Source organism: Schistocerca americana, chromosome X, assembly GCF_021461395.2.
Source record: "Schistocerca americana isolate TAMUIC-IGC-003095 chromosome X, iqSchAmer2.1, whole genome shotgun sequence".
Classification (NCBI taxonomy): Eukaryota; Metazoa; Arthropoda; class Insecta; order Orthoptera; family Acrididae; genus Schistocerca; species Schistocerca americana.
This window is the reverse complement of record NC_060130.1, coordinates 553,221,216-553,293,304: the sequence shown is the minus strand read 5'-3', so window position 1 is coordinate 553,293,304 and position 72,089 is coordinate 553,221,216.

Sequence of the window (72,089 nt, the reverse complement as noted above, 5' to 3'; positions counted from 1 at the left end):
TACCCCAGATCGTTACGAATTAGCAAAATATTTTGCGCATTCGGCCGCGAAACGGTCTGTGTCATCTTTCAGACCAGTGATACTGGTTCCTAACATAGAACCTCACTTTTTTACACCACGAAAGGAACGTATACCGCAGGAAGTGCGATCATTTCATCTTATTATGTCTACTCGAGGTAAACGGGTTTTGAGAGTTGGGTAGACAGACAGACGGACAAGAATGTGACACTAGTAGGGTTCCATTTTTACCGATTTACGTGGCGAAATTCTAAGAACGAAATAGCTACGACAGTTACTGAAGATGAGGGCCGCATAAATAATTCCCCCTACTCTTTATTCGAAATGTTCTAGTTGCAGTCGATACATCATCATATTAATCGTAGCCACGCTTTCGAACTAAAACACGTTTACACGAATGCAAATAAAGTCCATTTGCCTATATACGTGATAATGCAGATCCCAATATTAATGCCAATGCGTTTTAGAAGTGCGAGCATTCCCATTGCTAGCTAGCTTAAGAAACACTTCGGCTAATAAACGTTTTCTCGCTGTGGCGAGGGCCGGCTGTAGTGGCTGAGCGGTTCTAGGCGCTTCAGTCTGGAACCGCGCGACCGCTACGGTCACGGGTTCCAATTCTGCCTCGGGCATGGATGTGTGTGATGTCCCTAGGTTAGTTTGGTTTAAGTAGTTCTAAGTTCTAGGGGACTGATGACCTCAGATGTTCAGTCCCGTAGTGCTCAGAGCCATTTGAACCATTAGAACAAATCAGCATTAATGTAGTCTTACACATGATTGAAAACAGTCTGACAAAGTTCGGATAATTTTTCAATTTCACACCTGTGCATAGTATGTTGGTAGCACTTCGTCGCCTTGCCTCTTATGCTGTGTAGCAGACTTTAAAGCTATGCGGATCAGCATAACGAAAAGGCGAGGGGTCTCGCTCGTTTTGTCCACGACTGTACCGTCTTCCATTTTCAACTACTTCTCTTACTAATTTATTATTGTATTTCCCACATCTAATCTGTGATATTTCGAATATTTTTTGCATTATTCCACGTATTTTATCATGGTCTTATTTCCATTATCTCGGTAATGTCACTTTCGTTTTGAAAATTTTCTCATTACACTCCAGATTCTCTTTCCTTTCGCTGGGATCGTATGTGGAACAACGTTTGCTATTTCCGTAAGTACTGTTCATTTTAATTTCATTTTTCAGCATACTCCGTTACAGTGCTTGTAATACTATCTGTTTCGATACGAAGATACATTATGTGATCAAAAGTATCCGGACAATTGGCTCAAAATGACTTACAAGTTCCTGGCGACATCCACTGGTAATGCTGGAATTGTTGGCCCACCCTTAGCCTTGATGATGGTTTTCACTCTCGCCGGCATACGTTCAATTTGCTGTTGGAAGATTTCTAGGGGAATGGCAGCCCATTCTTCACGGATTGTTGCACTGAGGAAATGTATCGACATCTGTCGGTGAAGCTTACAACGGAGTCGGCGTTCCAAAACATCCCAAAGGTGTTCTATAGGATTCAGGTGAGGACTCTATGCAAGTCAGTCCATTACATGGATATTATTGATGTGGAACCACTCCTCCACAGGCCGTGCATTATGAACAGGTGCTCGATCGTGTTGAAAGATGCAATCGCCGTCCCCGAATGGATCTTCAACAGTGGGAAGCAAGAAGGAGCTTAAAACATCAGTGTAGGCCTGAGCTGTAATAGTGCCACGCAAAACAACAAGAGGTGCAAGCCCAATCCATGAAAAACACGACCACGCCATAACACCACCGCCTCCGAATTTTACTGTCGGCACTACGCACACTGACAGATGACGTTCACCAGGCATTCACCATACCCACACCCTGCCATCGTATCGCCACATTGTGTACCGTGATTCGTCGCTCCACACAACGTATTTCCACTATTCAATCGTCCAATGTTTACGCTCCTTACATCACGCGAGGCGTAGTTTGGCATTCACCGGCATGATGTGTGGCTTATGAGCTGCCGTTCGACCATGGGATCCAAGTTCGCTCACCTCCCGCCTAACTGTCATACTACTTGAAGTTTGTAATTCCTGTGTGATGGTCTGGATAGATGTCAGTCAACAGACGAGGTCGTCCTGTACGTTTTTGTGCTGTACGTGTCCCTTCATGTTTCCACTTCACTATCACATCGGAATCAGTAGAACTAGGGATGTTTAGGAGTGTGGAGATTTCGCGCACAGACGTATGACACAGGTGACACCCAATCACCAGACCAGGTTCGAGTCCGTGAGTTCCACGGAGCGCCCATTCTGCTCTCTCACGATGTCTAATGACTACTGAGGTTGCTGCTATGGAGTACCTGGCAATAGGTGGCAGCACAATGCATCTAATATGAAAAACATATGTTTTTGGGTGTGTCTGGATACTTTTGATCACATATTGTACATAAAGGAGAAGTCATATTATAGGGAGTAGCAATAATTTGGATGAAAAGTATTTACAATAGAAATCTTCCGTAGAACACGACGGAAATTCACTAATAATCATATTGGTTCAAATGGTTCAAATGGCTCTGAGCACTATGGGACTTAACATCTATGGTCATCAGTCCCCTAGAACTTAGAACTACTTAAACCTAACTAACCTAAGGACAGCACACAACACCCAGCCATCACGAGGCAGAGAAAATCCCTGACCCCGCCGGGAATCGAACCCGGGAACCCGGGCGTGGGAAGCGAGAACGCTACCGCACGACCACGAGATGCGGGCAATAATCATATTCACAACAGTAAACTTCTGTGTGGCCGATATAAGGTTTTCAGGTAGAACATCATTTTTTTGCCTGTAAGTACCATGTTGATACGAAGGGACGCATTATTAAACTGTAAAAATTTATGAAATTCCTTAATGTATGGCTTTACTAAAACTGGTTTCTCGTCGCGTCAGCTGCCTCCCTTTCCTGTAATACTCTTCCTTATGGCATCTCTCTCTGAATTCAGTCCGTGACACACCCGTAACAGATGATCTACTGTTCTATTACCCACTCCACACGTACAAGTAACACTTGAGGCTAGCCTGAATCGATGGTAGTAAGACATTAATTTTCCATCACCGGTTGACGTTGGTGTAAGATTAGATAACTGAGGTAACTTTATAGAAAGACGATGTTGAACAGTCGGAAAGAAATCTTTTGTGATTCCCCCTTTTGCAGTTTCAGTCCATTCTCTTTCCTATTTTTCTTTCGCAGTGCATCTTAACCTTCTTCAGATCAGAGACGAAGGGATTCTGTTCTAGCTTTCTGTTGCATTTTCTCGAGCTGCTTGTTTGGCAAGCCTGTCTCTCAGTACATTACCATGGGTTTCTACATGAGCTTTCGTCCATTCGAAGTTAATATGTCATTTCCCTCTCTGCCGCAATTCCCTAATTTTGTTATGATCTCTTCTATCAAAAATTTATGATTCCTGGAATTTTTAAATAAATCCAGTGTAATTCTACTGTCTGTGCGTATTACAGCTGCCATTTTAACGTTTCTTCTCGTAAGTTCTCTAGTTTCCCTAAGGCTCGCCAGACTGCTAATTTTTCTGCTTAGTTAATGGCGCACCCATTCATTAGCGTTTACTTTAAGTGATAGACAGGTGTCCCATTAATGGTTATTACCACTCCTGGACTTGCTCCGTTCTCTGAATGACTCCCATCGGTGTAAATCTCTGTAGAAAATTCCTTGAGTTTGTAATTTTCTTCTAAATTTACTGTACTTGTTGACTCGGGCCACTGTTCGTAATCTAAAGGACTGTCTATAGAATGGGACGCTTGTTTAATTTTTGTAATTTTATGTTCTACAGCTATTGCCTATAGTTTAATAATTATTGGTGTAAGGCTTGTTAGAGTGCACAACGCTTCAGTAAACGTCGTTCTGTAAGCGTTAGAAATCTTTATGTCGCCCAAGCGCTGGATTCTGCAAATCTTCACACAGTTATATTTTCTTCTTGACGCGTGAATCCAAACAAATGCTGCTTATGCCAATATTGGTAGTATAGCGCCTCTGTAAATTATTTTCATTGCTCCTGAATCAAGCCCAGATGAGCCTTGCTGATTTACACAAAGGATGAATAAGTTTCATGCATTTTTCAGTCAAGAACTTTATATGCTCATTAAACAAAAATTTAGAATCAATAATTATATTCAAGTATTTTAAACGTTCAACTTGTTGCATACCAATAGTGTTTAGAACGATGCTAACTGTTGCTATGTCTCTACCTCTTCTCCTTGTTATTAGCATTATTGTAGATTTTTGCTCATTAAAACGGATTTTGTTCTTTTGGGTCCAAGCTATGACTTTTTTCATTTCTGTTTTGCACAGCTCCTCAGCAATAATAAAGTATATTCTTTGGTCAACACGATTACGTCCTCTGCAAATGCTACCGTTTTTGTGTTTGCTGTGTAATCCAAATTAGCAGAGAACTACATTGTATATTTCAAAAACGTGGGTCAGCCGGCCGGAGTGGCCGAGCGCTTCTAGGCGCTACAGTCTAAAGCCGCGCGACCGCTACGGTCGCAGGTTCGAATCCTGCCTTAGGCATGGATGTGTGTGATGTCCTTAGGTTAGTTAGGTTTAAGTAGTTCTAAGTTCTAGGGGACTGCTGACCTCGGAAGTTAAAGTCCCATAGTGCTCAGAGCCATTTGAACCATTTGAAAAACGTGGGCCACCTTTTGTCACCTTCTTTTATAGTTTGATGCTGTTAAACCCCAAAACAGACGTTCTATGAATGAAATAATTTATTGCTTGCTTATATAAGTTCCTAGGACATTCAAATTGTAGTAGCGCTTTAAGGATGCTGGGCCACCAAGCTGCGTCTCAAGCTTCATGAACTTATAGACCGACGATTACTACGTACTATCCCTATGATATGTTTCTTCTACGGAGTTCTTAAGAGCCAGTAACATGTCTACTGTTCTATTCTATAGAGTGAATCCACACTGATGGTTGCTTAGGAGATCCTTAGAGAAGACATGGCGCATAATAATTCTGTTAATTAATAGCTTTCCCAGCACTTTTCTTAGCAGTAATACCATTTTCACCTGGAGCATTGTTTTCCGGTAAGTTAGTTACTATTTCCTCTATTTCTGTCTGTGTGAAAGCTACATCATCTAGTGTACGGTTGGGTCGTAGCGTTTATGATCTTATTAGTTTATGGTATTCAGCGTTTTGAGTTTGATCGTCCTCAGGCACAAAATATACGAGCATATAGGTGGCAGTGTCGATTATATCCGCTGTTGTCGTGCTATCACTTTTGCTTAAAGTTGCCATAGGAGTATTATTTGTGCCTTTCCCTGATGCGATTCAATAGACTACATTCCAAAGGTGACTTGTTGGGGTCGAGCTGCAGTATTGCTTCCAGGGCTGTCCTTTTTTCTTTCTGTGTAGGTGTGCTGTATTCCTTCTTCTCTTTACAATATTGTTGTCTTCGTAGCTTCCTCATCTGTTCACTCCCCTCTGTACTTTGACAAATTTGGCTTAACACGTTGGTCTTTTTTCGCATCGCAGTTAATTCAGATGTCCACTAGGGGACAGATTTTCTCCCAGTTCTGTACTTCAGCTGGTTTCGTATCTCGAATGTTTTATTGCGTGAGGTATATACTACTTCTTCGAATGCTATAATGACAGTTTTAGTATTTGTTTCCACTTGAACTTTAGCTGCCAAATTCTGGTCTATTTCTTTTATGTTGTGTAAGTCCGTGTTTGGTAAATACTTTTGTATAAGTTCTTCTGACTAGTACCCATCAAAGTCTTTCAAGTTTTCGTCTGTAACAATATGTTTTTTATTTCAATTATGCTTCCAGCATGTGCTGTTGCGCACATTCCCATGTTAAAAGTAATAATCTTATTTTCGGAGCAGTTCTCTTCTTCGCCACACGTCCATTGGCTGAACATCTGCAGTAGATAAGAGGTGACCATAGTTGAATCAATATTGCTCTTCCCTTAACTATTTTCAAAAGTTGGTCCGTGATTCCCCTCGTTCAGTAGACAGATTAGTGGAAGCCAGGAATTGTTCCATCTCCTTTTCTCATGAGTATGTTACTATATCATGCTACAAGCTTAATCTTCCGTTGCTGTCCATTGCAATTACTGAACCAATTCTTTATTATAGTTTATCATGTCGTCAATTTTTCTCAAGCCATCTTTGATGGGTTTTGTGGTATCTAAGTACAATCTAGATACAAAAGTCCACAAATTTTCCTTTACTAATATTTCAAATAGTGGTTAATCATCACGAAATTAATATCTTTGTTGGTTATCAGTATTGGTGCAGATCTCCTTGTGTCATCTGTGCTAAATATATTGTAGCCTTAAGTGGTTCAAGCTACATTTTGTTGATAACAATATAGTTTTTGTATGAAAGCAATTTAAATCTGATACTGCACAATTAGCTGCATTAGGTTTATTTTGTAGCTCTGGAACGCTTAGATTTATTTGTAAGGGCTTGATTTGTTTTTGAAGAGATCAAATTTTTTGGCTCGTGTTTGGTGTTGCCATTAGTGATAATCAGTGTCCTGTTTACGTTGTGTAATGTTTATTTCGGAAGTATCCACACTAGTGCATTGTTCTTGTTCGAACACAGAGGTGACGAACACGTATCTCATTTAGTGGCAGTTTCTTTTATAACCGCACTGAACAATCGCTGTCGGTGACAAGGTTCGTCGCTTGCCTTTGTTCTTGTAAATTGTTTATAAATCCTCAGTGTACTGTTTTGCAATCGCAAGTATTATTTTCTGATTTCTTGTCGCCTTCAAAAGGGCTTTGAATTCTTATTAAGGCATGAGGTAATCTTTATGGATATCTTCCACCAGCAGCGCACTTCTCATTGAGGAATCTGATATTGGCGTATCACATTCGGATTCCACATATATCACGTCGTCGTTTTCTTGTGTAGCACCAGATATAGGTAGTATGCAGAATGCTGCGCCTGACGCTTTGTGAGCTTTAATATTAGATTCCTCAGTCTCGCTGAATTTACGTAAGTCGTTATTTTACGTAGGAAGGACAGTGACAGTTTCATTTGATAGATTTTTAATCTACTGTACATTGGCAGAAATATTGTTATTACCGAAGACTGAACTGTTGACATTATCCTAATTAAAATCGAAATCAGATTCCAGAACAGGAGCGCCAGAGTGAGATGTATGTGGCTCTTTTCCAGACCGTGTGTGAGGAAGAGGAATTTGAGGAACTGCTTCTTGTACCGATGGCGATATTTCTAGCACTGTGGTAGAAGATTCAGATGTATATTGCTCTTTTCCAGACTGTGTGGGAGGCTGAGAAATCTTTCGAGTTGCTCCTTGTACCAATGGTACGAGATTTTGTGTAGCAGCATTGTGTACGAGAGCAGAAAATTCGCTTTGATCATTTGGGATAGTCAGTAACTGCGAGCAATTTTTCTTGATATGACCAACACCTTTCCAATGATGACATACAACGTCATCCATGGTCATATGCGCACCGAAATAATTTTCTTCATAGGGAATCTTTATTGTGGATGGTACTTCGCTTAAATCGTACAATATATAATGAGCAATGTACGAAATGATTTTATATGAGAGCATCTCAGAACCCTGGAGCCGGTTGGAATATCTCTGACATGCCCAAATATACGTCCCCGTTTAGGCAATTTGTTTACTATTACAGCATTACTAATAAATGGAAATACATTACAAAAGGCAACTCGTCTAATCGCACTTTTAAAACGCTGTCCTGGCGTCAATATCTTTTTAACACACAAATTACCCTCTTGCACTAATCGATCTACACTTTCAACAGTTCTTGTAAAAATACAAATGTTGACTCCAGATGCGCGAGAGCAATGCGTAATACTGATGCCAGAAATTATGTCACTTGCCGGTTTTACATAGTCATCTGTTATGGTATTGGGAACACTCTCGATGGTGACAGGTTTTTCTGGTGAGATCACATTATCGGAAGAAGCAGAAGATTGCTGTTTTGCTGGATTAGCTGATGTCTGTTGAGGTGATTCAGCCATGGAAGTTTCAATGGTGCCTCCATTTCTGAGGAAATTTCTAACGTTGCTGTTGACAACTGCCTATAGCGCCGCGCTGAAACTATTAAGGAACTCGCCATTCTGATGAAGCTGACGTATTTAATTCGATTACGTAGGAACAGTATCCTCTACGCTAAAAAGAATTAAACGACAGTGACTCTTGTGAATTAAACTATAAGACAGTCAAGTTCACGAACTATAACAGTTGATTTACACCTCTATTTGAAATACTTTTGCAACAACAGACACACACAATGTTTACGTCCATTGGTTGTCAAACATACTCCTCGAATGTGTACTGTTGTTAAATAATTACGTATTTTCTCCATGCCTGTTAATCTTCATTTCGTGAAATACTGAAAATGTTCCTAAATTAAATGTGGAATACCTCGTTATACAAATTAATTTCTAATAATATACATTAGGAACTTGCTGCCTCGGAAGTGTCGTTCTTTGTAGTTTCGTATCTATGTATCAGCTATATCTTCTTAGCTTATAATAGAATGCAATTCGAAAGAGAATTAAGAGTTTGTTGTCCTGTACAGATGCAGTTTTATGTGAGACTGTGAACAACGATCTTTTGCTTGGTACTCGAATACAAATTTCCATTGAACGCAGTTCTTTAAGCAATGTTCATTTGGAAACTGACTGACATGGATCTGCATTCACTGACAGTAGCAATTCCGGTCGGGTATGAAAGTGACAGTCATTCAGAAAGCATGGTACTCCTCTCAGTGACTGTCGGTGAGGATCGTTGTGCGACCTCTGTTTTTACGCCAATTTACATGTCTGCGAGTGGTACACCATTCCTTGTAGGCACCTAGGATGGCGCACGTTGATGAACCATGAAAGTAGGCAATTTAATTTAAGTTTCAATTATTGGCAAGTTCAAACACGGCAGCTTCTTTCTGCCAGTTTCCACGTTGACCCACTGTCTTAATCCATACCATCGACAGGCATATAAATACTTGGTCACTGCCATGACTACAGTCAGTAGTGGAGACTCACAAGATAGTCTGGTACAGTTCTATACCATCTGCAGTTCTCCAAAGGGGCTACTACGCTGAATCTTTGAGTACGACAGGAAATGAACAGTGGTTTCATCCTTTGTGTAGTCTGTTCGATGCTTCGGATTGCCGTACGCATGTATCTACTGAAAAATACTTCAAAAGCCGAGCTTTTTGTAATATGTTTTTTAATGAGAATTAACCTTTTCGCTACGGTGGACTTCTGTACAAGTCGGGAACGAATGTGTCGCTCAGGCGATGTACTGCTGCATGCGTCGGGTGCGGCCCGTGCCGCCCAACCGGAGGATTGCCGTAGCAGTTCCGCCTCGCGTCGTTCTTCTCCGCTTCATTACACTTGACTTGTGTGGAAGTTTATGCTATGCACCAACTAGCGGTTTTGCTTGAGTTGCACTGCTAATTTCCCGCAATGTTTCTAATCTGAAGTGACGTGCTGTTAACCCCAGTTAGTTTCTTCTAGAAGTGATGTGACAGGTAAAGGATATACTTTGGAGGAAGCTCTTTCTCTCATACTGGGTAGTGACTTTGAAGATGAAAGCGAATCATCGTCCGAATCTGACGATGAACATAAGACACCTATTGTAGCTGCTTCTACATCAGGTACACGTGCTACACCAACTGATCCTTTGACAGCCCCAGACTTGGATTTGTTTACAGAAGACGAATCTACAGATAGTGAGACTGATGAAGAGCCATCAAAGCCGCCGGGCAAGGAAAAAATGACGTAGGAAAATTACAATTTGAATACAAAGAAACACGCGTTTGACGCAGCTACTTCTGGACTGAAAGGTATCGTAAACAATCAAAGCATGCTCAGTTTCTTTCAGATGTTCTTTAGCACAGATATCATAAACACTTTGTGTGAGGAAACTAACAGATACTTTTCTCAAATGGTTGCTGCTGGTCGCGTTCCAGAAAGGATCCAACGAGTATGGAGTGACGTGAGTGTAAATGATTTTTACATTCTTATTGCCCCTATGTTTATCATGACAAGAGTAAAGAAATAGAGCCTGTCTGAATACTGGCTGTAGAATTCACTTATTCTTACCATATACGTTTTAAATAATAAAGAACCCACCCACCAGAGCTGAATCCAAACCACAGGTCTTACAGAATATACGAAAAAATTACGCTAATTATCTGAAAGATTCAAAATGAATATCAAAAATGTGTGGGATCTGTACAAATCTTTTCCCGAATAAATATTAAGTCCAATAATTGCGCTAACACTAAGAGTGTGAAAGCAGGGCAGAGTTGCGCCACGGAGAGCGCGAAAAATGCACCGTACAGCAGGCACGGCGGAGTGGGATTGGCACTCGTCCACAGCGCACTACGCAGCAATCACGGCGCCTGCGTTAAATGGTTAAACGTACATTCCATAGTTGTAAATTTAATCTGGCCACTGTACCCAAATTATCAAACGATCTATTAAAATTATTTTACATGGAGAGACACGTAGACGATCAAACCCTCCGACAGCCAATACTGAATTACTGTTTACTGATGTTGTTTAAACAGGAGCCTAAATCATTGTCTTCTTTGTGTCTATTCGTAGCTGGTTGCAAAAATTCTGGTTTTGGTTTCCAATAATCTTTCACGGCTGTGGCAAGATCTTTTAATTTTAAAATCTTCAGTATGGTCTAACCTTATTTTGCCGTTTTTGAACGAGTAATTTTGTGTACCATCTCGTTACAACTCCACGTGGGCCTAAATAATCTTCCTTAACCACCGCTGATTTAAAAGCGTTTTGCCGCCACCGTCTACAGTTGCTTCCGATGCGAGCTTGATCTGTTGCCATGTGTACCCATTAATAAATTCTCCAATGTCTCAACAGCGAGGTAGCTGAATTTATGGGGACACCATAGGTTGAAATTGTATTTTTCATGTGGGAATTCTTAGCTACGGCATCCACTGCTTCGTTTTCCGGATTTCCCATATGACCTCACGCCCAGCACGATGACGACAGTTTTCGCTGCCTCTGAAATTCGAAAAGGGAGACGTGACGCGTTTGGAGTTCTTTGTCTGCTGGGTACACGTGATGGATTACCTGAACAGCACTAACTTAGTTGGAGCGGATGAGCTATTTGATTATCTGGTCAAAAGTATCCGGACAGCTTTTAGTTGACATGAATATGGGGTGTGCTCAACGTTCGCCTTTATGACTGCTTGAACTCTACTAGGGACACTTTCAAAACGGTTCCTGAGTGTCTGTGGAGGAATGACAGCACATTCTGCATCAAGAGCCGAAACCAGAGAAGTTACTGATGTAGGACGTTGTGGTGTGGAATTTATTCGACGTTCTAAATCATCCTAAAGTTGCTCCACTGGTTTCAGGTTGAGACTCTGGGAAGTCCATTTCAGGAATGTCTCAAAGAATTGCCTCACAAGCGCTGCTTTATCACAGACTGCAGCGTCATCCTGACATAGTCATCAGCTCCGAATTGTGTCTCTGCAGTACGCAGTAGAGAATTTCGTAAAACGTGATGACATCCTTCCACATTTAGCATTTTCTTAAGGCCAATAGGGAGACGACAACCCAACCACGAGAAACACCCAGATATCGTAACACCACCTCCTCAGCACATCGCTGTTGGCACTTGGTATGATGACAGGTAATGGTCCCCAGGCATACACCAAGCCCAAACAGTTCTGTCTGAGTGCCACAGGATATAGAGGAATTCATCACTCCAAATCACTCGTTTCCAGTCATCCACTGTCGTGTCTCGTCGATCATTACATCACCTCAAGCGCTCAGCAGTAACTACAGAAGACAGTAGCTTACGAGGAGCTTCTCAACTACTGTACCCCATACTTTTCAACCCTCTGCGCACAGTCACTGTGATATCCAAACGGCTGGCAGCAATTTGAAACTCATCAGTGGTTTCTTCCACCGATGTCGTGCGATTTTTACAAGCACTCCGCAATGCTCGACGATCTGTGTCCGTTAGTACATGAGTTGTGTCTCGTCTCGGTTTTAATGTGATTATCTATTCACGTTTCCACTTGTCAGTTACATCATCAACAGCCAACTTGGGCATCTTTATCAGGGTTGAAATTTCCCCGATGGATCTGTTACTCAGATGACATGCAGGGATTTGTCCTGGTATGAAGTCACTAAGCTCTCCTAGCTGACTCATTCAGCTCTTAATTCTTCCATACTGACAATGCAGTACTCACTGCCTTCTTTTCTAGTGGCGGGTCTCCACTTAGTGACACCTGATGGTCAGTTCCGCATTACATACGATTGCATTTATACTTTCGATCACATAGGAAGTAAGGTGCCTGTTTCTTCGGCACTTTAATGTCTTACTATTATGTCTTGTTTCCAGTGGCTCGCCATATTTATCTTTGATATTGTTGTTGTTGTGATCTTCAGTCCTGAGACTGGTTTGATGCAGCTCTCCATGCTACTCCATCCTGTGCAAGCTTCTTCATCTCCCAGTACCTGCTGCAGACTACATCCTTCTGAATCTGCATAGTGTATTCATCTCTTGGTCTCCCTCTACGGTTTTTACCCTCCACGCTGCCCTCTAATACTAAAATGGAGATCCCTTGATGCCTCAGAATATTTCCTACCAACCGATCCCTTCTTCTAGTCAAGTTGTGTCACAAGCTCCTCTTCTCCCAAGTTCTATTCAATACCTTCTCATTAGTTATGTGATCTACCCATCTAATTTTCAGCATTCTTCTGTATCACCACATTTCAAAAACTTCTATTCTCTTCGTGTCCTAACTATTTCTCGTACACGTTGCGCTTCCATACTTGGCTACACTCCATACAAATACATTCAGAAACGACTTCCTGACATTTAAATCTATGCTCGATATTAACAAATTTTTCTTCTTCAGAAACGATTTTCTTGCCATTGCCAGTCTACATTTTATATCCTCTCTACTTCGACCATCATCAGTTATTTTGCTTCCCAAATAGCAAAACTCCTTTACTACTTTAAGTGTCTCATTTCCTAATCTAACTCCCTCAGCATCATCCGACTTAATTTGACTACATTCCATTATCCTCGTTTTGCTTTTGTTGTTCATCTTATACCCTCCTTTCAAGACACTGTCCATTCCGTTCAACTGCTCTTCCAAGTTCTTTGCTGTCTCTGACAGAATTACAGTGTCATCGGCGAACAAAGTTTTTATTTCCTCTCCATGGTTTTTAATACCTACTCCGAATTTTTCTTTTGTTTCCTTTATTGCTTGCTCAATATACAGATTGAATAACATCGGGGATAGGCTACAAACCTGTCTCACTTCCTTCCCAACCACTGCTTCCCATTCATGTCCCTCGACTCTTGTAACTGCCATCTGCTTTCTGTACAAATTGTAAATAGCCTTTCGCTCCCTGTATTTTACCCCTGCCACCTTCAGAATTTGAAAGAGAGTATTCCAACCAACATTGTCAAAAGCTTTCCCTAAGTCTACAAATGCTAGAAATGTAGGTTTGTCTTTCCTTAATCTTTCTTCTAAGAAAAGTCGTAGGGTCAGTATTGCCTCACGTGTTCCAACATTTCTACGGAATCCAAAGTGATCTTCCCCGATGCCGGCATCTACGAGTTTTTCCATTCATCTGTAAAGAATTCGCGTTAGTATTTTGCAGCTGTGACTTATTAAACTGAGAGTTCGGTAATTTTCACATCTGTCGACACCTGCTTTCTTTGGGATTGGAATTATTATATTCTTCTTGAAGTCTGAGGGTATTTCGCCGGTCTCGTACACCTTGGTCACCAGATGGTAGAGTTTTGTCAGGACTGGCTCTCCCAAGGCCATCTTAAGTTCTAATGAAATGTTGCCTATTCCTGGGGCCTTGTTTCGACTCAGGTCTTTCAGTGCTCTGTCAAACTCTTCACACAGTATCGTATCTCCCATTTCATATTCATCTACATCCTCTTCCATTTCCATAATATTGTCCTCAAGTACATCGCCCTTGTATAGACTCTCTATATACTCCTTCCACCTTTCTGCTTTCCCTTCTTTACTTAGAACTGGCTTTCCTTCTGAGCTCTTGATATTCATACAAGTGGTTCTCTTTTCTCCAAAGGTCTCTTTAATTTTGCTGTAGGCAGTATCTATCTTACCCCTCGTGAGATAAGCCTCTGCATCCTTACGTTTGTCCTCTAGCCATCCCTGTTTATCCATTTTGCACTTCCTGTCGATCTCATTTTTGAGACGTTTGTATTCCCTTTTGCCTGCTTGATTTACTGCATTTTATATTTTCTCTTTTCGTCAATTAAATTCAATATTTCTTCTGTTACCCAAGGGTTTCTACTAGCCCTCGTCTTTTTACCTATTTGATCCTCTGCTGCCTTCACTATATCATCCCTCAAAGCTACCCATTCTTCTTCTACTGTATTTCTTCTCCCCGTTCCTGTCAATTGTTCCCTTATGCTCTTCCTGGAACTCTCTACGACCTCTGGTTCCTTGTGTTTACCCAGGTTCCATCTCCTTAAGTTCCCACCTTTTTGCAGGTTCTGCAGTTTTAATCGACAGTTCATAACCAATAGAATGTGGTCAGAGTCCACATCTGCCCCTGGAAATGTCTTACAATTTAAAACCTGGTTCCTAAATCTCTGTGTTACCATTATATAATCTTTCTGATATCTTTTAGTATATCGAAGGTTCTTCCATGCATACAACCTTCTTTCATGATTTTTAAACCAAGTGTTAGCTATGATTATGTTGTTCTCTGCGCAAAATTCTACCAGGCGGCTTCCTCTTTCATTTCTTAGCCCCAATACATACTCACCTTCTACGTTTCCTTCTCTCCCTTTTCCTACTCTTGAATTCCAGTCACCCATGACTATTAAATTTTCGGCTCCCTTCACTACCTGAATAATTTCTTTTATCTCGTCATATAGTTCATCAATTTATTCGTCATCTGCAGAGCTAGTTGGCATATAAACTTACACTACTGTAGTAGGCGTGGGCTACGTGTCTATCTTGGCCACAATAATGCGTTGACTATGCTGTTTGCAGTAGCTCACCTGTCCTCCTATTTTTTTTATTCATTATTAAACCTGACTCCTGCATTACCCCTATTTGATTTTGTATTTATAACCCTGTATTCACCTGACCAAAAGTCTTGTTCCTCCTGCCACCGAACTTCACTAATTCCCGCTATATCTAACTTTAACCTATCTATTTCCCTTTTTAAATTTTCTAATCTACCTGCCCTATTAAGGGATCTGACATTCCACGCTCCGATCCGTAGAACGCCAGTTTTCTTTCTCCTCATAACAACGCCCTCTTGAGTAGTCCCCGCCCGGAGATCCGAATGGTGGATTATTTTACCTCCGGAATATTTTACCCAAGAGGACGCCATCATATTTTAATCATACAGTAAGGCTGCACGCCCTCGGGAAAAATTACGGCTGTAGTTTCCCCTTGCTTTCAGCCGTTCGCAGTACCAGATAAGCAAGGCCATTTTGGTTAGTGTTACATGGCCAGGTCAGTCAATCATCCAGACTGTTGCCCCTGCAACTACTGAAAAGGCTGCTGCCCCTCTTCAGGAACCACACGTTTGTTCGGCCTCTCAACAGATACACCTCCTTTGTGGTTGCACCTACGGTTCGGCTATCTGTATCGTTGAGGCACGCAAGCCTCCCCACCAACGGCAAGGTCCATGGTTCATGGGGGGAGGATCTTTGATATACTCAGTGCGATTCTACTATAATGTTCAGATTAATCGATACAACCACTGCAGCAACCTCGTTGCATAGTTACTGTGGTTATTTGAAGTCTTTGGGAGTCAGTTTGATTCCGACCAATAGGATGCGTTTTTGGTTATCATCTCATGAAGTTTAGTAATATGATTCAGAAGCTAGGCGAGTCTGCGCTGTGTACTGATATTGAAAGGTAGACTGTCTTTGTCTGGTGGAGATTGTGCATATTCTACAACGGTTTAGATATTGGGTGAGACATTTTAATTTATTTACCGTGGTGAGACTTATTCAGAGTGGCGGCGTTAGACTGTCATTACTTCGGTTCAGTTACTTCGCGAGCAGGCATGGAGCTATTTATTTGCGCGTAATATAATGGATGCTCACAGGCAGCTCATATTGAGTTAATGCTGGAGATTACGCCAGCCTTCTTGTTAATGCTGTGAGATCGATTCAAGACGAATGAGCGTTCTCATGGACAGGCAGACCTGTTGAGCTTCCATTAGGATACATTAGTAGTAAGTACAGGGTGTTTCACAAAGTTTTGACGATTTCAAATTTGAATAACGCGCAAGAAGCAAGATACAGCGACGCACACAGGTGTATTTCATAAAAAAAGTTGTCGAAAGTAGTATTAGCATTTCTTTGCAGTGAGACCCTGATTGACATATTTATGTGTATTTTTATTAGATTCTTTATTTCTTAGCCAGCCGCAGTGGCCGAGCGGTTCCAGGTGCTACAGTCTGGAACCGCGCGACCGCTAGGGTCGCAGGTTCGAATCCTGGCTCGGGCATGGATGTGTGTGATGACCTTAGGTTAGTTAGGTTTAAGTAGTTCTAAGTTAGAGCAGACAGATGACCTTAGAAGTTAAGTCCCATAACACTCAGAGCCATTTGAACCATATTTCTTAACCAAAGTGCTATGAACTACTCAGATGATGCCCCGCCAGATTTGTTCATCTGATCAGTTTGTTTCGATTACAGACTCCATCACCATTTTCAGCTTCAGGGACCTGCCTAATCCATCCTTCACGTGAGAGCAATAAATTCAACGTTTCTTTTAAGAAAAGTTCTGCTGGTTTTCTTTGGCTTCGGTCTCATATCTATTACTAATGGATCGGATGTCAGTAGTAGCCTGTTTATTATGTCCAGATTGCATTCTGCTCGTAAGAAATTCGTGGCTATGGTTTGTCTGAACAGACGAAAGTGTTTACTGCAGCTTCGACTGCTTCTTATAATAAACTGCTTATGGGTAAGTGGGCATGTTTAATTACAGTTACACCATGCGCCAAAATCTTGTGTACAGTGGGAGACATAGGATGCCATGGATATAAATTAACATACAGTATGGCTGTTTCAGTCGTATAAACAGAAATTTGTCAGTGTATATCCTATGTCCACTGGAAATAGCTTCCAGAATAAGCTTGCATTGGTAGATGAATTGCAGATCGGCATTTGTTGTTTCTGCTGATATTTCAAAATGGCTCTGAGCACTATGGGACTTAACTTCTGAGGTCATCAGTCCCCTAGAACTTAGAACGACTTAACCTAACTAACCTAGGGACATCACACACATCCATGCCCGAGGCAGGATTCGAACCTGCGACCGTAGCGGTCGTGCGGTTCCAGACAGTAGCGCCTAGAACCTCTCGGTCACTTCTCCCGGCTCTGATATTTCAGGGTCTGCTAAAAGCCTTCTCCTCGTATTTCCATACCCCCTCTTGGGAACATCTACAATTAACCACACTCGATATCTAAACATTTATTTTGTGACTTTTCTCCTCTCTCTAACAAGTTTCTTCCTATTTTGAATAGATTTACCTATTCTTTTTTATGGGACAAATGGAACACAAATTCAGGAAACCTAGTTTGGGTACGAGGTATAGACAGGCTCTGTCTTTAGTACTTTGCTTTTGACAAGTCATTCAAGACTTATGAGATACCCTTCAAAATGAAGCATCACATTGTCGATGCTGTCTCTGTTGCAGCACTGCAGACCTTGGCTCCGACCACTGTCATCAGTAACGTGTTATTAATGGAGAAAGCACCCTCTGTACTTGTAGTTTTTGTTTCGTGTAATATTTTAATTTGTTTGTTGATATGACCAAATTCTCCATTAGTAACAGGAGCTGTTTCATGAATAAATCTAATTATTTTTTGTCTGGAATTCCGAGGAGATCGTGGTGTAGTATTTTTCCAAGCAATTAGGTCTTTATAAGTGGGACTATTAAGTTGGAGAGGCACTGAAAGTGACTGAAATATCTTTGTTTCAGAATCATGGTTGTTTTCAAGTTTTTGTTCAAACTGAATATGCTGTTAGCCATTACATCGCCATTTGTAGATAAGTGTCAACGCATTTACGTCATCATTTGGAAGAGCATTTAAAACCTGTTCAAATTATAGTATTAATCGATCACATCTGTGAATAAGCAAGGCTTGAAGTTGATTCCCGGGAATTCTGGCAGGCACCTGACACGATTCAGTCATAGGGTAACACTGCTCTTTAGCCTCTTCCAGGATACTGTGACAGGTACAGTTCTTACCAGCTGTTTGGATTGTTTCGTATTATTTCCTTGTAAGTGAGGCTATTACGACAATTGAGAAGTCTTTGATACGTGAAAGTCGTTTTCTTGCTTGTAAGTCTCTATGACTTCGATCTATTTCCTGTCTGTATTTACCTTCTAGTGCAGGAGATGAAGTATTATCTTTAACCTCATCATTTCCAGATTCTTGAACCTTCATTTGACTTGCGTACGTTAATTCCGTTGACCATAGCTGTATCACAGTAGCTGCGTCTTAAACCTTTTACTGCGTTCGCTTAACTCTGTGAACGACTTTGAGGGCCTACCAGTTCGAGTTTCGGAACATGGAATTTTTATGACATTTTGCCGCAAGTTATGGCTTTTTAAAAAGATACTTTCAACTTCGTGTGAAGCAAGACATCGTTTCTTTAATTGTGACTTTAAAAATGCCAGTTAATGTTGAAAACGTTTCTTTTCTTCATGAGGCAAGGTAGGATCTGATAACATATAATTTTCCGTAAGGTTCAATCTTTTTACATACTCTTTTTCGGAACATTCCTTCATAAGGTCATTGAGGCCATCTCTTGTCATAATTTAGACTTTCGAAGGACCTAGGATGAAAACAAGATCCATTCAAAATTCATCACAGAAATGACTTTTTCTTCTGGCTGACAGCTCATTAACTTGAAACAATCTTACAAAATGAAACTGCGGTATTCAGCGGCTACTTTTTGAAATTTGCGGTAGAGGAATTAGTTTATCACACTGTATTAACAAATCTGGAGGGAAACACACCGAACTATAATAGAAAAAATTATTAGTAATGAAAACAGTAAATAATTTAAATAAAAATAATTATAAATAACTGCACCTACCCATATTACTTTTCACTACAATTAAAGTCAAAACACGTTTAACACACTCACAAACGCAAAGCTATTTCAAGTCTGCAGAGAAGCTTCTCATGCACTGCAAGCGAGACGTAAATACAGACTAACTCCAATGTGTGTCATTGCATTAAAACCAAATAACACACTGCCTTAGCAATGACCCATCTATCACAATACAGCAGTAAGATATGTATTCTGGCAATTACTCAAATCTCAAAAGGGGACTTCTGGCGAACATTTGGGGCAAAATGTCCCTATGTGCAACGGGGTGCCGTCTATTAGTAGTGCGGTGTGTCAAGTTTCATCCCATATAAAGATCACTAAATATGACGTAAAGGTTGAAGTATCATCGTGAGTTCGTGGTGGAGTGCTGTTTTCACTAGGGTGAATCTGCCGTGCCCTGGAAACTTGCCTTTCGTAAGTATTTCAAGATTCAGCTGCGACATCCAATACACACTCGTAAAAAAATAGTGAACTGAGTAAGAGACTTTCATGTAACTGCGAGTGCATCGAATCGAAAGTCAAACGACCCTCGGAAAACCGTTCGAACGCCCGAGAACAAAAAAATGGTCCAAATGGCTCTGAGCACTATGCGACTTAACTTCTGAGGTCATCAGTCGCCTAGAATTTACAACTACTTAAACCTAACTAACCTAAGGACATCACACACATCCATGCCCGAGGCAAGATTCGAACCTGCGACCGTAGCGGTCGCTCGGCTCCAGACTGCAGGGCCCGAGAACACTGAATGTGTGTGTGGCAGTGGCGCGACATGCCACACATGCAACAAGAACTTGCAGATTCTCCGTGAAACACTTGGGAACCGCATAACTTCCTAACGCGCTTGTGTCGTATGGCCGGCTAGCTCACCTGATGTAACTGTGCTATACTTTTACCTATGGCGTTATTTGAAGGCAACAGTGTTCTTCGATCGACCGAGAAACCAGCTGAAAGATCGAATTCAAGGTGAAATTCTCTGAATTTCTTCAGCAGTTGCGGAAGATGTGTTCAATTACTGGGTACAGTGTTTCATACGCAAACTTGAATAAATTTCATTCCTCAAGTAAAATGTTCAACTTTGTATCGTGAATTAGTTTGTGTGTTATTCAAAGTTTAAATGATCAAAATATTGTGGAACACTCTGTTGTTCTGCTTTGCTTGCTATTGGGTTACGGGTGCAGATAACGGTAGGTCGACAGTGCTGTTTCTCCAACACTGAGCAACGTAATCACGACTACTCGTATGGTGCTAAATAGGAATCAGATTTAGGGATACGTTGCTCACTCGTATGACTAAATCATCCTTGCTCAACAAATTAATCATTGGGATACATTCTCATAGCATAGCTGGAGAGTTTCAGCAGAAGGTTAATCCATGCTCAGCATTGTTCACTGTTCAGTAACAAGTATGAGTAAATCAGGTCCATTTATTTCCATTGCGCTGAATTGTGATGATTTCTGTTCAATTTAAACAATAAGATAGCGTTTACAAGAAGTTACTTTGGGGCATCAGAATTACACATTTTGCATATTTTGAAAGTATTAAGGCTTAATTACCAATATTTATGAGAGTATTTCTTGTTTCAATTAACATACACACGTCTTTCAAATGTATACCACGTGCCTCCAGTTCTCTTCAGTATGCATATATTTCAGCACCGAAAGCCACCAATTGATTAGGTATTCAAGTATTGACGGTACATTCAGAAAATGTCACAATACAACAAATGGCGTCCCCATTTTTAGACCCATAGTGTAAACTAGAGCACCAGTACAGTCCTCAAACAGAACTCTGCAAAACATGGATTTACAAAACCAAGTCTAGGGTACTACTCATTCTGTGCCCTGATCATTCTAAATTAACTCTGGGCCTCCTAATTACTAGTTACCAGGTTGGTGAACAGCTCCATCCTATTTAGAAACACAATAATATAGTCCGCAAAAAGTCGTGTTTAGCGCAAATTCCGAATGGCCTCTGTGTTCGTAGTCGATTTATGACTGTTAGCTACAATTTATAGTCACCGACAGTATGGAATTTCAGTGAGAGTAGGGTTAAGAGTGTGATGTATCATGAGACTGCGATGAAGATCTGCTGCCGGATGGCAAAAGTTGGGTGGGCCACCAGCCTCAGCGGAGAGGATGGTGGTAATCGGTCTGGTTTTCAGTCTAATACACTCATGAAGAACACCAATTACTTTCACAGGAGATGACCTAGAGTAGACGTACACCGTGCATCCATAGTCGCAGTGGGATCGCACGGAAATGGAGTAGGCAAATGCTGTCTGTCCCCTATAACATTTTGCAGGAGCAGTTAAAAAGTTGATTGTCTTCATGGCTTTGGCCGTTACATGCCTCACTGCAGTATAAATGCAAACTTCTCATGAAATCTGTAGCTCAGAAACATCTGCTAAATTTTAACATTAAGAACAGTGCATCTCATTTGAAGTAAGGGTACATTATGAAGACGACAGAAAAAATGAGAATCAACATAAATAAATAATCAAGAGGGCGTCGTTATCAGGAGGAAGCAAACTGGCGTTCTACGGATCGGAGCGTGGAATATCAGATCCATTAATCTGGCAGGTACGTTAGAAAATTTAAAAGGGGAAATGGATAGGTAAAAGCTAGATATAGAGGGAATTAGTGAAGTTCGGTAGCAGGAGGAACAAGACTTCTGGTCTGGTGAATTCAGGATTATAAATAAAAAATCAAAATCAGGTAATCATGGAGTAGCTTTAATAATAAATAAAAAATAGGAGCGCGGGTAAGTTACTACAAACAGCGTAGTGAACGCATCACTGTAGCAAAAATAGACACGAAACCCACACCCACGACAGTAGTACAATTTTATATGCCACCTAGCTACGCAGATGACGAACAGATTCAACAAATGTATGCTGAGATAGAAGTAATTATTCAGATAATGAAGGGACACATGAATTTAATAGTCATGGGTGACTGGAATTCAAGAGTAGGAAAAGGGAGAGAAGGAAACATAGTAGGTGTATAAGGATTGGGGCTAAGAAATGAAAGAGGAAGCCGCCTGGTAGAGTTTTGCGCAAAGCATAACTTAATCATAGGTAACACTTGGTTTAAAAATCATGAAAGAAGGTTGTATGCATGGAAGAGCCCTGGATATACTAAAAGGTATCAGATAGATTATATAATGGTAAGACAGAGATTTAGGAACCAGGTTTTACATTGTAAGACATTTCCAGGGTCAGATGTGGACTCTGATCGGAATCTATTGGTTACGAACTTTAGATTAAACCTAAAGCAAGTGTAAAAATGTGGGAATTTAAAAAGATGGGACCAGGATGAATTGAAAGAACCAGAGGTTGTAGAGAGTTTCATAGAGAGCTTTAGGGAACGATTGACAAGAACGGGGGAAAGAAATACAGTAGAAGAATAATGAGTAGCTTTGAGAGATGAAATAGTGAAGGCAGCTTAGGATCAGGTAGGCAAAACGATCAAGGGCTACTAGAAATGCATGGGAAACAAAAAGGTATTGAATTAATCGATGAAAGGAGAAGACATAAAAATGCAGTAAATGAAGCAGGCAAAAAGGATTACAAAGGTTTCAAAAATGAGATAGCCAGGAAGTTCAAAATGGCTAAGAAGGGATGGCTACAGGACAAATGACAAATGTAAGGATGTAGAGTCACGTATCTCTAGGGGTAAGATACATACTGCCTACAGGAAAATGAAAGAGTCCTTTGGAGAAAAGAGAACCACGTGTACGAATATCAAGAGCTCAGATGGAAAACCAGTTCTAAGCCAAGAAGGAAGGCAGAAAGGTGGAAGGAGTAAATAGAGGGTCTATACAAGGGCGATGTACGTGAGTGCAATACTGTGGAAATGGAAGAGGACGTAGATGAAAATGAAATGGGAGATATGCTACTGCGTGATGAGCTTGATGGAGCACTGAAATACCTAAGTCGAAACAAGGCCCCGGGAGTAGACAACATCCCATTACAACTACTGATAGCCTTGGGGGAGCCAGCCTAGACAAAACTCTACCATCTGGTGAGCAAGATGTACGAGACATGTGAAATACCCACAGTCTTGAAGACGAATATAACAATTCTATTCCCAAATAGAGCGCGTGTTGACAGGTGTGAAAATAACCGATCTATCAGATTAAAAACTCACGGCTGAAAAACACGAAATCTTTACAGAAGAAAGCAAAAAATTGGTAGAAACCGACCTCTGGGAAGATTAGTTTTGATTCCGTGGAAAAGTTGGAACACGTGAGGCAATACTGATCTTACAACTTATCCTAGAAGATAGATTAAGGTATTGCAAACTTACTTTTCTAGAATTTGTAGACTTACGGAAAGCTTTCGACAATGTTGACTGGGATTTTTTCTTTCAAAGTCTGAAGGCGGCAGGGGTAAAATACTGGGAGCGAAAGGCTGTTTACAATTTTTACAGAAACCAGATGGCAGTTATAAGTGTGGAGGGGCATGAAAGGGAAGAAGTAGTTGACATGGGATTGAGACAGGGTTGTAGCCTATCTTAGATGCTATTCAATCTGTATATTGAGAAAGCAGTAAAGGGAACAAAAAGAAAACTTCGAGTAGGAATTAAAATCCGTGGAGAAGACATAAAAACTTTGAAGCTTGCGTATGACATTGTAATTCTGTCAGAGACAACAAAGGACCTGGAAGAGCAGTTGAATGAAATGGACAGGAGGATATAAGGTGAACATCAACAAAAGCAAAACGACGATAATGGAATGTAGTCGAATTAAATCAGGTAATGCTGAGGGAATTAGGCTGAGACACTTGATATAGTAGATGAGTTTTGCTATTTTGTGAGCAAAATAACCGATGGTGGTCGAAGTAGGGAGGACATGAAATGTTGAGCGGCAATGGCAAGGAAAGCGTTTCTGAAGAAGAGCAATATGTTAACACTGAGGATAGATTCAAGTGTGAGGAAGTCCTCTCGGAACGTATCTGTATGGAGTGTAGCAATGTATGGAAGCTAATCATGGACAATAAATAGTTTAGACAAGAAAAGAACAGAAACTTTCGAAACGTGGTACTACAGAAGAATTCTGCGGATTAGATGGGTAGATCACGTAACTAATGAGGAGGTACTGAATAGAAATGGGGTGAAGAGGAGCTTGTGGCACAACTTGACTAGAAGAAGGGATCGGCTGGTAGGAATTGTTCTGAGGCATCAAGGGATCACCAGTTTAGAATTGGAGGGCAGCGTGGAGGGTAAAAATCGTAGAGGGCGATCAAGAGATGAATAAACTAAGCATATTCAGAAGGATGTAGGGTGCAGAAGTTACCTTGAGATGAAGAAGCTTGCACAGGATAAAGTAGCATGGAAAGCTGCATCAAACCAGTCTGTGCACTGAAGTTCACAACAACAACAAATTTCTGCCATCATTTCACACCTCCAATCGCTATTTCGTACACTGCAACTTACAAATAATCGTTGAAAAGTTTAAGGGAGAACATAATATGGCACAGCCGTCCACGGTCAATGGCCACTGAATGGTAGACGTAGCTGTGAACTAAATACCGCTGATTGCTGCAGCAGACTGAGTAACGCTGATCGGCCACCCAGTGTCTAAAAAAGCATCTGGACGGGAAGAGTTGTATGAAAATTAGATGACGAACTGTGGGCTCAATGTATGAAGTTCTCCGAGAACGTTAAACATCCAAATAGTCTACTGAGCGAGATGGCGCCGTGGTTATGACAATGGGTTCACATTCAAGACGACGACGGTTTATATCCATACGGCCATCCATATTTAGGTTATCCGCAGATTTCCTAAATCACTGCAGGCAATTGTCGGCTTGGTTCCTTCGAATCCGACTGCGTACTCAGTCTCAAATGAGCGCGCTGTCGACCTGATGTAGAGCTCTAATCTTCCTTCCATCTACCAAGTAGTCTCATAGGCGCTTCCAGGATCGAAGAATATAGCTACGGGTTGCTGTCTGTGTAGGGAAGACTGTTCTGTTACAGTGTCGCCTCCAGCCGAAAGAGGTTTCCGAAGGCTGAACGTGACCTCAAGAACTCACAATGAAAGCGATTGAATAATTTCTTGGGTTCTTGGGCCCGTGTCAGGCACTAACTGACCATGCATTTCAGAGTCTCTCATACGCTGTTAGTGAGGGACAAGCTAAGATGACTGTTAGGCAGCCCTTCCCCGGTTTTAGGAAGGATTCTGGAAGCTTCCCCCCTCTGCTTGCGTAGGAGCTTCCTATCAGCGAAATTTTATCAAATGAGGTAGAACGACTTCTTTCACATGCTTTTCTTAGCTCTCTAAAATGCTGCATTGGATACGATCCTTATCTGTTGCACTTTCCCAAGCCTAAGACATTGATCAATTCTGCTACATATAGAAAAGAGGTACTTTTTGTAATGGAAATTATTAAAGACTATCCCTGGCTGCGATTGTTAGGAGGCTCGTGATTTGAGTGTCAGTTACCGAAGTGAAGTACTCCACTATTGCCTGCTGCGAGGTTTGCAGCTGTAGATTGCAGAAACCCCTGCTTCAGAACTGTAGTTACTGGTGACCTGACAAAGTTGCCATATTGTCAACAAAATTCTTCTGGGTTTGAGGCCGCATTCTCAACTATAAAATTCCGACGGGTGCCTTGCAACAGTTACCGAAACGTCGGAATTTTATAGCTGACAATGCGTCCTCAAGCCCAGAAGAATTTTATTGACTGTGACAACGACCGCGGAAGCCTACGTATACATATTTGCTATATGTCCACCGAATGGCTCCCCATACCTTTGAATTGCTGGGGAACGATTTAACGCTCCCAGAAACACTTACACAGATGTCTTGTTGCTTTTTTTAAAAATGCACGTCGTTACTTTACCTTCGCAAAACAGTTCAGAGTGGGTACAATAAATCTGAAAAAAGTTTGTAACTGCGGAATATCCCAGACCTTCAGCATATTTACAATACTGAACGCACAACGTTGTGGAAACAAACTACCGGCAAAATATAAGCTTTACTGACATTCCAGTAAATATATATATATATATATATATATATATATATATATATATATATATATATATATATGCGGACTCATAAAATATATAAAATATATTTGGGGGAGGGGGGGCACACTGGGGGGTCTTGCCCCCGGGAAATTTTCTAAATTTTAGACGAAAAATGGTGAGTTTTAAAGCTTCTTAAGCATTTTAGAGTCATATGATCAACATCAGAAACCCTAAAACTGGACTCTCGATAATTCGACACTCCGGCAAACTCGACAAGCCTGATAGATTTTTTGGCTTAGAAAAATGAAACAAAACTTAAACACGCATGGTATTTTCGTAAAAAAAAACAATTTAATTTATAGAAATAATCATACTTATAGACTAATACAGAGCAGTGAACACATAGATCTGAAAAGACTGAAATTATAGTTAAATAAATTCTAAACTATCATTAAAAGAATAAAACATTTCTTTCACACAGTAATAGCACTTTGATTAATAACTGAAACAGCTACTTTAAGCTTACTTTTAATAAGGCCCAGGGTTGGTTAAATAAAAACAATATCTCAAAGTTAATGCTTTAATACAGTTAATAAATTTAATACAGTATGCCTAATACTTTCAGTGAAAAAGTATGTAAATAGCGGGTTTTAATTGGGTGTTACATTCTAAAAAATTTAAGTATTAGAAAATAACTAATACAGTGCTATAGTAATATAGTAATACAGTACTAAACTGATACTAATATTTCGAAACTGAAAATTTAGCATTATGAATGTATTTAATTCTCTATTTTATAAAGATTTTTAATATCTCTCTAAATGCGATTATTAGGGCTAGTATCTTTAGAAAGATGCAAATGTCGACCGTCTGACTGGATTAGTGAATATGAAGTCGTTGATGACAGGTTGGATATCCAACTCATCCATAACATCTCGGTGGGCATGAAAACAGCCAGGTTGTTCAATCGCTTCTGTCCCATTGCTGATTGGAGATACGACTTCAGACGTCTAGGGGCGCTAAATGACCGTTCTGCTATTGCTGTCGTGATTGGAAATACTTGGTGAAACTTAATGCACTTTACTACTTCACATGACATTTCTCCAACTGCAGGCTCTTGTGTAATGTACTTTCTTACATCACGCATGTTTTTAAGACCAGTTGTTTTTATTAGCTGTATTGGCTAACATATTCAAGTGTAAGTGCATCCTCTCAATTTCTAGGTCATTTTTGAAAAACTCAGTTGATTTTTCCAAATTTGTTTCACCTCTGTTTACTAAAAGCAAGCACTCTTGTTCAATTGCAATGAGTTGTGTGAGTCCAGTTGAAGGAAACCGCTCAATAATCCAAGGCTGCACCGTTTCACAAACTTCAATGTAAATAATTTTGCAGTATTCCTTTGGCGTTTTGAAGGTGTGCGGTGAGCTGGCTTCATTGTTTTCATACTTCTTTTCTATGCTTAGATTGTGAGGAAGCGAAGGATCATCAACTTGTGAAGATTTTTCTTATAAACACAATTCCTAAAAGTGTTCAAAACTATCACACCTTCCATTCAATATACAATCATATATTTTTTACAGATCAGCAACACTTAGATGAGGGCATTGACTATTTTGACATCCTCTACTGGGTTCATTGCATGGCAATAAAGACGTAAAAAGAAATACGTCTAGAATTGTAACAGTGACTCAAGGTAGCCTGCACATTTTTAACCTGTCTCTGTTTTATTCTCTGCAGAAAATGCTTCAAGGAATTCTAGAAGTTCTTCGAAGTTTCTCAATATTCTCAAGATAGTAGAAGCTCGCATAGTCTATCGAGTCCGGAAAAGGGGTCGTAGACCAGCTTGGTCATTGGCGCTCTCACAGTGTATGCTTCTGAAAAGTCGCATCCTTTTGTTGGATTCCCTTACGGTGTTTATTAAGTTCTTGGCTAAAGCCATAATATCCCTCATAGACGTAAGAAAGTGGAGACTGTCTACAACTGCCAAGTCTAAACTGTGAGCAGTGCAGTGCACATAACATGCTTTTGGTTATATATCCAAAACTAACTATTTTAGTCCTTTGAACTTACCTCTCATATTCGAGGCACCATCATAACACTGTCTTCTTAAGTTATCCATTGACAAATCAAGACGAGCAAAAACTTCTTTTAAAATACTAAACAGAGTTAGTGATTCTGTGTTGGGGGTCTCGTATAGGCCAATAACGTCTTCGTTGATGATTAAGGAATCATCGACAGTACAAATACAAAATGACACTTATTCGTGAATCGAAGAATCACTTGTTTCGGCGACCATTATAGAAAAATTTTCAGTCTTCTTGATTGAAGTCAGTACCCTTCTCAACACTTTCCTAGACTTTCCTAGTAGATCAATGATTTCGTTTTGAAAATCGAGGGACGTCCACTTATACTCCGAACGCCCTAACCAATTTTTAGACTCAGGTATGTCATTCTTTTGGAGTTCCAACAAGTGAGAAGAAATTGAGTTTACATCTTCGTGCCCTCTAACTGCTAGTCCTTATTGGCATAGAAATTGCACGGTAGTAAAAATTGTCTCAAGAGCTAAACGGCCTTTCTTCATATCACTACCTAACTTTTTATTCTATTGGGAGGCCACAATTGGGTAATTGATAGAATTTAGTTTCACAACACCTTCTTTATGCATAAACGTGCTTTCATGACGACGGAATTTTTCCAAAGCCTTTTTCAGTTAGAGAACACTACGGAAGTAAATTCATCTTCTTTTTTTGAAGAAAATTGTAATAGATTATTAGCATCTGCCTCTTTGCAGGTTTTGCAAAAAAAGAATTCGGTAGGTGCTTATATTCTAGGCATGCATATTTGATCAACCAAGACTCCTGAAATGATCTTCCCTTACCGGACTGTCCAGGTTTTGGCTGTGAACAGTTCTCGCCTGAAGACGAAGAAGCAATTGACGGCAGAATAATTGTTGGAGATTGACCTGTAGTATCATCAACTTCCAAGAGTGCCTTTTTGGTAACAAATTTATCCATTGCAAACTTAACTTACAATACACTAAGAGACTAAAGTAAACGAATAAAATATAGTCACATAAAATAGTCCACTAGACGCTAAAGTCGGAACACTAAACACGTCTGCAACATACACTGAACGAAACCATCCACACTGAATGACTGCGACGGCAGAGTGGGCTTTATATAGCCGGGGCGTCGTAATGTCTCGAAGCGTCAAGGCAACGCGAGGCAGAGGGGTCCAGGCGCTTCTGCTCCAGTCCTTTTGATGTCGCCGCGGCCGTAGCGCTGGCCCGCCGGCACCAGACTTTACCTGAACGTTCGCGCACCAGGAGATATTCTAAGTGAACCCGCAGCATCATAACACTATCATGATTCACACCACTCGTTTTCAGTTAACCTGCTTACTACCGTAATAATTATTTACTTTAACTCATTACTAAATGTATTTTAAAAGACAACTACCGTCAAACAAGGAAAATAAAAATATCCAATATAATTTTGTGACTTTATGAAGCATAATATAACTAATAATTTTCTTAAATTATTTAAGGGGGGGGGGGGCTGTGTCACAACCAAACGAATTTTTGAGGTGGCTCAGGCCCCCTCAGGCCCCATGGAGTCAGCGCCTGTGTATATAGATTTTCTTAGACTTACTATATAGCTGCGGTACTACCGAGTAAACATGAAGAGCTAGACAGAGGAACAGTCAACCCAAAATGTGTGTGATATATGATGATGAAAACTTTTGTCACAATGCACGTAAATCTTGAGAATACGAGATGAATTTTCGATGACAACTTTGCTCTGGATAACTTGCGTGCCCAGAAAGTGGTAGAAGATGTTGGAATAACAGATTTTTCTGTGGACGTTAGAACAGATGCTCTAGGTGCCCCGGCAGAAATCGTTGTTATTTGGAGACGTTGGCGATATTCTCCATGCCTTCCTATTCTGTTGCAAAGTAGGTGGCATTAAAGAGAGAACATAATCACAGGTACATATTACTATCACGCTTTTAAGGTTGTAACTACAAAATGTTTCAAACTGATCGCGAGAACACTTTATGAAGACTTCTCGTTGCGTAGATATCCCACATATCCTTAGGCTTTGATCCTAAAGTAACACAGATGAAATCGATATGTCAATAAAATTATAACTGTTGCGTCACTATAAATAAATAGCTCAACGATTTCTTATTAAAACATTCTGTTCTGAAGATATTTTCAAAATGAATGTCTTTAAAATACGCGTATTCATATTTGGTGTCTTCTGTGATTCAAATGCGGAATTACAGACCTAAGATGGTACGGCATGGGATCAACTGTGGTCACAGTGTCAGCGGTTGAGTAAAAAGGTGAAGTTATATGTTTCCGTGTAGACGGAGCTAGAGCCAAAAAACACAAGTAGGCAGGTCAGTTTAGTAATAATGGGGAAACAATGCTGCCAGAGCCGTTCAAGGAAACGTCGCTGGAACCGAAAGGATTTAAGGCGCCACATTGCGAAAATCAATGCAAAGCCTGAACATTTGCGCCACCTTCCGACACTCGCGGCACAACAGAGTGATTCAGACTGAAACGCACTGTGAAATATAAAAAATATCCAACAAAAGATTTTATATATAGTGTGCGGAGGTATTGTCTATATCATCTCAAGTGATCAAACAACATCCTTTTCATTTTACTTTCATTAAATATTTGTTCGCCACTAATCCATACGTAGCTTTTTATTACTTAATTATCTTCTAAGTTTATGGGCTTCTCTTATTACTAAAATAACGTATACCTCACACTTTACCTGGAGTATAGGTTACTTACTACAGCTTATGAGAAATAGTTGCGCTCGCATATCTCGCGTTACGTATTATACCTGTTGACACTTATTTCATTTTAAATGAGAGGAACGTTTAAAGTTTCAGTGTATCTACCCAAAAAAATGTGATTCATTCGAATCCTAGGACGTCTTCACTGTGGTCAAAGCAAACGCTTTCCAATTTCAGCAACTAATCCTTCTCTGATGATAACTGTGTCAAAGTAGCCAAACATATATTAATGACTGGGAAGGTAAGGCATGTATCTACGAGTTACCTGTACAGTGAGCATCTTTGATTGCGTTTACTTAGGCCGGCTTTGTTTAGCTGTTACACACGTTACGTTGATTGAATTATTAATCTTCATTCATCTGAGATAATTTCCTGCTCAGAAGTCTTACCATGACATTGTTACCACGGCAACGTTCGGAATGGGAATAAAGACTTCACTTTCAGCCTCATAATCTGAACGTCCCCCATTATTGTTCTGACATGACATATTTATTTTCTCCGTGGTCTGCCACACGAATGCCCGGATGTGTCCATAGGCAGATGCACAAAGGAAAAGCAAATGTAGACAAATGAATCTGTTGTAGAAGCAGTAAGTAAAAATGTTGGTAAATACAGAGAGCCATATCTCAATGCAATCTACTATTGAATTAATGTATTTCTTACAGTAAAATTCCATTTTTATTTTTATTTCAGTAGAGAAGGAACGTCTTTGTATTATACGTTTAGTACATAAATAAATACTTCGTTTATCATAATTTTCTTCCATCGAACCAGTTTACTCTACAGTCAGAAAAGAGAAAATCATGCATTTGACCAAATGTGGAAGTAACATTTAAGGGCATAGTTAGGACAGATTTACGATCACAATTTCGACATATGAACAGGAGTATTGTCTTAGTGCGAGGGGCAACTTTTGTACTTGAATAATGGTCCCTTCTGCTTCAACTGAATGCGCAATGTGTCCTATAGCTCCTGTTACAATGGTTAATCAGTGTTTCACGTTCCCGCTAGCGGATAACCATCGTGATATACGGAGATTCTAGGAAATGTCACCATCAACTTCCGCCCCTATTACGAAACTGTTATGGCTTTCTCAATGCATTTTCACATCCTTAAGTGAATTTCTGAAAGCAGATTTCTCACTTGGAATGTGTTGTGACTCGCCGATCTTTCAAAGTGCCGCCGCGTCCTCTACATGTGGCGCTGTCTGCCAGCTATGCAGCAGCAGCGCCACCTAAGCGGTCAGCCAGCCAGCGGCCGCTACACTCGGGACCCGGACTCAGTTATGATTTGACTGTTAAAGTGTACACACGTCTTACTCTGTTTACTTCATCTGTGATTTTCATGTATTTCGTCTTCCTTGAAATATAATTGTTCAACTTGAAGTTATAGCAATTGGCGACGAAGTAGTGATTTTTCTTTTCCATTATTGACCCACATGTTTCCAAGGCTACTTTAGAGCAACTATTGCAAGGTCTCATAGAACAGCAAACGCTTCTCACAAATGCGATTCTTGATTTCGTCGCGGCATCAAATGCGGGGCGTCTCTCGTCGTTGTCTCTACCTCCTTTTCCTCCTTACGACGAGACGGCTGGAGACTGGTCTGATTACGAAAAACATCTTCGACAGCACTTGTTGGCATTTCATGTCGCGGACGAACAAACATGTAAGTCTTTCTTCCTTTTATGGGTTTCACCTCAAATATATCGGTTGTTCTCGCAATTGGCTGCTCTGAAAGATCCTGCGTCTTTCTCATTTCCTGAAATGTGCTCACTTCTGTCTGTCTATCTTCAAAAGCAAACTCATGTGGTAACCTCTCGTGTTGCCTTTTATCGTAGTCAAAAACAACCGAATCAGTCCTATCGCGCTTGGGCTGCTCAACTTCACGACCTCAGTAGAAAGTGTCAATTTGTTACTGAAGTTCGCAAAGAATCCTATGCCGATTCCATGGCACGGGATGCTATTATCCGATCGGCGCCCGACAAAGAAGATACGCAACCTGCCCTTCAGTTGGAAAATCCGACTCTAGATGAAGTCCTATCTATTGCTCATTCTTTGGAAATATCTCGCGCCGCTGGAGCGCAAATAGAGGCATGGGGCGACGTCGGGGAAACAGAACCTCTGTGTGATGTTGACGAAGCGTGTGGCGTGTCGCCGCCGGCCGACGTGGCCGCAGTACGCTCCCAAGCGCAGCCTCGGAGGAGGAGGAGGACATTGGTGTCTAACGTCCCGTCGACAACGAGGTCATTAGAGACGGAGCACAAGCTCGGATTAGGGAAGAATGGGGAAGGAAGCCGGCCGTGCCCTTTCAAAGGAACCATCCCGGCATTTGCCTGGAGTGATCTAGGGAAATCACGGAAGACCTAAATCAGGATGGCCGGACGCGGGATTGAACCGTCGTCCTCCCGAATGCGAGTCCAGTGCCCTACCACTGCGCCACCTCGCTCGGTGCGCAGCCTCGGCCTAACCGTAAACAGACCTCTAAGAAACTTCAGCAAAACCCCAGGTAACTTCCTTCATGTCCGCGGTGTTTTACGAAACATTCACGAGAAGATTGTCCACAACGTTGGGCCGTGTGTCACAAATGCAAAAAAAAAAAAGTGTCATGTGTCATCCGTTTGCAAATCCGACCGCATACATGATGTTCATGAACATGACGCAGATTCTTATTCTGTGTTGTCTGTCAATTGTACTTCTTCCCTTTAGGGGATGTTATTCCTCACTGTCCAAATACTTGATCGAGATGTTCGCATGCAGGTGGATACTGGTTCTGCTGCCACTATCATCAATTCTCAGACGTATCATCAGCTGGGTTCTCCAATCCTGTCACCTGTCACTAGGTAATTACGGACTTAAAATAAACACAAGATTTCTCTCTTGGTACAATTTGATGCTGAGGTATCTTACAAATATATCGTTCGCACTGTTCCCATATTTGTTGTCGACCATAGTAACGCGGAGAATCTATTTGGTTTCGATGCCTTTCGCGTTTTTGCGCTCTCCATAGAGGACTCTGTCAATATCGTCTGTGATGCTATGCCTTATGCTCAATTGGATTCCTTGTCGACGACATTTTCTTCCCTTTTTTCTCCTGGGTTAGGCAGCCGGTTGAGGTGACCGAGCGGTTCTAGGTGCTACAGTCTGGAACCGCGCGACCTCTACGAAAATGTTCAAAGTGTGTGTGAAATCTTATGGGACTTGACTGCTATGGTCATCAGTCCCTAAGCTTACACACTACTTAACCTAAATTATCCTAAGTACAAAAACACACACCCTTTAACGAGGGAGGACTCGAACATCCACCGGGACCAGCCGCACAGTCCATGACTGCAGCGTCTTAGACCGCGCGACCGCTACGGTCACAGTTTCGAATCCTGCCTCGGGCATGGATGTGTGTGATGTTCTTAGGTTAGTTAGGTTTAAGTAGTTGTAAGTTCTAGGGGACTGATAGCCTCAGAAGTAAAGTCCCATAGTGCTCAGATCCATTTGAACCATTTTGGGTTAGGCCGTGCAAACGACTTTGAAGCTCATATCACGTTCAAACCCACTGCTCGGCCTAAGTTTTTTCGGGCTCGGCCCATTCCTGAGGCCCTTCGTGATCAGATCACACGGGAGCTGGATCGTCTCACTGCTTCAGGGGCCTTGCTTCCTGTCACTTCCAGTGAGTGGTCCTCTCCTGTCGTTGTCGTTGTTAAGCCAAATGGTGATATTCGTCTGTGTGGCGATTTCAAAGCCACTGTAAATGGTCAATGCCTTATCGATACACACCCTATGCCTCGACCTGAAGAAGTGTTCACTAAACTTGCTGGAGGCAAGTATTTTTCCAAACTTGACCTGTCAGAAGCTTATCATCAACTTCCCCTCGACGCTGCTTCCCTGCAGTTTCTGGTCCTTAACACGCCTTTCGGCCTCTATCAATACAAACGATTGCCATTCGGGGTTGCTAGCGCCCCTGCTCTCTTATAGCGATTCTTCGAACAATTATTGCTCACTGTCCCTGGGTGTACAAATCACCAGGACGACATTGTTGTCACTGGCTCCACCACTGACGTAAATCTTCAAAATCTCCGCACACTTTTTCATGTCTTACAGACCGCCGGCCTTAAGTGTAATCTTCAGAAATCAAAATATTTTCAGGCATCTATCACGTACTTGGGGTTTCAACTCTCTCCGGATGGTATTCGTCCGCTTCAGCAAACTGTCGATGCGATCAATGCCCTCCTACGCCCTACATCTGTTAAGGATTTGCAGGCCTTCTTGGGGAAAATAGCATACTATCACAAGTATTTACCGTCTGCTGCATCGGTGGCTCAGCCGTTGCATCGCGTGTTGCATAAAAACGTGCCTTTCACTGGTCCGCGTCATGCGAAGCGGCTTTCCAGAAATTGAATACTATGCTGAAACGGGCCCCGTGCCTGGCTACTTATCGACCTGGCCAACATCATGTTCTTGCCACGGACACCTCTCAGTACGGGGTCGGTGCAGTCATTGTGCACCGTTTGTCCGACTGTTCTGAACAACCCATTGCTTATGCCTCCAAAACGCTTACGGTTGCCCAACAACAGTATTCTCAAATTGAAAAAGAAGCTTTGGCCATTATTTATGCTCTTCATAAGTTTGGTGTTTCTCTCTATGGATCCAAATTTCATCTTTTTACGGATCACAAATCACTTGTTTCCTTGTTTCATCCATCAACGTCACTTCCCAAAAGGCTGCACACCGCCTCCTGCGAAGGATGTTGCCGAGCAGCGGGTTGTGGACGGGTTCCCCATCACCGGGGACCGGCTGGCGGCTGCTACGGGTTCTGACCCTACCCTGTCCCGGGTTTTACGCTGTATTCAGAAGGGTTGGCCAGAGCGTCCGTCCTCTAAGACGGCGAGGGTTGGTGTTATCCTCCTTTCCACCGAAAATGCTTCGCCGCGTGTTGTGGTACCTGCGTCTTTGCGTGCTTCGGTCTTGCGCCTCCTTCACCAAGGGCACTGGGGTGTCTCTCGCACAAAATCTGTGGTGCGCCCGGCATCGACTCTGAAATAGCACACATGGTCGCTGCCTGCGGCCCTTGTGCGTCACAGGCCACCGCCCCGAAGTCATCTTTGTCACCGTGGCCTTCGCCTGAGAAGCCCTCGGAGCGTACTCAAGCTGACTTCGCGGGACCTTTTTTTGGTACTTATTGGCTTCTCGTTATTGACGCCTACTCTAACTTTCCTTTCATTGTCCGTTGCACGTCGCCTTCCACTACGGCAACACTAATGCTCTAGCTCGCATTTTCTCTTTGGAAGGCCTTCCCTCTACTCTTGTTACTGATAATGGTCCGCATTTTGCCTCTTCCGATTTTGCGGATTTTTGGGCCCGTCACGGCGTCAAGCATTTCACGGCCCCACCGTTCCATCCAAAATCAAAAGGTGAGGCTGAACGACTGGTCCGCACATTTAAGGCTCAGATGAGGAAACTCCTGACTTCTTCTGCTGCTGCTGATGCGCTTTTAAAATTTCTGGCTTCTTACCGTTTCACCCCCATGGGCGACCACAGCCCGGATGAGCTATTACGTGGCCGACAGCCCCTCACTCTACTTCATCTTCTGCGGCCTTCCACCTCGCGGCCGCGGGTGCCTTCGCTTGGCCGGTTCAGCGCCGGCGACGTTGTATGGGTACGGGGATATGGCACGCGGCCAAAATGTAGTCCTGGACGCATCTTAAGACACCGTGGCCAATGCCCGTATGAAATCTAGACGGACACGGGTGTTGCAGTGCGCCATTCGGACCAGCTTCGGCCTCTTGTGCTGGCAATGCCTGTTCCGGATGCCGCTATACCACCTTCGCCTCCACCAGACGCTCGGTAAACTGGGAGCTCTCATTACTCACAACACAGTCCTCTCACCATCATATCAGTGCCAGTACAAGAACTGATGCCACTAGGAGACGTGACCATGCAAGAACGAGACGACCATCATCTGTCGGAGCAACTCTACTCGCCTCCTTCTCCAACGTACGCGGACACATCGCCCATGTCTCCAGTTATATCAACCGGACTTGCCGCAACGGGCAGATTGGTGCACGGGCCCCAGCAGATTCGACTCCCACGTCTCCTGTCATCTCGACCCGTTATCATCGGGGACACTCCCGTCCGTACGGGAAGCCACCTCCTCGAGACTTTACGGCCAGTCAAACAACACCTATGGACGTTAGCAATCTACAGGCCACCTCCCACAAGACCTGTGCAAAAACTTCAAAGGGGGAAAAAGTGTTGTGACTCGCCGATCTTTCAAAGTGCTGCCGCGCAGTTACGCGCGTCCTCTATATGCGGCGCTGTCTGCCAGACATGCAGCAGCAGCGCCACCTAAGCGGCCAGCCAGCCAGCGGCCGCTAGACTCAGTCACAATTATGATTTAACTGTTAAAGTGTACACACGTCTTACTCTGTTCACTTGATCTGTGACTTTCATGTATTGCGTCTTCCTTGAAATATATTTGATCTACTTGAAGTTATAACAGAATGTGTTTCATTTACAGTCATGTAATGTAGGGACTTTACTAAAGCGGATCAGGTAGTGATTGTGGATGGGACTGGTAATAGTATTGATAGGGATGGGGAGTATGACATAGATGGTGACCTGGAAAAGATAGCCACTCAGACTGGCAACACGAATGTGCATTTCGTGGAACTGTTTCAGCGTCAAATCGGCCTCATCTTAATTGAGCCGTCAGGCGTAATAACATGAGACTTGGGGGTGCGCTGATGACAGAAAGCATGGGTCACATTTCAGTGGTGCCGGTGGAGTCTATCAGCAGGACGGGTTTCACTAGACATGGCCTGCACCTCAACAGGAATGGTAAGGGGAGGTTGGCAAACTTATAGGTGACAGCATGGGTGGGGGTGGAGGGATCACTCATGGAAAAATTCCTGCAGTAGTGGGTGTTAGGGCTGCACCTTTTTTAGATTGAAGTCAGCTGATAGGTATTCCTGCTTGAGGGAAGTCTCTCTAACAATGGAACCACTTTTGACAAAGCTTAGGTATCCGAGTAATGAGGGAATTAGTATATTTCATCAAAACATACAAGGCATTTGAGATAAAGTTAGTGAACTGCTTGTAGATGTTGACTCTGAAATTATTGGTATATCTGAACACTTCTTAAATAAGGAGACAATTCAGAGGCTTCCTTTACCAGGATATTGGTTGGCTGGCAGCTTTTCTAGGAGCTCTTTGCGGTGTGGGGGAGTAGCCATGTATGTGAAAAACGGCATCCCATTTGAGTCAATTGATGTTTCAAAGTACTGCACTGAAAAGGTGTTTGAATGTTGTGCAGGTGTGGTTAAATTTAATGGAGCTAAACTTCTAACTGTTGTTATTTATAGATCCCCAGACGCCGATTTCACAACAGTTTAGCTAAAGCTACGAGAGGTTCTTGGTTCACTTTATAGGAAATATAAAGAGTTAGCTATATGTGGTGACTTCAATACTATTTGTTTAAGTGACTGTGCAAAGAAAAGGATGCTGGTAGACCTCCTTAATTCATACAATCTTATGCAAACCGTATTCTTTCCAACAAGAGTGCAAGGGAACAGGAGAACAACCATAGACAACATTTCTGTTCATTCCTCATTACTAGAAGTGCATTCTGTTAGCAAAAAAGTGAATTGCCTTTCAGATCATGATGCACAAATTTTTAAGTCTAAAAGATTTTTGTGCTGCAACACGTGTTAAATATAGTTATCAACTGTGTAGGAAAGCTGATCCAGTTGCTGTAGAGACCTCAGTAAATCTTATCAAGGAACAAGAGTGGCAAGATGTTTATAGTGCTGATACAGTAGACGATAAATATAATGCTTTTCTCAAGACTTTTCTCGTGCTCTTTGAAAGTTGGTTTCCGTTAGAACGTTCAAAACAGGGTACTAGCACTAACAGGCATCCTGGGTGGCTGACTAGAGGGATAAGAATATCTTGTAGAACAAAGTGGCAATTATATCAAAACGTTAGAAACAGTCAATATCAAAATGCAGCAGCCCATTACAAACAGTATTGTATGGTGCTTAAAAATGTTATTAGGAAGGCAAAAAGTATGTGGTATGCAGCTACAATAGCTAAGTCTCAGGATAAAATTAAAACCATATGGTCAGTCGTAAAGGAAGTGGCTGGTCTGCAGAGACAGGTCGAGGATATAGAATCAGTGCGTAGTGGAAATGTTCGTGTTACTGATTAGTCGCATATATGTACAGTATTTAATAATCACTTTCTGAATATAGCAGGTGAACTAAATAGAAACCTAGTCCCAAAAGGGAATCATATAGCGCTCTTAGAAAAAAGTGTTCCGAGACTATTACCTGAAATGCTCCTCCATGATACTGACAAGAGGGAGATTGACTTAATAATTAAATCACTAAAGATCAAGAGCGCTCATGGATATGACGGGGTATCTAGCAGAATACTGAAGTATTGTTCTGTGTATGTTCGCCCAGTACTTAGCCATATCTGTAACTTTTCCTTTAGGAGTGGTCGGTTTCCTGACTGATTAAAGTATTCGGTAGTCAAGCCACTTTATAAAAAGGGAGACAGGGATAATGTTGACAACTTTAGACCTATTTTCATGCCATCGGTGTTTGCCGTTATCGAGAAGGTTATATGTACAAGGTTACTGGAGCATTTAAATTCACATGATTCGCTCTCAAATGTACAGTTTGGTTTTAGAAATGGATTAACAACTCACAATGCTATATTCTCTTTTCTCTGTGAGGTTTTGGACGGATTAAATAAAAGGTTGCGAACGCTAGGTGTTTTCTTTGATTTAACGAAGACTTTTGACTGTGTTGACCACAAAATATTACTGCAGAAGTTGGACCATTATGGAGTAAGGGGAGTAGCTGACAATTGGTTCGCCTCTTACTTTAAGAACAGAAAGCAGATGGTAATTCTCCGCAATATTGAAAGTGGTAGCGATGTTCAGTCGCAATGTGGCACAGTTAAGTGGGGCGTTCCCCAGGGGTCGGTGCTGGGGCCACTGCTGTTTCTATTTATATAAATTATATGCCTTCTAGTATTACAGGTGATTCAAAAATATTTCTGTTTGCTGATGACACCAGCTTGGTAGTGAAGGATCTTGTGTATCATACTGAAACAGTATCAAATAATGTAGTTCACGAAATAAGTTCGTGGCTTGTGGAAAACAATTTGATGCTAAATCACAGTAAGACTCAGTTTTTACAGTTTCTAACTCACAATTAAACAAATATTTTGATCGGACAGAATGGGCATATTATAAGCGAGACGGAACAGTTCAAGTTCCTAGGCGTTCGGATAGATAGAAAGCTGTTGTGGAAAGCCTATGTCCAGGATCTTGTTCAGAAACTAAATGCTGCTTTATTTACCATTAGAACAGTATCTGAAATAAGTGACAGTTCAACACGAAAAGTAGTCTACTTCGCGTATTTTCATACGCTTATGTCATATGGTATTATTTTTTGGGATAATTCTTCTGATTCAAAAAAGGGCATTTTTGGCTCAAAAACGGGCTGTTTGAGCTATATGTGGTGTAAGTTCGAGAACGTTTTGTCGACCCCTATTCAATTGTCTGGGAATTCTGACATTGCCCTCACAGTATATATTTTATTTAATGTCGTTTGTTGTTAGCAATATTAGCCTATGCCCAAGAGTTAGCAGCTTTCACTCAATTAATACTAGGCAGAAATCAAATCTGTATGTGGAATGCACTTCCTTGACTCTTGTACAGAAAGGAGTGCAGTATTCTGATGCATCCATTTTCAATAAGCTACCACAAGGACTCAAAAGTCTTAGCAGTAGCCCAAACACTTTTAAGTGTAAAATGAAGAGTTTCCTCATGGCTCACTCCTTCTATTCTGTCGAGGAGCTCCTGGAAGAGCTAAAAAATTAAGCAAATTCCAGTGTTACACTGTTGATTTTCTTTATTTAAACTTACGACTTGTCGCTGGAATGTGTTTTTTATATTTCATTTTTATCGGTTTCTACTATCGTGTTATAATTTCACGTATTGACTCGTTCCATGACCATGGAGATTTGTCCTTAATTTGGTCCCACGGAACAATAAATAAATAAATAAGTAAATAAACGGATCCGTTCCCGAGGCCCTTCTGAATTTCCGAAACAGTTTTTGGAACTTAATCCCACGATGCATTTTTGCATCGAGTCAGGGGGCATGAGATCCATTGCTCAGCCATGTCTTTCATTTGCAAAATGTTGTTCCGAGTACTATATGATATGACTGGCATCCAAAAGATATTGTTAAACTTAATACGACAGCATTATTTAATGACACAATGAGCTATTTTTCCGACCTATTAATAAGAAAAATGAAAAGACATTAGTAACACAATCAGAATACACTCGTCATACCATCACTCTTTAAATTACTGCCTGCTGGTAAAGAGTTCTGATCAACTCAGTTTGTATCCGGTCGACAGGTCACTTATTAAAATAAATGGGTGTTACCAGTGTACATTAATTGGTTCTAATTGCTGTGAGCACCATGGGACTAAACATCTGAGGTAACAGTCCCTGAGAACTTAGAACTACTTAAACCTAACTAACCTATAGACATAACCGTAGCGCTCGCGCGGTTCCAGACTGAAGTGCCTAGAACCGCTCGGCCACAGCGGCTGGCGTACATTATTTACATTCTACAGATCATTTCATGTGAGTGACACGTATGATTTAAAACAACGCTCAAGCAAATGTGTTTTGCATCTGTTTGGAAAATTCAACTAACCTTGTACCAGAATCATGTCACCACCAGCGTTGTTGGTTAACAAAACCACTGCTTCAAAAAATTCACCAAACCTAAGAACTAAGCATCGCAACAACTGATAGTTATATTTCTGGCCAGTCTTATAGACATGACGATATCTATCAGTTTTCTCTAAATGTAACAATTTTTATGCGTCAAACTTCACGTTTTACGTAGGTACTACCAGACATCGTTTATAAAGCTGTCTTAGTACCTACAGCGTACATTCTCAGTGGCGTTCCTCCCAATAATTTTCTCAGCTACGCAACATAGCTTTAACTCATTTGAACTGATTTCAAGACTAGCGGAATTTAAGGATTGTGCAGGCAATACTGGTTTAAGATACTTGTGGTGTAAGTAAATTATTACGACCGAAAGCCGGGTAGGTTCCATCTAGAAGGATATGCTGGTTTCCTTCTCCGTGGTTAACTAAGGTAGTTTTCCACCGCTGTGTACCTAGATATCTACATAACATTAAGCTCTAAGCTTCTTTGTCTCTAATAACGTCTTCAATATTTTACTCTCTAAATGGAGGTCTGCTGGATCCATAAGTCTTACCGTCCTATAATACTAATAAGGTTCAGTCTCCATTTTTACGGAAGCACAACTTGAAGTGAGACTTATCAGTCACTATAGAAATCAGACAGAAGTGCAGCGGAAACTTGCTGAACTTAATTATTAATGTAATTACTACAAGCACAGAACCCTTTGTGATGTAGCCCCAAAATATTTAATGCTGGGCTGTCTGTTTATTAGAACCGTCAGTATTATTTACACATTTTATAGTTCCACGGCGTCTGTATGACTCATTCTCAACTTTAATCAACCCATTAAACACTAGTCACATTATGTCGCTACCATTGTAAAAAGTGTAGGAAAGAGTAGGTCTGTGTTAACATGCTTGTGTGTTCAAACAGGATATTTAAGAGATTTATGAATATGGCAGCAAATTTAATATTTTACCCATCTTCTTCACCAAATGTAGTTGTGTATATCGAAATAATCAGCAACCAAATGCATAAAGGAAATTCAGTATCTTAACCGGTTTCAGGCACTTAGTGTTCATCTGCTATAGAACGGTAGTAAGTACCTGAAAGCGGTTAAGCAACTGAATTGCTTTAATGCATCCGGTTGCTGGTTATTTCGATGTACAGATACAAGTCCATGATGTTAACCTTTAATGTAAAACACAATCGATAAATCCACAGCAGCAGTAATTGCTTAGGATATATTTAATGTAAGTGCAGCATTTATACCATAACATATAAAAATAAATAAAGAGTGAGGACCAAAAACGTATTACTAGAAACCAAATCTGCATGCATTAAAATACATCAACAGGAAGAATTCAGGCGGCGAAAGGAAGTCAATGGACGTCTTTATATACTCAGTATTTTGACAGATTAAGAATATTCGATATACTTTAGACCCTGGCAACGACGTTACGATTAACACTGTCAAATATACAAACAGTTTTAAAAGGGATGACCGAATAGACTCCCCATATTCAATCAACTCATAATTGAAAGAAAGAGTAATTGCCTTCGTAAATGAGGCGTGAATTCACCTGTCGCGATAGGTCACAAGTCACATCTTACGTATTTCGATATGTGAAAGAATATTGTGAAATATGAGTAATTATACCATGCAAGACATTCACGACAATACTCCTTCTCTAAACCTGAGTCATTTGAATATTTGGTGGAAAGATATTAAAAACGAAGAACTCTGCATGCATATACCACAGATGCCTCAGAAGCGAAGATCAGCTTATCATTGTAATCAAATATTATGTAAATGAATGTGTGCAAATAAGTTCAGGATATTACGGTGATGAGCTCGAACTCCTCGTCCAGGCCGTGAAGGCCCAAGGGATTTCTACGGGCGACATGTTATGCCACGTGGCATCATGCGAATGCAGGATGGATGGGCATGTCCTCAGCTCACTGCTCTCCCTTCTGTTTCGCAGGCTCTACATCCCTTCAAGCCGCTACTACTTGGTCAGGTAGCTCCAGAAATGGCAGCACGAGGCGGAGTGTACCCCGTAATAAAGCTTCCTCTAAGGTAAAAAATCCTTGGCAGTATCGGGAATTGGTCCTCCGCATGACAGCCACCTGCGCAGATCACCAGACAACGTAGGCGTATATATCTACTCAAATATCGCACCAGTCGCATAAGAGTGGAGCTAGTAATGACAGTATGAGGATGGAAAACGTGTTTGCTTTAAATCCACGCTGAAAAGGTGATGAAAATTAGTTACCTTTGAGATTGGACGTGGTGAGTTGACTTTAGTAAAGAATGCCTTTAAGGCAATAAAGACACTATCATCAGCATCTCACTGAGTTTCAACGAGAGCTTGTGATAGGCCTACGAGAAAGTGGATGTTCTTTCTGCGATATTGCAGAAAGACTTTTCAGGACGGTAGCCACTGGACATGATTGCTGGCAGCGATGGTCGCGAGAATGTACGGTCGCAAGAAGACCGGGCTCCGGATGGCCAAGTGGCTTTACCGAGAAGGAAGATCATCGTATTCGGCGTATGGCTCTGGCACTTCGACCTGCATCTGCATCAACAATCCGAGCAGCAGTTGACACCACAGTGACACAACGAACTGTTACAAATCGGCATTTCAAGGACAGCTCCGAGCCAGACCCCCTGTAACATACGTTCCATTGACAGCAAACCATTATCATTGACGGCTTCAGTGTTGTCAAGCAAGAGCTCGTTGGAGGTCTGTTGCGTTTTCTGATGTGAGCCGGTTCTGCCTCGGTGCCAGTGATGGCCGTGTGTTGGTTAGAAGGAGGCCAGCTGAGGGCCTGCAACCAACTTGTCTGAGTGCTAGACACACAAGACCTATACCTGGAGTTATGCTCTGGCGTGCGATTTCACATGACAGCAGGAGCACACTGACTGCTAAATTGAATGTCAATCTGGTGATGCGGCGTGTCGTGCTGCCATTCATTAACAGCAATTCAGGGTTTTTTTTACAACAGGATAACCATAGTACACATACTGGTGTCCTAATCCAACATGCTCTATTGAGTGTCGATATGTTGTATTGGCCTGCTCGATTGGCAGATATGTCTGCAGTCGCACACATATGGAACATCATCGAACGGCAACTCCAGAGTCATGCAGAAATAGCATTAACCGTCCGTTTTGACCAACCAAGTGCTACTGGCATATAACTCCATCTTACAAACTGATATCCGGCAACTTGCATGCCTGTTTGCATACTTGCATTCAATAGTCTGACGGTTACGCCGGTTACTAATGTACCAGCATTTCAGATTTGCGATGGCTTGTCACGTGTTTACATTAACCTTTGATCTCTCAATGTTAATCACTTAAATAGGTTACCTAGACATATGTATTCCCGAAATTTGATTACTTTATATTAATTATTTTTTTGCTGCGATTTTTTCCGTCATTTTATTATTTTCTAGCTACGCAGGACTACACCAGAATGACTCAAATTCAAAAAGATACTGAAATTATGTTGGAAAACAGGCAACATCACTTTTTGATACTTATTAGCCATAAAAAGTAGTGCATTATACATCCCTATGAGACACCGAATGGTCAGTGGATGTCACAGTGAAATGCAACGTTTGTTTTCTTCTAATTTTTCTAGTACAGTCTATGTGGCAGTTATTTTCTAATGGCACTAACAAAGTCCACTGTGGACTTTTTTGGAAAATGAAACAGAAAAGAAGGGTGAGAAGAATCATCGTCTTACCGACAACGACGTAACTTTAAACTGAATTTTATCTCATCTGGAGAAGGGAAAGAGAAGGAATCGGTATTGGCGTTATCAAGCGACGCATTGCGACATTCGCCTTACCTGATTTAGAGAAACCACGGAAAACGTAAACCAGGACGGTCGGACAGGAGTTGACGCCACGGACGTCCACAAAGCTGTTGGCGGGGGACAGCGGAGGACAAGCGGAAGCCATGGTACAGGTTTTGTATTGATTACAAAATTTTCTCTAATTTCTAGCAATGCTTGTCAGCAGTGATACTAATCAGCATCTTAACGTTGCCTGGCGCGACACTAAGTACTGTGACTTTAACAATGATATCGGTATTGGGATTGTTTTGATTTCACGCCCTTCAAAAGAAATTATGCTGATTGCTTGGCTTGGTGACAGTTTCGGCGCTATTCTGCAGTCAAATGGATGCGAAACTGTACAGAACATTTCTGAAATAGTGTCAGCAATCTTTTCTCTGTCTCATCCTTGTACTGCTGTTTTCGAGTTGCCGAAAGGGACTGATCAGATTTCCTGAAGCCAGGATTGCAGTACAATATCAATATGGCAGCAGTGTACGTGCCTGTCATCCATCCCCAACTTCCTCAGAAACGTCCCTCCCCTTGAGCAAAACAAAATACTAATATCAGTTTGTCAGTGGACAAAGAAGACCCGTGATGGCTTGGAAATTCTGCATTCTGTTTTACACGGTATAGACATTGCAGTAGACTATGAAGAATACAGTGGTCTGTAACTAATGTATGACTCCATATGCTTCAGTTGAAACAGAAAGTCCGATTTTATGTGCTAGAAAAGAAGAAAAAATGTGTGAAATTTGAATATCGAACACATGTTCTCCCCAAGAATTGGAACATTGTGAATTCAATGGGGTGTAACACAATGCAAAATGCAATCATGGAGTTACGAATTCTACAGTCGAGTTGGCCAGACTGCACAATAGTGTGACATAGTGGAAAGACGGAAACAACCTTGGTTCAGTCTTCGGCCTATAAAAACTGATTTTATCGGGTAACTTTTGGGGATGGTTTTGGAAGTTTTCCGTCGTTCACCTAATCGGTTCTCATGCTACACTTTACGTTACCAAGATAAAAAATGTAATTATCAAAAAAGTTTTTTTCAGTTTTAGTTGTGGCTGTCGGTATCAAAGCTGAAAGCATGAAAGTGAACTAAATAATCCCACTCACGTAGTCAGATGTGTTTTTCTACCAAAGAAATGTTGTGGATTACATCAAATCTAATAATTCTTTTTCCAAAATTTACGCCCGTTCCTCCACTTCGAGCAGTATTAATTTTTATTCTTTTTGTTGATACTGAACAGAATTTCTCTTTCTTTCTCACTACCCTTTTCCTCAGATTTTTAATTTTGATTATTTTGTTGATACTGAATAGAATTTTCTCAGTCTTTCTGACTACCCTCTTCCTCAGATTTTAAACTTAAGTTTGACTTAATTAGAGGACCATAAATCACTTTTTGTTAACTTTATTGAGTTTGGTTTCATAATTCGTTGGATACACTGGATTTAGTCGTATGATGATGAAATTGTAGATCGTAGAATCAAAAATAAGGCATCTATAAGCATATAAATAACAAAACTATGTTCTTTACCTGTACAACTCCGAACCGTTCAGGTACTTAAGTCACCTATCTTAAAAATAGTGATATCATAACTATCAGTTGGTTGATGTAGAATACGTTTCGTGCTTCTCTTATCAAATTTAGCTGGACAAATTTAAGCCAAAGCCCATGTATGATGCCCACTCCATCCGAATGCGAGTACAGTGCGTTGCCATTGTATCACTTCTCTCGGTAAGAATGGAAGCAATAGTGATCAAATGAACAAGTTACAGAAGTTTAACACGACCTTTGGGACCTAAAAATAGCGGTTAGGAAATTGGAATGTGGCTGGCAGTCTCTAACGGCAGTGTGCTAAATTCTATCACAGAAAATTCAATGATTTCGGATAGTGATATTGTGCAGAGGATGGAGTAGTATTTCGTTGATTTTGCAAACTTCAGCAAGATGACTATTTTGACTCATCTCTCAACGCTTGCCCATGCTGAGCAAGATTCTTCATCTCTGAATAACTAATGCAACCAACATTCATTTGAACCAGCTTGCTCTGGTCACCCCTAGATCTCCCTCTTCAATGCTTATCTCTGACCCTTCCTCCATTATCAGACTTTTTATTGCTTGCCGCCTCAGTATGTGTCCTATCAATTAATCTATGTAGATTGATTAATTGACAGTGAAGTTGTGCCATAAACTTCCTATCTTCCAAATTCGATTGAGTACCTCTTCGGTAGTTATTCAACCTAACCGTATAATATTCTGAGGCAGCAGATTTCTGAAGCTTTCGTTCTCTTCTTGCTTGAACTGCTTATCATCCACACTTGACTTTCTTATAAGGCTACAATCCAGGCAAAGGCCTTCGGAAAATACCACCCTACTCTGAAATTTATATCAGAAGTCCTGTTTTTAGAAATGCTTGTCTTCTTATTCTCAGTCTGAATTTTATATCCTGCCTACTTCGACAAAAATTGCCAAATTCATCTCCCACTTCGAGTGCGTCGTTTATTTGTCTAAATCCTTCATGCACTTTATTGAAATAGACTACATTCCATTACTTTTGTCGATGTTCGTCCTATAATCTGCTTTCAAGACATTATCTATTCCTTTCAACTGCTCTTACAAGTTTTTTGCCTCCCAAAGTGAACTACAAACCGACCGCCAAAAATCGAAATATTTATTTCCCCTTCCTGAAATTTGATTATGTTTATAAATGTCTCTTTGGTTTTCTTCATTGCACGCTCATTGCATAGACTGCATAACTTTGGGAATATACTCTATGCAAATGATCTTCTGCATTTCTAAGAGTATAGTCCAGTTAACGTTGTAAATAGCTTTTTATAAATCCACATGTGTTATAAACGTAAGTTTTCTTTCTTCAACCTATCTTCTAGGATAAGCCGTAGGGTACTATTGTCTCGCACGTTCTTACATTTCTCCCGAACCGAAAGTAATCTTTCCTGAGGTCGACTTCTCCTAGTTTCTCCATTTCCTGTAAATAAATCGTATCTATATTTTGCAACCACGACTTATTAGGCGGATTAGTAAATTCTTCCTGAAGTCTGAGGATATCTCGTCTGTCTCATAAATCTTGAAATCCAGGTGGAATAATCTCGTCATGGTGGCTCTCCCAGGGATCCCAATACCCCTGAGGGAATGTCGTCTACTCCCTGGACCTTGTTTCCATCGAGCTGTCGTGTTTTCATTGAGCTCTTTCAGTGCTCTGTGATATATTTCTTGAAATATCATATTTCCCATCTCATCTTAATTTAGCTCCCCATCTCTTTGAATAATATCACCTTCACTTTCCGTTGTTTAGGTGTTCTACATATTTTTACCGCGTTTCAGTTTTCCATTCTTCCTTTAGTACTGGCCTGTCATCTAAGCTCTTCATATACGCACACCTGCTTTTCTTTTCACAAAATGTCTGTTCTGCTTTTCTGTAAGCGGAATCTATCTTTCCCTTAGTCATGCAGCCTCCTGTAACTATTCCTAGTTTGCCATTTTACATTTTCAGCCATTCTCATTTTTACACCACTTTTTTTCTTTTCGCCTTGCTCCCTTTGATGCATTTTATATTTAGGCCTTAGTCGGTTACATCTTTTTCCTACAAGGTGTGAATGTGAAGTTTTAAGAATGGTTCCGCTACTGCTTACTGGTTTGGCGGGCAGGTACACAGACGGTGGGGAGTGAGTCATTGCCTTGTCTTTGAACCCCCTTTATTCAGTTCGTTGAGGCAGCTGGTTAAGTGCGGGTTTGTTATGGCATGTTGCCGGATTCTGTCTGCGTGAAGATTGATGTAAAAACAGAGCAACGAGTATGTGTGAAATTTTCTATTAAAACCGGGAAATGAGCTTCTGCGACTTACGAACTATTAAAAACAGCTTTTGGAGGTAATTGTATGAGCCAGTCAGATATCTTTGTCTGGTTCAACAGATTTAAAAATGGTCACGAATCATTTGAACATGAACCACGGTCCGGCCGTTCTTCCACCTCAAAAACGTATGACAATGTTGTGTAAGTTCGCGACTTAGTATGCTCTGATCGTAGACTTACAATTACGGAGATAGCTGATGAACTTACTTTAAGTTTCTATGTAGTTCAGTAAATTTTAACTGAAAATCTGAACATTCGTCGAGTGCCCGCAAAGTTCTTTCCAAAAGTGTTGTCAAGTGACCAGAGACAATACCGACTTGAGGGGTGCCAATAACTGATTAATCGGACTAAAAATGACCCAGATTTGTTAAACAGGGTAATTACAGGTGACGAATCGTGGGTATATGGATATGGTCCTGAAACCAAAATGCAGTCTTAACAGTGGAAGACTCCAGGTTCACCATGACCGAATAAAACACAGCAAAGTCGGTAGAAGGTGAAGACAATGTTCGATTCTACTGGTATAGTGCATCATGAATTTACCCCTGGAGGACAGAAAATTAACCAGGAATACTACAAATGTGTCCTTGAGCGTTTGCGTGCAAAGGTGGACAAGAAAAGGTCTGCATTGTGGAAAGACAGGAGCATGACAATGCTCCGGCTCATCATGCCTTCTCCATCGTTGAATTTTAGACCAAATTAAAAATTCCTGTGCTTCCACAGCCGCCACATACCCTGATTTGGCCACTGCGGACTTCTACCAGTTTTAAGAAACTGAAATTTTCACTGAAAGGGAAGTGATTAGAGTCGGCTGAAGACGTCCTGGCAAATACGGGGAGCGCTCTTAACACACTTCAGGAAAAAAATTTCCAGGAATGGTTCCAAAAGAGAAAACACCGTTGAAGCCGGTGTATTTGGTCAGAAGGAGAATATTTTGAAGGAGATGCATCACAGTACCATGTAAGTTCCTCCATTGTAGAATTGTAATCCCATTCTTAACGCTTTCCCATCACACCTCGTTTTTGATCCTCTGCTGTCTTCATATTTCATTTCTCAAAGCTACCCAACGGTCTCCTATTGTGTTCTTTTCTTCTGTTTCAGTCAAATTTTACGTAATGTTCCAACAGAATATACACAGTTGTATAAACAATCTCAAACTTTACGGTGTCTCTGGGTCTTTTCCATGTAAACATAATTCGTACATGACTGCTAAACCAAGTGCTAACCATGATTAAATAAAGTTCTTTGCAAAATTCTACTAGGTAGATTCCTATTTCATTCCTTTCCGACAGTCCGCGTTCTACTACTTCCCCCCCCCCCCCCCCCCCCCTCTTGTTTTCCGGTTATCGAATTCCATACCACTATCAAAATTCATTTTTCAGCTCCTTAAATACATATATAATTTATCTTATCCTGTCTAACATTCTTTCAATTTCTTCATCATATACGGACCTTATTGACATAGATGCTTGTAGTACGATAACGCACTCACTATGCTGTTCATAGAAGCATATCGTCATTCCTGTGTTTCTTAATCATTATTAGACCTACTCTACCATCATCCTATTACATTTTGTACTTATAACCCTGTACTGACTTGCCAAGAAGCCCTTAAATTCCTCCCACTGCACTAAAGTTCCACGCCCCGAGCAATAGTTTTTCCTGATAATGAAATGCTCGTGAGTAGTTTCTGTCTGAACATCCGAGTGGGGGCCTATTTTACTTCGGGAGTATATTATCCAAGAAAGTGTCATTATTACTATGCCATCAGTAAAGTTGCATACACACTGAAAATTAATTCATTTTAATTACTCCTTCATTTCACTCGTTCGCAGTATCAGCACAGTTAGGTAATATTAGGCTGATGTTGCAAGGTTCAGTCACGCATTCGTCCACACTCTTTCTCCTGCACTTACCGGAAAAGCTGCTGCCTCTGTGGATGAACCAAAGGTTATTCTGCTCTCTCCACAGATATCCCTCCGTCGTAGTTGCATCTAAGGCGCGCTATTTGTTTAGCTGAGGCACACAAGTCAGCTACCTTAGCAGGGTTCATCGTTCATGAGGGGGAGTAGTTTTACGTATCGTTAAAACTTGGTCCTTAACTTCCACAGAAAGACTGAAGCAGCTATGCATGATTTCAAATCAATCGATTTACATTTTGTGTTATTCGAAAACTTTTAAAAAGGGGAGTGCAATGATACACACAAATGATACACACAGGAAACTGATCAGAATGAGACGTCTTACAAAATTAGACGCGGAATTATGGCAAATGTGAGGCCGCTGTCTCCCGAAACAGCGTAGTTTCATTGCGATTCTCGTGCCTAAATCGGATGACAAGGTATGAGAATTCGTTCTTTCGGAAGACTTCAGCATGCTTTCATTTTGCATATACGTATTCTGCAACTTTTACGGAGAGTATAGCTCTGAAGTTACATGTGACAACGATTACTCATCTAGATAGAATGGAATATCATTAGAAAAATACATTCTTTCGTTAAATTAACATTGCCTCAGCACTCAGTATTGTCTTCGTAGATGAATAAATAGAACAACAAATATTAGCTTGCATTCGTATAGACCGTTCACATAGTTAGTCTGATGTACATGTTTCTTCAACGTTTTCCAAAATTCATCGGTGCTCATCCTATAAGTGACGCCTGCACGAAATCAGAGGACGGGAGATAAGGGTATAACGTCCCATCGACGTTGAGATCAGAGACGGAGCATAAGCACGGAGCACAAGCTAGGCTTATAGAGAAATGGAAAATCAATTTCTCCTGCTCATTTCAAAGGAACTATCACAGAATTTTCTTTAACTGATCAAGTGAAACCACGGAAAACCTAAATCTATATGTCTGGACGTGTCTTTGAACCACTGTCTTCCCCAGTACTAGTCCATTGTGTTATTACTGCACCACCTCGCTCGGTACCCTTAACGTGGGCAATGTGACAATTTCTCTGCCTGGCAGAGACATGCTGTGTGTTTAGCACAAATGTACTTTGATTTCATCACTTCCTTATTTTGAGTAAATGCAATTCCAGAAAGTCTGTAACATATTCATAGTCTGTTTTTTTACTAGTAACGTTTGTCAGACAGCAATTTTTTATGTATATGGGGTTAGATGGAAGTCTCTATATCGCTGATCTAACGCATAAGTTCATAAGAAGGATGTTTGTACATTTCGCACTTTATATCGCTCAGTTTTTTCCTTTTCCAAAACACGTTCTATCCAATACAGGATTCATTCCCGCTTTTATAGGCGAAGTTATTTCTCGTGTTCATATTGTCCGATTGATCCGGATGATCTCCTTAGTTCGTGGAGGTATGTACCGTCTGCGCAACTAAATGAAGCCAGTTTGTTTCTTTCCATATGCGTTTCGATTCTTTTAATTGTGAAACATCATCAGTGGCCTGAAATGCATGTTTCCTTTTATATACACAATAAACGTATTTCAGGCCACTGACGATGCATCCCAAATAAAAGAAGCGAAACGCGTATGGTAATAAACAAACTGACTTCATTTAGTTGCACAGACGATACATACCTCCACGAATTTAGAGTAACTAAGAGAAAGACAGAAAACAGACAAAAACGACGATCCCCTTAGTATTAGAAAGTTACTGATGGATACTTTATTGACAAACGTTTTAGAAAAACACGTTTTACATTTCAGAAAAGATTCTATAACCATTTAGATGAAATACATTCCGTTTAGTTAGATGCGGGGCACTGGCTATCGCCGACAGTTTAAATTATCAGTTTGTTTCTTGAGCGAAATGGAGAACGCACCTAGCATACACGGTTACACATCACCGAGCAAAATCATTTGGATCTCTGCGGAATGTCTAAACATTTCTGAAACATTAATTTTCGCATTTCGTTTTGACCAACATTCAACAATTAACACACCAGTATCCAGCAAAAGTACCTCAGAGTTAATTTCTCATGAATAATGTACTCTCATTATTTTGTTCTCATATCCATGTTGTATGATAATTCACACTGATTCAGTCATCGATCTTTCAGTATAATACTCTGCCTTCTTTGATTAGAGATTTCGAACGTCGTTATCACTCAATATCTTCAAAAGAAGTACGCCCATGTTACTATAGAATGTGATGGACCTGAAAGCTTATAAGCTCTCTCATATGCTGTATGATATTTCCTTGGACATAAACCACCCACAGAAATGGTTTTTCAGCGCAGTAGTATTTCTGTTTCTTCATTCGACTGAAACACACCACACAAATCCACATCGCAAAAAAAAGAAAATTGTATCTCTTCTTCGAAACCCCGTAGTTATCTCACATTGTGAGGTGTAAGTTTGAAATTTAGCTCAAACGTGTCTAAAACATTTCTTCGAAATGGTGCTAAAGCGTAGCGCCCCTTGACGTCACTCTCGGACTCGACAATGGTTCCAACAGCAAGGTGCCGACAGATGCGAAAAAAAGGTCAGAGCTGGAAAGTTCATATGAAGTGTAAAAGGTGGTTTAATGATGTCACATTGGTATCAAATTGTGCCATAATTCTGCTTCATACCACAGTTGGCGCATGAGACAGTCGGAGTGTGTTCACACTCTCCTTACTCACGTTTCACCCATTCGTTTGATGTACCTGCGATGGATGCCATAACCGCGACACTCAGCGTTGAAATCGTGCGGTTTTTTTATGAATGGCCTAGGAAAACATTTCAGGTAAGCCGCCGCTCTAAATCGACATAAGAATCTCTCTGGAGGTCTATAAAGAGCGTCAATGAAACAACAACGTTCCTTGGGGCGTTGATTTCCACATATTTCGCTGTTGAAGACTACATTTGGAAGTGCGATGAGCAACAGGACGACGTCCTAGACAACGTTCGACGCTGCTGATACTCTCTGGACAATTTAACTCTACTCTAAGAATATCGTGTGGCTGCAACTCCACTGAAGGCGATCTGACCCCACTGGAGTGCAGTTAGGTGGTAATTTTTGTTCTGCTATTCAGGGTGGAACCACAATTGTCGCTCAAAACTATTCGACAAAAAATGAACGTTATCCGAAGTGCAGAAGGTTCTTTATGCCCTATTGATTTACGCCTTCCTTTGGCATGAACATTCAGGGGTGCTACATTGATCTGTGCGTGAATAAAATGGTGAATGTCAGAGAATTCGGAACCCGTTCAGCTGACTGATGCCTCGTGGCTGCTCTAATCCTTCACAGCAGGCAACCTCTTCTACACACCTTAGATAGGATGGCTTGCCCTCAGGCGCTAGAACAGCCATGAGGCACCACTTAGTTGAATGGGTGTGGAAGTCTCTGAAAGGTACATTTGCGGTTTTATTCACGCACATGTCAGTATAACACCCAGCTGTGATCATGCCAAAGCATGGCGCAAAAGAGGAGGGTTGAAAAATAGTAAACAGGCTTTCCTTCGTTGCATCACTTTCAAATTTTGGTGAAAAATTTTGAACGTCCCTGGTGGTTGCACCCTATGTACCAGGGCGAAACTTGCAGTCGCACTACGCTCAAAAGAGGTCAAATCACGCTGAATGACGTTGCAGCCCCACAATGTCATTAGAGATTCATTGACGTCCTTTATATGACTTCCTGAGGGCTTTTCTTGTCAATTATGAGCTACAGTGTGTTTCCTCCACTAGTCATAGGGAAACCGCGTGGACCCAAGTCTGAGTATCGTGGTTCTAACCTACCCTTCTGAGGCATCAGACGAAGGGGTGAAAGATGGTTAAGAGCTGACTGACGTACCTTCCCGTTGTGTGTCACGTCCACTGCTGCGTTAGACAGTATTTTGGTGAAATATTGTGCCAATCTGACGTCATTAACCCATTCCAGACTTCACATGAACTTCCAACCTGCGAGCGTTTTTCCTCATTTTTCGACGCCTAGCCTGAGGCTGACGTCGCAGGGCACCATGCTTTTGCATCAATATAGAGGAAGCCTCAACGCACCTTTGAGCCAAATATAAAACTTATACGTCCTAGTGCGAGTCATTAAGTGTGTATAGAAAATGTTATACATTTATTTCGTGCAGTGAATTTCACCAACTTGGCACTTGACTTACCTACATTATTTCGTGACATGAATCAACATCCAAAGGGGTAAATAGCTATGATATCAGTACCAACTTGGAGCTAGACCAAGAAATAATTACTTACCATAATATAGCTTCACAAAATCACAAATATGTAAATAATATTTAATGTACAGGTAAGGAGCTTCTCAATTCGTAAGCAAGAAGTATTTCTTATGAGTGTACACGACAAGCAAGGAACAGCTCCGATAATGCTGTCTGATACAGAGGGTGGGATGGTAGCCTCTCCAGCTTTGCGCTCCTTCCAATCAGCAGCGGCGACCGAAGCCCCGAGGCAGGCAAAGGCTTTCGCCCGGCATCAGATCCTGCGGTCGCCGGCCGCAGTATCAAACCCGCAGGGCCTGGAGCCTATTGTCTTTATCCTCCAGCACACCGGCAGGTACAGCGCACAGAGGAGGTCCCAATGTTAATTCAGTAGTTCGGGTGACAGAACAATTTTCACACTGATGCTGTTCTATGGAGGACTCTCATTGTAACGGGAAATACAAATTCGGATATCTCACGTGTTTCGAGATCCAGTTGACGTTATACTGTGTTATTCCGTAACAGAATATCAGGGAATTGCAATGCTAATGTTTCGTAATGAGCTTAATAACAAACTTTCCACTAGACGAATGAAGATATCCGTCTGTTCATACCTCCTCATTCAAAAGTTACCCCATTACAAGACAATAGCGATAGGTTTCACCAAAATTGCGTTGTTACAGCGATGTATACTGATATTCATATAAAACATATGAGAAGTATTCAAATGAAAAGGCACGAATCGTGGTAGCAATCAAACCGGTTGAAATTTGCATTTACTGCTTTGGAATATCGTAGTGACACGAATACACTGTCGTCACCTCCCCCTCAAGAATTCAGAGCAGTGCCCTCAGCAGACAAGGTGATGCTTACCGTCTTTTTCAACATCTGAGGTTCGATACTCGTCGAATTTCTCGAGTACGGAGCAATCATTGACAGTTACGTGTACTGTGAGACACTTCCTAGTCCATCAAGAGCAAATTGCCTGCGTCACTCAGGGAGGAAGTGATCCTGCTCCACTATAACCAGTGTCCGCACGTCTCGTTGGCCACCAAAAACCTAATGTCCAAGTTCAAGTGGGAGCATCTTTAGCATCCGTCCTACAGCACGGACATGTCGCCCCGTGACCTCCATTTGTTTAATCTGCTAAAAATACATGTCACAGGGAAGCACTTCAACTCGGACGTGATCTAAATGACACAGTGCAGGACTGGCTCCTGTCACAGCCATAGGAATTCAAGGAGCAGGGAATAATTCAGCTCGTGAAACAGTGGGATTTTTATGCTGAGGCCTCTGGTGATTACCTTTGAATAAAGGCTTCAGTTATACCCACAGTGTTGTGTCGTACCTTTTCCTTTGAACACCCCTCATTTAGTATCAAATACCTCTCTTAAATGGCCAAGAAGGTTGTGTGCACTCACTCGAAAAGTCCATTGTTGACACGAATTCTCTGAAATTTGACCATTCTTGTGATCTAATAGGAGATAATAAAGCTGTTAGTACCTTCACAAACATATCAACTCTCCATTCCTCAAAGGCCGTCTATCATATCACGCATAGCGGGTGCATGGGCATCATGGAGATGACGTAGTCACGGATCGAATTCGAATGCAGTATATAGCGTATGTGCACCATCCAGTATGGTTGTCGTTTTTAGACGGCTACTCACGTTTGCCAAGGCAAGCTGCGGACTGGTTCTCCCATAAGACACACAGACAGCTCAAAAACGAACGCACAGAGAAAATGTTACATGATCCGCAAATAGATGGCTCACTTGGCGTTCTTCCTTTAGGGTACCTGGTTTTGAAGAAATCAGGCAATGCAAAAACAACTAACCAAATATCGATTTGTGGTTGTACGTCATTAGTCAGTTCTCCCACAACAGTCGGACTACTTCCAGGAGTGCGAATTCCATGAAGTATACAAGGGAGCTTCTATGATGATCTGAAAGTAGGAGAGGGACTTGCAGAAGTAAAATTGCAAGAACGAATAACAAATTATGCCTGGATACCTCAGTTTGCCCAGTGTCCATGAGAGCAAGGTTGAAGTTTCGAGTTCCGTTGCAACACAACTTTGAGCTGCCGCGTAGTTTCAAAGCAGCGCACACGCTACTGCGCTGCAGAGTGAAACACATAGTATGGAAAGTCTCTTAGTAAATTTAACCGTATGTTACTTCAAATCCCATTCGTTATTACAGATATTCAGGAAACCATTCTTCAGAACACTTCATTCCTCATTTCAAAATTAATTCGTACCTATACACAGATACCTGTTTTTCTATAGTCATCAGTTTCTCAGTATATCTGCAGAATCTGCAGAAATCTAGACAAGTTTACCCTAGAACTTGCAGTGAAACCTTCGTCATCTAGACATCAAGTTATTTCACTAAACAATATTTGGCGATTGCTTCATTAAGGAAACTGTACTTTTCCCTTGTTGTCACAGTCTAAATAGTGCCAATTAATTATTTGTATTTAATACGAATCATAGTGGATTTCCCTCTGTGGGTGTACACACTGTCACAAGAGAGTCGTATTCCTCTTTAGACGAAATAAACTCAATTTACATTGGTGTTTCACGGTCCACTATGAATACATACCATAATATTACGACATTCATCATCCTCGACAGTAAAAACTAGGATTATGTGTATTATGTCACGTCAGTAGGCCTTCTTAACATCAGTAGCTATTATCATGTTAAGATTATCCTGTTCTTCCCGGCCTATATCATGAGCGAAAAGCTCTTGTCCCAACAGCCGCATCATTGCGCCGACAGGCAAAATATTTGTGTGATAGAGTATCGTCAGGCAGGCTCTTGGACATAAGCTAGAAAACTCGAATTGTAATCCTCTATACCTTAGGTGTCTACCACCAGACCCGCATGTACAGCAGCAACCCAAGCGTGTGTTACATATTTGTACCAAACCATCTAACAGAGTTCTTAGGCCCATATGGTTGTTCGACCCTAGAGTTTTCACTATCCGATTTCTGGAGTCGACATAAAGCGAATCTTATAATAGAAATCTCAGTTGTGTCGTATGGATTCTGGGAGTCTCGTCGCTGTGCTACCAAAATGAGTATGTCTCGGGGATACAATCATAGAACGTAATTCCCGATGAAAATCTTAAAAATAGAAAGAACAGTAAAAGTATGAAGTTAGTAAGGAATACGCTTCAGCCTAATGACACGGATCTTAAGTGCACTTGATGACAACATCTGGGCATGTCGACGAAACAGGATGCAGCTGTTTCATTATAATTTAGCTGATAATTCGAGAATGCGTCACTCAGTACAAATAATGTTAAATTCACTCGCTACGACTTTAGTCATTGACATATAACGAAATGGGCAGTAGTGGGAACGTAAAATGCCCAACCTCTCGCTACTAGGGTATTAATGGGTGTATGATCCCAGATAACGATCTAAGACAAGGTCACTGCCCACACTTCTGTGACAATAGTGAGTGATAAATTCTAAGTCACGTTGCAACCTGATATCTATCATCTGTCAAGGTAGGGCCACCAAGGCTCTAGGACGACAGTATGGCATGAAAATGGTGGGAAAGTGGTCACCCATCCACAGTACCACTTCAAGCACACCCAAAATTGATCGAGATCAGTTGGATGATTTCAGAAATGTGAGAAAATCATGTCCCCAACCCTGTCCTCACCCTTCTGTCACTTGGCCAAATGTGAGTCTTCTCATTCGAATTTGCGAGGTGCCGGGGTGGAGAGGAGCTGGTACCTCTTTAATTATGATGAATTTTGCATGAGAACGAGACATGCACTCTACCCCCTCCTTACCTATAACCTAATTGGTTATGCGCACAACAGTAACGAACGGAAATGATGGTGGACCCTGCTAGTTGGTAAAATAAAGACTGCACAATCATAATAATTTAGTAAAAATCGTAATCTACTCAGAGATGAAAAAGGGAACTTTATCATAATCAACAACATGAAATGGGATTCTGCAAATATCTACGAAATGATATGTAGATTAAATATTAGAATGAGATTTATTATACATCGGAACATAAAGGCACATGATAATCGTCACAAACAATAGGTTAAAGGATAGGGTATACTGAACTACTATGAGAATAAGAGTTGGCTCGAGAAAAAGGGGCTCCTACTCTTTGTGATGCAATAGATTGACGATAATGACTGGAGGTCCTAATGAACCAAATATTACTAATATTACTCTCCTGACTATATAGCAGTATCGCGATCAGTAGTGAGAGCTCAAACGGGATCACATGGAGAAACAAGCAAGGTGGACTTGTAGCAAAGCGAGCGCGCGTTCTGCTGAAATATTCAGTATAAAAATGATAGGTCCTATAATGCCGAAGCCGCAAAATACCGTACCAGAACTGAAATCTGTACCACGTCGTCGGTAGGCAGCGGTCTGATCATGTAGGTGCCGACTTCTGCTGTGCAGTAACACTGTTTCAACTCCTGGCCTCGAAGGCTGTCCGAGAATTCTAAGTTCTGCCGAAAAAGTGCGACTAAGTCGCAAGACTGTCCGACTCCGACGCAGACCAGATACCGAGTGAACCAAACATGCATAGGAATCAAGTGAAAAGTATTTTGAGGTCTCAGTACAAATACTCTCATTACAATAATCTTATTCGGCCTGTTACCACAGTGCAATGACATGAAACATTTATAAAATTGATGAAAATGAGAGGCGACGTGCTAAAGAGGGCATGGAACCTCTCAAACTCTGTACTCTTTAGTGAAAGGATTATCATGATACACCAGCAGCAGTGCTCAGCCTCTGCTTTCTGACAGAATAAGCTGCAGTTAAGTGGTTCCTTCCACCCTATATTCTAGGTGAATTATATGACAGGCTGTTATGCTACTTATACGTGGCTGAAAGTTAATTATCAAAAATGGCCACCTCCAGACTTACTACCTTAATTAGCACCATTAGCAGCAGAGTATTGGGCATTTTCTGTAAGCACTCCAATGTGACAACAACCCAATTTTATTTTAAACTTTGTGGTAATTTGTAAATTGTTTTGGCTGACTATACTCTCAGCATTCCAAATACACATTTTTTCAAGGTTGTCAGCCAGAGATGCACCTAAATACGTGGCTATGAATGTTTGACAGTTACCAGAGTGCATTATTTAGAAAAAGAACTCTTACTATGTACCCAGATTACAGTTCACAGTGAGAAACTTGTCCCTGTATTGTAAGTGTGTTAAAAACAATGATGTCGTAGTGTGTTGATATCAATGGGAGATTCCACGAGCACTGCAATATACAACCACCTCACGCTGATATTTGCAATTTTAGTGTAATTTCTTACATTCTTTCCCCCAGCCCCCCTGTTATTCCAAACAGACGAATCTCAGGATCGTTAGCCAAAAAGCAATTACCACTGCACTTCATGTAAACAAATTTACTCTTGCTACATACGAAGTCTATGTTTCACTGTGAAGAACTTTTGCCCACGTTATTAGCTGGTTAATACTGTGTACACAACTTAGTACATAACAGTAAGGAGAGGTGGGTAAGAGAGAGTCGCTGCGACTGTTGTCGGAGGAAAGCTGGACAGGAGAAGAAACGACAATTAAAGAAGTTAACAAACCGAAGGTTTACATAAGTTGCATTTCTCCAAACGATTTAGGGCTCAATACAAGTACTACAGTAAGAAACAGAATCCAGTTCATGCAATAAAATTGCTCACAATTATGATGTTGAAGCCGCGATGCGGCGGGGTCTGTGAGGCGTCCCGTAGTTAAGTGGCTCCAAGTGCGAGTGTCTGAGCGACTGCTTCAGGCTGTCTTAGATCGCGGCGCAGTTTGTTCAGCAATGTTCGTTGCGTTTGGTCTGGGCGGACATTACAGGACATACGTTCAAGTTGTTTGTTGATTTCTCTCCTCAGTTTTCTTATTACAGAAGGCACAGAGCTGCTCGAAGTATGACTCTGCAGACGTGCACCATTGGGGCCGACAGACCCCGCGTGATCGATGTCGGTGTCGAATAGAAACTTGCAATTCTGCTAGCAACGCCACAGCACCCGTGATATTGACACATGATACCACAGTTAAAATATTTGATATTACAATATGTTTAAAACAGTGATGTCACTGTAAGACGGTCTTTCGGAGTCTGAGACAATAGGATTAAAGTAGACTCTTAATTAACAGCGGAACGTCCAAGTGTAGACACACACACACATACACACACATACACACACAAACACACACACATACACACACACACACACACACACACACACACACAAACACACACACATACACACACACACACACACACACACACACACACACACACACACACACACACACACACATACATGATACTGCTAAATTTACAGTCCAAACTATTACCCTGCCACCTCTTGTTCAGTTAGCAGGAGCTCTTCAACAACAGTATCGAAATTTACTACGGAGACTAACTCAACTCATGTGTCGAGGAGACTTAAACCATTCCCTGGTAACGATATCGTTCTGCAGTTTCTCTGTTGTGGATAATGAGGGTAGAAATGGAACTTGATTGGTGTAGAATTATCCCTTGGCAACAAACAAGACCAAGAAAATATTGTAAACTATGTTAAATCTGCCTATAATTGTAGTTCTCAACCTGTAAACTGTATGGGGATTGTTAACACAGTCCAAAAACACAATATAAGTATCATACAGAACCTATGTTATGTGTTTATGATGTTAATAAGCAGTATTTGCTATACATCCTCCGCTACGAGGGCAAGTCAATTATTATTCGCATAGTAGTTATAAAATTTTATTGCAATCAAATAGGAAACTTAAAAGAACATCATTTTTCGACATAGTCTCCTTGCGTTTCCACGCACTTGGTCCATCGTTGTACAAGCTATCCTGATGCCCTCATAAAAGAAGGTTCTAGTTTGAGTTGTGAGCCAGGAATGCACCGCCTCTTTCACAGCTTCCTCCGTGGCAAATTGACGGCCCCTTAATGCCTGTTTGAGTGGATCAAATAAGTGATAGTCAGAAAGGGCAAGATCGGGTCTATATGGAGGATGATCCAGTACTTCAGATTTAAGTTTTTGGAGCGTTTCAGCAGTGTGGGTAGCGGTATGTGGACAGGCGTTCTCGTGCAACAACACAACACTTTTGCCAACAATCCTCGGCGTTTGCTTCGAATTGCAGGCTTTATCCTGGTAGTAAGCATCTCACTGTAACGTTCACTGTTTATTGTTGTGCCTGTTTCCCCATACATTTCCAGTACTGTACCTTGTGTGTCCCAAAAAACCGTAAACATCAGTTTTCCTGCGGACGGTTGGGTATTGAACTTTTTCTTGCACGGGGAATTTGGATGTTTCTATTCCATACTCTGCCGTTTACTCTCCGGCTCGTAATGATGGATCCATGTTTCGTCACCAGTAATGATCCTGTCTAAAAAGTTGTCTCCTTCGTTACCACAGCGATCCAAATGTTTTTTGCTGATGTCCAACCGCGTTTCTTTATGCAACTGTGTGAGTTGTTTTGGGACCATCTCGTGGATGATTTCGTAGGCAGAACCGTGACTAATTTGCAGACGATGTGCCACTTCGTCAATAGTTAATTGTCTGTGTTAGAGAATCATTTCACGTGAACGCTCAATAGTTTCTACATTTGTGGCGGTAAATTGTCGTCCAGCTCCTTCATCGTGCGTAACACTTGTGCGAACGTTTTGGAATTTTTCAATCCATTATTTGACACTCCGTTGTGGCAAAACATTGTTCCCGTACTGTACCGAAAATCGTCGATGAAATTCGGCCCCTCACGACCAAAAAAACGGATCAGTGTACGTCGCTCTTCTTTGGGCAAATAGACAGCGGAGCAGCCATGATTAAAAGCACGGCAGCGACAACTAAACAAACCTAGAAGCTTCATAATTGCAAATATATAACATAAAAAAAGCAAGGCGTGCGTCATTTATGTAAAATGACAGTACTACCAAAATAGACAAGAATATAACTAAATTGGGAATAACAATTGTCTTACCCTCGCATATACTTTTACAGTGATGTAAACAGGCAAGTAAGCATCCATTCGTTTGCTAATGTACTATAAAATCTAGTTTTATACACGAGAATATAGCTAAAAGTATTGCTGACATGCACCCTACAAGATGTTTCTTCTGTATGAGTATAGTTTTAATTACTTAACCTCCAGTGACATAGAGATCGACGGGACATTAAACCGAAAAACGTGTAAATCGGTTATAAAAGTCATAGAGATTGTGCACTCCCATAAAATAGTGTTTTCAGGCACATTTACTACAGAAGAAGCATACGCGTGGCTTACGTAAAAATGAGGGTGAAAATTGTCTGTGTCCTTTTCTAGGTAACCTGTCTGGTGAGCATCCTACACTTCACAGCAACACTATTGAAGACAGATAGTATTAGTAGTGTGATACTTCTTTTAAGTGTCTCACAGTCTTTGGGTTGCTCTTTCACATTACCTAGACACTGATGTATATGTAGTGGTAGCACATCTTGCAGCATGTGACCGATCTATATACCTGTATACGCACACCTTACGTGTGTCCTATGTGTTCCGTGGGGATACAACATGACGAGACGAATCACAATAACCAAAACCTTGAAAAGATGTAATATAAGTGTCACTTTAACACAGAGGAATGTAGTGGGAAAAGCTCGTAAAAAGACGACGCATATATTGCTATACACTATTGAAAGAAAATGCATTTAACGTGGACGCGTTCCCATTATGTCGCCACCATTGTATATCTGGCGTAGCGTTCACAAGAGGAACTGGAGCGTCTTAATAGACTCATTTTTTCAAGGACATAGGTTTCTTCTGAGGATATCTCATTATTAATAATATCACGCTGAATGGTTTCAACAGAAGGTTTCTGTCATCGTCTGATCGTCGCAAATCAGAGGTGCATTTCCAATCAGATGATGACAGCAGCCTTCTTACGAAACTGGTCATCGTGAACGAAATAGTATTTAGCAATCTTGATTTCAGAAAAAAATTATTTTCAGTAAATGGAGAAATCGCTCCCATCACATAACATGTGTGGCCTATCCCTTTTTTTCTCAATTAGTATGAGAGAGTTGAATAGGAAAGAGCATCGATAACATTGCAAAATGCTTGCAGAGTATATATTTATACATAGATGTAGACGACGCCACAGGTGGCGTGCAGTGCTTTTGAATGTAGCGAAACGAATATAAACGAATAAAAACTACATAGGATTGAAGATTGAGGTAGGGACTGGCTGTAAATAAATGTAACATACTGTGTGCATAAAGAGGCGGAGCGTTAAGTCGCTATACAATCAAACTGTTGGTACTAAACTTCTGGAATCAGTAACTAGTAAATAAAATAAGACCTTAATATAGAATGATTACATAATAAAAACTGTGGGAGATTAAGATTGTTATACCGATATTCTTAGGCAGAATCATCAGTAAACACAATTCATCATCCACGGCATATGTGTCACACGAACACCTCTTCGACCTGTTACATCTTCACACACACCTTTCGGGATTTCAATGTTAGTATGACAGATTCCTTTGTGGATCCGGGGTACGGTCTTGTAACTAGATTGATTGTTGTTCTTAAGGTCTTCAGTCCGAAGACTGGTTTGATGCTGCTCTCCATGCTACTCTGTCCTGTGCGAACCTCTTCATCTCTGAATAACTACTGCAGCCTACATCCTTCTGAATCTGCTTACTGTATTCATCTTTTGGTCGCCCTCTACGCCTTTTACCGTCCACATTTCCCTCCAGTACTAAATTCGTGATCCCTTGATGTCTCAGAATAGTTGTTATCAACCGACCCCTCCTTTTGGTCAAACTGTGGCACAAATTTCTTGTCTCCCCAGTTCTATTCAGGATCTTCTCACTAGTTATCTGATCGACCCATCTAATCTTCAACATTCTTTTATAGCACCACAGTTCTGAATCTTCTATTCTCTATTTGGCAAACCTGTTTATCGTCCATGCTTCACTACCATACATGGCTACACTCCAGACAATTCCTTTCAGAAAATACTTCCTAACACCAAAATCTGTGTTTGATGTTAACAAATTTCTCTTCTTCATAAAAACTTTTCTTGCCATTTCCAGTCAACATCAATAATGTTACCCCTTCACCACTGCTTCCCTTGCACGCCCCTAGGCTCTTATAACTGCCGTCTTGTTTCTGTACAAGTTTTAAACCACCTGTCGCTCTCTGTAGATCACCTATGATCTTACCTGTGATCCAATCAACATTGTCAAAGCCGGCCGGAGTGGCCGTGCGGTTCTAGGCGCTACAGTCTAGAGCCGAGTGACCGCTACGGTCGCAGGTTCGAATCCTGCCTCGGGCATGGATGTGTGTGATGTCCTTAGGTTAGTTAGGTTTAATTAGTTCTAAGTTCTAGGCGATTTATGACCTCAGAAGTTAAGTCGCACAGTGCTCAGAGTCATTTGAACCATTTTGAACATTGTCAAATGCTTGCTGTAAATCTACAAATACTATAAATGTAGGTTTTGTTTTTCATTAACCTATCTTCTTGGATAGGTTTTAGGGAATCGAAACTGATCTTCCCCGAGGCCGGCTTCTACCAGCTTTTCCCTTCATCTGTAAAGAATTCATGTCATTATCTTGCAACCATGACTTATTAAACTGATGGTTTAGGAATTCCCCCACCTGTCAACAACTGCTATCTTCTTGAAGCCTGAGGGTATTTCACATGTGTGATACATCTTACACACGAGATGGAAAGGCTTTGACACGGCTGGCTCCCCATAGGCTATCAATAGTTCTGACGAAATATCGTCTACCCCAGAGCCTTGTTTCGACTCAGATCTTCCAGAGCCCAGCCATACTCTTCTCGCAGTATCGTATCTCCCATCTCACCTTCATCTACGTCCTTCACTTTCTATAACACTGCCTTCGAGCTCTTCTCTCTTGTGTAGACTCATTATATATTTCTTCCACCTCTCAGCTTTCTCTTCTTTCCTTAGGAATGGTTTTCCATCTGGGATCTTGATATTCATAGAGCTGCTTCTCTTTTCCCCATGGGCCTCTTTAATTTTCCTGTAGGCGGTATCTAACTTTCTCCTAGTGAAATATGCTTCTAAATCTTTACGTTTGTTCACTGGCCATTCCTGCTTAGTTATTTTGCACTTCCTGTCAATCCCTTTTTCTTCAGACGTTTGTATTCGCTTTCTTCCTTTTCATTGGCTGCGCCTTTAAAATTCCTCCTTTCATCAGTAAAATTTAATATCTCTTATCTAAGGATTTCTGCTATGGCTTCACTTTTTACCTATTTTATCTTCTACCGCCTTCACTATTTGATAGCTTACAGCTATCAATTCGCCCTCTACTTTATTCCTTTCCCCTGTTCTATTGAATTGTTGCTAGCACTCCCTCTGAATCTTTCAACAACGTCTGGTTCCATCAACTTATCCAGGTCATATCTCCTTAATTTCCTATCTTTCTGCAATTTCTTCAGTTTTAATCTACTGTTCACAACCAATAAATTGTAGTCAGAGTCCACTTCTCCGTCTGAAAATATCTTAAAACTTAAAATCTGGTTCCCAAATCTCTGTCTAACAATTATATAATCAATCTGAAAGCTTCCGGTGTCTCCAGGTCTTTTACACGTATATAACCTTCTCATATGATTCTTAAATCAAGTTTTAACGGTACCTTAATTTTGTTCTGTGAAAATATCCACCAGGCGACTTTCTCCTTCATTCCTTTCCCCCAGTCCAAATCCACCTACTGTTTTTCCATCTCTTCCTTTTGCTATTACTGAATTCCAGTCCCCAATCACAATTAAATTTTGGAATCCTTTAGCTACCTGAATAATTTGTTTTCTCTCCTCATATATTTCTTCAATCACTTCATCTGCTGAGATGGCTGGCATATAAACTTGTATAACTGTGGTAGGCGAGGGATTCGTGTCTATCTTGGATACGATATTCCGTTCACCATGCTGTTCATAGTAGCTTCCTATTTTCTTATTCGTTCCTAAACCCACTTCTGCATTACCCCTATTTGACTTTTTATTCATAATCCTGTATTCTCCTGACCAGAAGGACTGTTCCTCCGGTCACCGAACTCCGGCGACATCCTCCTGAGTAAAAAAAAAAAAAAAAAAAAAAAAAAAAAAAAAAAAAAAAAAAAAAAAAAAATGGTTCAAATGGCTCTGAGCACTATGGGACTTAACTTCTAAGGTCATCAGTCCCCTAGAACTTAGAACTACTTAAACCTAACTAACCTAAGGACATCACACACAGCCATGCCCGAGGCAGGATTCGAACCTGCGACCTTAGCGGTCGCGCGGTTCCAGTCTGTAGCGCCTTTAACCGCTTGGCCACACCGGCCGGCTCTCCTGAGTAGTCCCTGCCCAGAGATACGAATGGGGGACTACTTTATGCCTGGAATAATTTACCCAAGAGGACCCCATCGTCATTTAACCATACAGTAGAGGTGCATGCCCTCGGGAAAAATTACGGCTGTAGTTTCCTGTTGTTTTCAGCCGTAACAGTAGCAGCACATCTAGGCCATTTTTGTTGATGTTACAAGGCCAGATCAGTCAATGAGACTGTGGCCTCTGTAATAACTGAAAGGGCTGCTAACCCTCTTCAGGAACCACGCGTTTGTCAGGCCTCTCAGTAACAACTCCTCTGTTGTGGTAGCACCTACAGTACGGCTCTCTGTCTCGCTGAGGCACGCAACCAACCCAACCGACGGCAAGACGCATGGTTCATGCGGGCAATACGTTGATTATAATTACTGTAATCTCATTGTATGATATAATATCGTCAAGTGATACATACGTCAGTGTAATGAATCTACATTTCCACCCACCTACACCTACACATACATTGCATCAGCACCTGGTGGACTTGTCATTCTTTTTACTTCATAGGTCTTAAAAAAATAAAACTCCTTCACTTGCTACTGTTCCCACAAATAACTTTATTCCGCAGGTCTTCTCAGACACAGATGTTATATGATTTGTGCTTTTCATTCAACGAAACTGTCATACACGTGATATTAACATACAAACTTTGCTTACTTTTCTTACGCCTCCCTAAAATATTGTCTAATGTGAGTCTCCACAAAATGTGTGACTGATTTTCTCTTACTTCGATCGAGGTATATTATCACTGTGAATTGGCATAATGCTGAATTTTATAAACTGGAATGTCATTTCTGAAGGTCTCCTGATATCTAAAAGTCTCCGGCCATCCTGATTTAGGTTTTCCGTGATTTCCCTAAATCGTTTCAGGCGAATGCCGAGATGGTTCCTTTGAAAGGGCACGGCCAATTTCCTTCCCAATCCTTCCCTAACCCGAGCTTGCGCTCCGTCTCTAATGACCTCGTTGTCGACGGGACGTTAAACACTAACCACCACCACCACCTGATATCTAAAACTAAGTTCAGGCACTGTTGTATAGTCTGGCGGTGCCGATTTGTTTGTAACACAAAACACTATCCAGGTACATAGTGAGGTTGAATAAGAAATAATTCTCGCGCTCTTTTAAGTTAAACATCAATTTAGATTCTTGTCGAGTATAGGAAATTTGGTTGATGTCTTAGAATCTCAGTACGTGATTCATAGACCAACAACATTGGTTCTAGACCTAATTTGCTAGAATGACGTCGGTCAGAGTAAGATAGAAGTAGTCCGTGTAATGACAAGGAGACAAAAAATACCCAAAAAGAATGTTACCGTATAAGTTAGCGGCATTTAGGTAGCAACACAATTTCAAACACCATTCACTATGATGTGACACTGAAAATTAAATTCTCTGGTGTGTATCACATTACGATAAATTATAAGAAGGTAAGCACACTTAAAATGACTAGTAAATAATATGGTGCTATTGGAGCTGTAATTTCATCACTACATACAATGGTGTTTGTGCATAGGGTTTCTTTTCGCTGGCACGAAATTTGACCGCTCGCAAACTCGCCGAAAATTGGCTCTAGCGAGAGAGTTTCTTTACGTTTCGCCCACTAGACGTTCAAAGGAAATTATAGATTGAAGAAAAGGTACACAATACTTCATAGTATTTCTGAGTGACCATAAAAATTTCATTATTTATTTTCAGCTTTCGTTTTTTATTTCTGTTTTTCCTCCGACAGAATTATCACAGTACCAAGATTTGACAATATCATGTAATACCAAGTGTGAAAATGAAACCTTCACTATAACATGGGAAACACAATCAGTGCCATTGTCATTAGGCAGCTCATTATATACAACGATCATAGTGTACCATTATATACGTAAACAAAATGCAAATATAGTGATCCGATCACAGTTGCTTGTCATGAAGTGTGTGTCATGAGGAATGAACTCCTTGTGTAGCTGGCATTGCCACCATCCCAGAACGTTTTCTGGTAAAGCCAACTAAAAAGAAATTGTTACTCTTCCAGAGAATTAACAAGAATCTGAAATATGACGACGTGCTTTAATGGTAGTAACTTATTACTGGAAATATTCATGAGAATTAGGGAGACACACGATAAAAGTATTAGAGCGATTTAATACCACTGTAGTCCTTGTCTTCTCCTTTTCTGATTAGTAAACACATCGATAGATGCTGATAGCATATCGGCGACATCCCAATGCTAGCGGCCTGTTGGTGTGTATTGATGATGCTTGACTGTTGGGAAGGGTCGGCATCTCATATAGGAGCCACAGAAGCTGTGGTACCATGTTCTCAGATGGTCAGCCGGCGCAAGACGGCCATCTGCTAATTGCGGCCTACTGGCTCTGCTGTTGGTAGCAGCTTCTGATGTGGGCCACTGCCGTCTGGCAGCAGCGAGTGGTCGTGGCAGTGGGTCCAGAGCCATTATCTGGAGAGTCGTGCCTAAGCATGGAGATGTTATGTGCTGGACTCTACCTCAAAATTTGAGTTTGTTTAAAATAAAGTGCATATCCTATTTCCATACTATGACGGAGCTTTTGGTGAATTGGTATAACTGTTCACAGTGTGCATTTAGCGACATCAATGGTTCAAATGGCTCTAAGCACTATGGGACTTAACATCTGAGGTCATCATTCCAATAGAACTAAGAACTACTTAAGCCTAACTAACCTAAGGACATCACACACATCCATGCCCGAGGCAGGATTCGAACTTGCGACCGTAGCGGTCGCGCGGTTCCTGACTGACGCGCCTAGAACCGTTCGGCCCACCCTTATCTGCAAGTGTACTACAATCCTATTGTGTCAGACTCTTCGAAGGCAGACTTATAGTGACTTGTTTCTAGCACATTATGATAGCATTGTTTTTAAGACTAATAACGCAGGGACAAGTTCCTTACAGCGAAACTTTGAATTGTTATGTAGCAGGAGTTTATTATTGGACGTAGTGCTTTGTCGTAATTGTCAAGCATTGAAAGTATTGTGTTTACGTGCATCTATGGTTTACAGTTTTTAATGTGTGTATTTTGAATAGTGGTTTAAAAACAGTCAAAAATTTTAACATATTATTCTTAAATTTTTAAATAACAATGGGAAGTCGTGATACATTGGACTGCTTACGCAAAGTGCACTTCTCTGTTCCTAATTGTGCTAATTAAGATAAGAAATTTGAAGGCATTCAGTTTGGATTTTTAGTTATCGTATTTAATATAATACTTTCCACCATACTTAAGTAGGTTAACACTCTGTCACACACTTCGCTTAGATGCAGTAGTTGATATATAGATGATCCTTCATAATGATTCTTTCACGATCATGTAAAGGGATCGAATGAAAAAAACTCACACAATAGGCTTCTAGTAGGGAGAGGGGAGGAGGCCGGTAGGGACTTCATTATTAGGCAGTAACACAAATTTGTCTTCCAAAGCTCTGTGCCTCAGCCAGGCTGGTGGAATAGTGCCTTGTCAGCAGTGAAGAGCTGACGCGCACTCGATTCATAGTATGCCGAGCGCAGCAAAGCGTCAGGTGGTGGCTGCTACGCCACAGGGCAGCCGGTGACAAACAACTCCAGTGGCTTCTAGCTCCATGTATCGATCTACAAAGTTCCCTCGTTGACGTCGAAGTTTTTCACTCAGGAGTTTCGTCCCTAATCAGCCTGAAGTATCTGCGGGCTCACAGTGCACGGCTATTAGCGCCTATTTAGGAGACAGGAGCGAAAAGCATCAGTGTCTGCCACAGACATGGGATAAGCAAGAGCAGTGCTGACCCTCTGTAAGGCGTATGACAGACAGTGTCGACATCAAGAAGGTCGAGCTTCTAGCTGACCTGCAGTGTGATGCCGGCCGCTGTGGCTGTGCTGTTCTAGGCGCTTCAGTTTGGAACCGCGTGACCGCTACGGTCGCAGGTTCGAATCCTGTCTCAGGCATGGCTGTGTGTGATGTCCTTAGGTTAGTTAGTTTTAAGTAGTTCTAAGTTCTAGGGGACCGATGACCTCAGATGTTGAGTCCCATAGTGCTCAGAGCCATTTGAACCATTTTTTTGCAGTGTGATGGCGGCCTCTGTGCCACCTTCACTGTTGCCTTCCAAGTTGGCAGTGCGGCTGGCAGCAGCAGCGGCCTCCCAGCTGGACGTAAGGGTTCTGGAAGACCCCTAGGTGTCC